The sequence below is a fragment of the Atractosteus spatula genome, chromosome 4 (assembly GCF_055471065.1).
Source record: "Atractosteus spatula isolate fAtrSpa1 chromosome 4, fAtrSpa1.hap1, whole genome shotgun sequence".
Lineage (NCBI taxonomy): Eukaryota > Metazoa > Chordata > Actinopteri > Semionotiformes > Lepisosteidae > Atractosteus > Atractosteus spatula.
The window spans coordinates 34,994,957-35,053,386 of record NC_142709.1 but is presented as its reverse complement, the minus strand read 5'-3'; the positions used below and the strand labels follow the sequence as shown (position 1 = coordinate 35,053,386).

Sequence of the window (58,430 nt, the reverse complement as noted above, 5' to 3'; positions counted from 1 at the left end):
CTAACTGTGTTATGGGCTGGTGTCCTGTACTTCTGGGCTAGGATCCAGCTTGCTGAACTCGGGAAAAGTGATCTTCTGATAACAAATCGATGGTTATATACTGTACAGTGTGTTCTATGTTCCATATGGTGTGTATACTCAGCTCTAGCTGAGCTTTGATCTTCTCTAGCAGAGCCAGAAGTGCACAGGCTGCTGTCTCCACTAACATCAAAGAAGAATACTGTAAAAAAGGCGAGCCTTGTAGCTGGGCAATTGTCAATACTACTAGGAATGATATTTTTACAGCTTTACATAGAGGATGGGACCCACATCATCATCCGCTGAAGTGTACCTATCCTCAGCCCCATTACACAGATGTGTAGAAGTAAGCAATTTCATTAACAGTATGGCTTAAAGAAGGCCATACTGCACAAGCCAAGAGAGGACTTTAAGCCAGGACACTAAAGTTAATGACACTATTACTCCTGTGAAAAACACTGTTGGATCTTCAATAGCTAAGTAGGTCTCTCGGCCCAGTACTGACCCAGGCAGCCTCTCTTAGCTTCTTAAAGCTGACAAGGTGGTAACACTATTGTCCATCTCATTTAATATTTGTTAAATTCATGAATTATAATATGCATATTATGCATGGACAGTACATTGCTGCCTTCATATACTATGTACATTTCTAATGGATATTTTTACAAGGTGAATAAACATAAGATAAAGGTCTAGAAGTAGACAGTGTGGGGAAGCTATACCAAGGACCAAAAAGTGCATGGATATACACTACAGATAAGAGAGTACATTAAATCAAGAGAGGTTATGTTAACTAGGTGGTGTTTTTTTAGAATTTTTGATCACCACACAAAAGGAGTGAGAAACCAGTTTAAATCTGGTCTAAAGAGAATATCATCATGTGATTAAGGGATCTGGTATCATCAGATCAGCAATGATCTGGGGATACAAATGTAAATTTAAAGTTGCAACATTCATGACAGCAAATGTCTATTAGTGCAGAAGGCTGTGAGAGATTAGAACCAACTCCCTAGCCACATTACAGAAGCTGATGTTGTGAAACCTTTTCAAAAATGGTTTGATGTGATTGAATGATCAAAAAGTTACTAACAAATGTGTGAGGCAAGATGACTTTCGCATTTTCTTAAATGTACACATTATACCAACCAAACTTAGCTGTCATTTATGAATAATTTCCTAAAATTTCAATTTATTTTGTTTAATGACTATACTGTACATTACTGCTATAATTTTTGCACCAGATGGATCTGGAAACTCATTTGTACTTTTTCATTCTAATCCCAGAACAGGTATGTCTGAAGTGTGCTAAAATTCACTTAAGGCACTTATCTTTCAGTAGGAAATCTGGAGTAATATTCCTGACATTCAGCAGCTCAACTAGAGTATTATAAGAAGGTTTTGATCACCAAAGGCTTTGATGCGGTTTAAAATGAAAGAATCATTTAGAAACAAGCAAACCTAGTTAGCTTGTTAGACTGATCCAAATAAACTAATAATGTTCTGCTTCAGTGAAGACTGTGAAAACTGAAGACAGCAGCTCTCTTGAAGACACTCACTCAAGATTGGAGATCCCTGCGTTTCTAACCTACAAATATGTACAGTCTGGTGCAATCTGAGTCTTAACAACAGCACTAACTCTTATCTTTCAGTAACTCTCCCACTGTTTTTCAAGAACATTTTTTGTTTCTGTCTCACTATAGTCGATACTCTTAAGTATCATAATACTAATAATGTGAAAAGTTTTGTACTTAGAAATGTGTTGGATTTTTTATATGGTGCAACAATCTTCCCCTAAAAGCTAAGCCCATGTCTTTGTTGCTATTAATACGAGATATACAACCAATAGTCCATTTATTTTCTTATAAAAATAAAAAATGCAGTTATACAACACTGAAAGCAATACTTACATTTTGACAGTGTTTTTACACATAAATCTGAAATGAGTGAAAGCCATTTCATACAAACAGAATTAAAAGAAAAATGAACATACAGAATAACCAATCAAAGCAGAAACACAGAGGGGTGTCCATGGTACACTCTTAGTTTCACAAGGCTGTTATCACAACTGTCAAACGGTGTAAAATACTGTACAGTCATGCTCGAAAGTTTTAATTTGAGATTTTTTGTTTTAACCACAAAATACTTATTTAATCAGAATGTCACTTCCTAATTGAAATAATTATTCACCAATTTGAGTGTTTTGAAAGAAAATGTCCATGCAGCAAAATAATACACACACTATTCAGAAATTGAGCAGTAACCCTTAGTTCTCTGACTTACATCAAGGTAAAGCAGGATCAGGTGGGTCAATGACAGAGTCTTAACCAATTAACCAGGATAACCAATGAAACTGAAGATCTGAAATGGTGTTAGGGAGGAGTAAACATAAATAATTGTAAATAAATGTTAGAAATAGGTCAGTTACTCTTCCTATTAGTTCAGCCTCGAACTAAGTAAACATCAGCAGAACTGAAAAAAGTAGTGGATGCTCATCAATCTGCACAAGGTTATAAAAAGCCATTAAAAAAGATTTGGACTCCAAAAATCCACTGTTGGGAAAAGAGTATACAAGTCGAGGGCATTTAAAACAATTGGCAAACAAGTGGACAACCTCCTAAAATTTCACCCAGGGCCACAAGAAGAATGATAAAAGAGGTAAAAGGTTATCCTATAATAACATCCAGAGATCTACAAGCCTCCCTAGCTCCCTCTGGAGTAGTGGTGCATAGCTCAACAATAAGAAGAACCCTGAACAGAAATGCCATCTATGGAAGGGTCCCCAGGAAGAAGCCTCTTCTGTCAAAAAAGAACAAAGCTGCCCGTCTGAAGTTTGCCAGAGACCACCTGAACAACCTTTAAGAGTTCTGGAAGTCTGTTCTCTGGACAGATGAGCCCAAAATTGAACCATATGTGGACATAACAAGAGGGCCCATGTTGGGCGAAGAGCCAACATAGCCTACCACCAACAAAACCTTATCCCTCCTGTCAAGCATGGTGGTGGGAGTGTCCTTGTATGGGGCCTGAATCCTATTGAAATGCTGTGGCAGGACCTGAAGAGGGATGCTCATGCAAGACATCCTTAAAACCTCACAGAGCTGGCAGAGTTTTGTAAAGAGGAGTGGGAAAAAATCCCTCCAGCAAGATGTCAGAGACTGATAATTGGTTATAGGAGGCAACTGTGTGAAGTTATTGCTGCTAAAGGAGGTGCCACAAGTTATTGACCAGAAAGGGTTAATTTACTTTTGCACACAAGGTTTGATGTGTAGCAAAACACATCGGCTGCTTTTCAATTTGTTTCAGTTCCCTCACCCCCATACAAAGGAGGTGAAGCACTCGTCTCCTCCCTTTTGAAATTTAAATTCACAAATTGAAATCTGGAAGTGTACACTGCCCCAAGAGAAAACATGCTCTTTTTAAGCAAACTGGAAGGTTTTGTATTTTGTTATATTTGTTAAACATAAAAGAAGAAACATTCTACAAAACAAGTAATAAATCTGAAAATGTACAAAGAAAGTTCTGTACAGGGATATTCAGTAGTTTCCACAATACCATTGTCAGTTTTCTTAATTCTTTAGCTTTTCTCATTAGTAACAATTTCTGTATTATTGCAGGGCAACTGGACATATTGTCAAGTTGAATGCAGGAGATTTTGACAAGGTATCCAAACATTTTGCAATGTTCTAAATTAACATTAACATGTTCTTGCAGTTTGTGGACTAAATACCCAGCTCCAATATCATGGTCCTATAATACATGCTTACAGTACATAAAACCTGATAAACCACAATGGTATATGATCTTATTTTAAAACCAAATAACCACAGACCAAAAAATTGCAATCTGCTGTCAATGTCAATTATTGGTCTTCAAGTATGGAGTAGCATTTTGTGTATTAAGACTGCTACATTTATACAAATGTACAACATTTGTTATACAACTGTTATACCACAGTGCATCCTTTTTACTTGAACCATTGGGATTTACTATTAAGTTCATCCTTTAATTTTTTGAGTGAGAACATTGGAATGGTGTTAAAACGACACATTACATTCTGTCTTGAATATCTAACACTCAGGCTGAATTAAAACTTCAGACAACTCAAACAGCATTTTCTTAACACTCCACATAATTGATTTCTGTTTCAAAAGCTTCTTTTAACCTCTTTTCAAGTACAGGATTAGAAGCAGTGACCGGTGGATGGGTTGAAATTCTGATTTAATCTCATGTAAAACCCTAGTTTCGCATTGGTGTTGAACTGAATACAAAGTGCGCCTTTTAAGTACCAAATTTGGCCTCTCCTAGGCATTGTAAGTATTTTGTAATAGAGGCACCGAAAGAAAAATAAATCATTCTTATTGTTCAGGTCACAGCAGGTAGCAGAAATGTTTCAAAAGCATATACAGAACCTATTGACTGCTGTTAAATAAAAACGCCCAAATGCCTGAGGCTCTGAGGGTTTATCGTAATTTACAAAGCCACTGGATGTACTGCTCTGTATTGCTGCCAGCTGGACCCAAAATAGCCAACACGCTTGGCATGGGACAGGTTTTTTTAATATGCATAATAGGTACAGTCTGAGTTATTTACTCACTCTCAGTGAAACCTATAAGATTCCTCTTAACAAATCAGATAAAGTGAAAGATTTTTTTTTTCAGGAAAGACGTCAAAAAATAAAAATAAAGGAAACAATATCCAAGGGAGTTAGACTCTTATTATAGAGTTGCTCAATGCTCAAACAAAAACTGGACTGATAACACAGGCAATCTGTTGATTCCAGGCTCGTACTTCTCTTTAGTCTTTGGCATGTAAAGAAATTTAACTAAAACAGAATTTTACAAATAGTAACTTTAGTCTTTCCAAGGCTAAAAAAAGTGTAATAAAAGTGGAAAGAACCAATTCCAACTCTAGTACAGACATTTAACTGCATATTTTTAGCTTATATTGATATTCTGTTAAAACAATTTTTGAAGGAGATCAAATAAGCAGGGGAAAACCAAAAATTAGAAGCCAATCAGCTATTTTATATAATGATTGTCCTGGATGAGCCTCTCAGGATTTTTTAAATTTTAAGACTGCTTTTAACAGCAATGCCAATTTCTCCAAGTATTAATGACTGATTCCCAATTTAATTCAGTGCATTGTAAAGCCAATGTGAAATCCCATCCCATCTTTGTTTGGTGATTATGGTGTCAAGAGGCAACCATATGTGCTTCTGCATTTTGCTATTTCCCTCACACTTGAAGGCTCTGTGCAGCCAGAGAGTTCCAGACGGATGTTATGAAATGTTTTAATTTACTTTTGTACACTAGACTACTGTTAAATACTGTATATTTGGTAAAAAAAACAAAATAGCACTTGTAGTTGGCACTTTGAATGGAATTTCTCCAGCAGTTGCCAAATAATGCAAAATAGTTTTCTGAACTGAATGTACTTTGATAAAAGAAATTTACTGCGAAGTGGCATCATCCACCATTCAGAACAAATGGCTTTATAACAGGATTTGGAACTGCTTCTTATTTATTTTAATGCACTTATTTTAACAGAGAAAAAAAAGACTTTGATGTGGTCACATTTGGTCCTACTTATGCGATGGACTAGCCTAAAGACAGAAGTCACTGCCTTCATATTTAGCTATGTCCTCCTTTTAGCCTTCAGAAAACCCATCAATAAACAGTCTGCAACGGAGAAACATATCAGCCAGGGAGGCTTATGGCACTAACTCACTGACCAAAACATTAGGAAGCCTATCTGACTATTGGACTATACCCAATGCAGCCCATTGTCTCACCATTTATCCAGCAGGATCAGAGAGTAATGAGGATAATGACGTGTAGAATTGAACTACAGTTCCACCAGTTCCATCCACTTTCAACAAGATTGAGATCTGAGGATTGTTTTAGCCAGAAAAGATGACTGGAAGACAGTCCAACTCCTCATACCCAATTTTGTCTTACCTGCCATTAAGGGAACATGTTCTTGACCAGTGAATATATTAGCCTGCCAACTGGACAATTCCCGCTTTACAAAAGTGCAGCTTGCTGGTCTTATAAAAGGAAGGTAGCATTCTCTACCCTGACAAGAAACACCAGCACCTTCACAGTGGCACTCAATATGCATATGATGTATTGCCGCAGAGAATGTGTCATGTGTCTTACAAAAAATGCTCCAGGGTAACAAAAAATCATAACACTTTCTATGGCAGGCAAGGAAATGTCCACACATTACCTTCAGCACATTGTGATTTCAGTTTGCTCTGTAATACTGAAGAAAATAGTGAATAGTTTGTCTCACAATTCAACATATAAGACTGCCTTGGTACAATGTGCAACTGTGTACAGAATGAGAGCAGATAAAACTGTATTATCCACCAGCAGCCAATGAAGCACCAAGGGTAGAGAAACTATATTGTAAGACAAACAGGGATGAAGGCCCAACCATGCAAGTGCAGTTTTGGGGTTGTAAACCAGTAGTTAAGGCCAAGAGGAGGGGATCAGGTATTCTCTACCTCGCACAGGACTTGACAATCCTTCTAGTTGGATTAAGGGATCAACACAATCTTCGCCAATGGTAAAGGGGATAATCCAGTGTCTATTTAAAGATCTCTCCCCACTTCATTGTGAATAGGGAAAAAAGGACCTGTGTCCATGAAAGACCAGGAAAAAAAATGAAAGTCCAGACCAAAAGACAGGTAAAGCACCTGGGAAGTTATATTGTAGTATCTAACAAACACATCTGATGCACACTAGCCATGTTAGTGCACTGTCATGTGAACTGCCTGGCGATGTGATATCATTTATCATGATCACCTTCTGTACACACTCTGTTTTACAGTTTTCATAATATCTGTGGCCAAATATATGTAAATACTCGAATGTATTCTTTGGATTATATGAATGACTTCTACCAATCTAAGCAAAGTTCCTCCACTTTTCTTAAAACAAACTGAGCTCAGTTTCAGATTCAATAGCTGCACAGGTGGTATGCTCTCAATACAAGGCTTTTCTTCTCCAGAAATTTTGCCTTGCAATTTTTTTTAAACTTCACAGTCTACAAGAGTTCTCCCCTTGTTCTGCTATGGTGCTCCTGAGGCTTCCATCAGATCCCTCCTGTCCAGAGCCGATCCCAGAGTCGCTTTCATCCTGCTCTGTGTTTAGGTCTCGCTGCTCCATACGGTGCAGGGGCAGAGTGGTTTCTACAGGAATGACCTGCATGAGTTCACCAAACGCCTCCCTCCGGTCCCCAATGAGTATCAAGACCTGAGGCCCTGAAGTCATGAAGTCCTGGCAAGTAAGCAGAAGAAAGAAGGTGAACCAAATGGAATTTTACTATGAAAAACAAAGTTTTACAGTTCCTCCTGGACATAGTGTGGATTTACCACAAAATTGCAAAATGTAAGCTTAAAAAGATGTCCAACATTATTTTCTAAGGTATCTCTATTTAATTTTTCTTGTGGAAGGTATTTCATATTTTTGAAAAGGATGTGCAGTTCAGTTTCAGATGCGATAATTTATTATACTTCCCTGATTTATTGCTTCACTCTAAAAGTCTGGAATAGTGAATGTTGGGCTGCTGTCTTTGCAGAAGTTATAGGACTCAAAAGATAAATATTTTATTGAGGTTAATTAACTTCACTGTTATATTGTTCAGACAGCCATCTTAAAGAATAATTATTCAACTGTGACCACATTATTCTGACCTTAGAGGGTGGAAATATGTTTTTAAATTACTGTTCATAAAATAATCTGGTGTCATAACCTGATTCTTAGATTTTAATTTTTATGCACTCTTCCATTTACTACACATATGATCAACTAACAATCAGCATTTTGATTTCAGTCTACACCAAAAGGCTCAAACTGAATTCAACACTACGATTAGAATTATGTAATATTTTATTCTCCTGTGCATCAACACCACTAAAGAGGATCACCTGACGCTACAGTATATGGCACAACATAACCTGACATCCATTAATAGCTCATTCTTAGGGCTGGGTACACAGCTCCAGTCCTGGAAAGCTGTAGTGATTGGATTTTCATTTCCTATTAGCTTTAATAACCAAGGTCTACTATTAACTGGACCGATATTCTACTTCTCAGAGGTCCTCAGCTGTTGAAGATTTGAAAGTATTTTGTCCCTTGATAGACTGGAGATGTGTACCTATTTGTTACAACACCATTGTACCTATAATTTCATGTCATTTGCCAAACTGCTTTATACCATACGGTGTCGTTGGAAGTCGAAGCCTACTCGGCAAACAACGTTCACAAGGCAGGGTACACCCTGGACGGGGTGCCAGTCCATTGCAGGGCAGGTGCAAGCCAATCATACATGGAGACAATTTGGAGGCCACGATAAAGGCTGAGGGGGGAAATTTGGCCCAGACACTGCGATAACTCCCTACTCTTATCGAGAAATGCCCAGGGATCTTTAATGACCACGTGTCAGGAACTTGGTATAACATCTCATCCGAAAGAAGGCGCCCACTACAGTATAGTGTCCCCTGCAGTATACCAGGGCATTAGGACCCACACAGACTGCAGGGTGGGCACACCCCACTCGTCCCACTAACACCACTTCCAGCAGCAACCATAGCTTCCCAGAAGGTCTCTTATCCAGGTACTGACCAGGCTCAACCCTGTTTAGCTTCAGTGGGTTTCCAGTTGAGACCTGCAGGGTATTATAGCTGCTGGTCTGTACCTATAATAATACCTATTATATTACAGAATAATCACAAAAGAGCAATTAGCAACTGAAACCCAAACAGTCTATGATACCCCTAGATGTAGATCACCCTAGAAGGACTCTGAAGAAAACACACACACACACAAGATAACAGCTGCCCTGGGGCAGGACATACCTGTAAGCTGTCTGGAATCTCATATGGTGGACAGAGGTGTCTCATACAGCTGTAAGCCTTATAGGTGGCATAAGAGAACAAAAGAATCACAATTACCACTATAAGGAGGAGCACTGGTAGCTGCCAGATAGGAGTATGTCCTGTTAGGGAAACAGACAAATATTAAGTCAATAAAAAACATAAAATACAACTTCCTCACAAATAACTAGTATTTAGATCCAACCATATTCCTTTTGTTTAAGAGATTATTCTCAGAACTAATCAAAGTTCTTAAAAGCCATCCTAGAAATCATTCATTTTTAAAATTAATTAAACAAAGCTATGGCTCATAAACACATTTGCCCAATATATACTGCGAAGCAGTGTGGATTAGTGGTCAGGGCACTGGATTGGTAACTAGGTTCAAATCCCAGCAGCTATGGGGTAAAGCACTAATACACTAGACTGCTCCAGTAAAATACCCAACTGTATAAATGTATACAAATCCAGGTCACTTTGAATAAATGGATCTGCCAAATTAATAATATTCAACAAATGCATAAAGCATAGATGTGAAAGTTTCATTCAGTACAAGAAAACAAGGGCATCCAGAACAGTTACATTTTGCTTTTCTAACAGTCCTGCATAAACAGTAATTCTTTGGGGAATTTGCATGCAATTTGTCAGATGATCGCATTTCTACCCAAAATGAAGTTTTTTTTACAGTTACCTAAAAATGGTATAAATAATCAATGAGCCTGACAGTGCTAATTTTATTTTTTCATGCAGCATAAAGAAAATGAGACCTTTGCAGATACAGTCCTGATACAGTGTGGTCTATATGAGTATCTGCTGATACAATATGTTCCGCAGCAGTCCTCCGGCCTGAGACCCTCTGCCTGGGGTAGCTCCTCTGCATAAGAAAGCTGCTGCTCCAGTTGTATCACATTCTCACCCTGACCTCTGCCAGTGACCCGTAAATCCTTTTCATACTGACATGCTTAATCCAGGTCTCTATCTGCTCATGTAGATTGAATAAGCATTTTCATACTACAAACCGAAGTAGCAGGGTTAAATCAAGAGTCTCAGTGAGCCATGTGTGTAATAATAACATAGACTAATTTTCCAAAGCCTCTGTTCTGAAGTTGACCTGTGTACAGGATTGTCCTCTTGTGTAATACTACTTTGGCTTCCCTTTCGGAATTTGTTTTTGGAAAACGCTTACATTTAAACATCTGTGGACTGAACTGCTAATGTTAACAGAAGTGGAACAGTTGCCAGATTGTTCCTGGGAGCAAAAATGTTTTGAAGATGAAAAGTCAAAGAAACCCAGCATAGCTCACCGAGACTAGAATTAATCTTCTATCTAGCCATTTTCTGAAAGAAGCCAAGATAGTTGGGGTTGGCTTCAACAACATAGATGGGTAGCTTGTTCTATACTCCCACAACCCTTTGTATAAATAAGTGCCTCCTGTTCTCAGCTTGTGAATGAAAACAACTCGGATAGAATTTGACCAATAGAAGGTGACCGGGGCAATATCCAGATTGGGAGAGATATATGTATAGGAGTGTCAGTGGCCAAAACCAAAATACTGTAGTAGACATTGTTAATGACTGCTTGATTACCCAGTTTGACAGGGCACTTAAAAGAAGCAAAACTTGTATTGATCTTTTCTTCTCAAAAGATCAAGATAATTCTATTCCAGCAGTCACTCAAGACAATGGTAGTACTGGAAAAATGCTAATATTATGCCCATCCAAAAGAAGGACAAAATAAACGAAGAAAGCAATTCCAGACCAATAAGTCTGATTTTTATTACATTATCACAAGTAAGTTTATGGAAATTATTATTAGAAATAAATTAGAAGAACAACTACATCAAAACAAGATCTCAGGGAATAGTCCATTTTATTTTTAAACAAGGAACAACAGTAATGGATGTCTCAATAAAATGATAATCTGATTAAATACATAACACAGAGATATAATATATATTTGGAATATTAAAAAAAATGATCTGCATGTGAGAAAATAAGAGAGCTCTCAGATTTGGCTCCCATCTGAGCAGCAATGACTCAACACTAAATCAACTAGATGTTTCTTGTAACTCTCTGTAACTCCCTGTAACTCATTCCTGGCGCCTATCTGTGAGATTCTTGGGAACATCTGGATTGCGATCCTAGATGTCAGAGGTCATTATGACTCATCTCTCACCTTGACCAACCTGTAGGGTGTGTATACCCCATGTGGAATGCACGCTAAACTTTCAACCAATCATCAATTGTGATGGCCAATCACGTGACAGCCAGTGTTGTCTGTTTAGGGACTGCAACCTTGTTTCAGCAAAGTGTCAGCCCGGGGAATGGCCGTACATAGATTGCTAGCCAACGCCAACATGGACGCTTCGCTTGATCACCTGAGTATACGTTTGGACTCTTGTCGACAACCTGAATAAGTTTTTATTCAGCAGCAGTGCTACACTGGGAGCAAACTGAGTTTCTTCCCCCTAAAGAGTGACTTGCTCTGACCTGCGGTCACCCTCTGTGCATAGAGACTTTCTACTAGTCAGCTGGACTACTAGTAGGTCCCTGAGAGAGACACTGTCAGGCGTGTCACCACAGCAGAAATCTCTCCACCTAATTCGTCTGACTCCGAGCTGCACCCCTACTGGGTGGCAAGGAGCCAGAGGACGCCGGGACAACGCCTACTGAATGCCACAGCAATTGGATGCAGCCGGTAGCTGGTCTTGGTGTCCGTGCCGGAAAATACGAATCCATATCTGGATAAGTAAACCCAATGTTCTATATTGCATCTCGAGAATTCAATATTTACCTCAACACAAGTTGATTTCAATTCAATTCATATGAGTAATGTATTTACTTTTGAGTAGTTAATGTAGAGTGATTAACGATAGTATAGCCGAACGGTATACTGAAGCATATTCTGTGTTTGTATCTCTTTGTGTTTTGCATCTCTTCGTGATTATATACCTTGCACTTTGACCACAATAAGATCTGCCACCAATCCACTACACTATCCAGACGGACTGTTATATGTTTCATGCACAATTTATGTATTAATAAATGTATCTCGTTTATTGAATCTGTGAGTGTGTGTGTTGCTGATCGTTTGATTTTGTAAAAGAACCACCACGTGATTGCTGCTACCAGACATCATTTAGAATATTGCTTAAGACTTTTGAGACCACTTTATAGAAAAGACATTGCTGCTCTGGAATTAGGCCAGAGAAGAAAAAACATACAGTATACATCTTAATGAGGGACATTAAGGGAAACATCCTCCAGGCTGAAAGAACTAAAACTGTTCAATCTTAAACAGAGAAGACTACGAGACAATGAGAAAATCCTCAAAGGCATCGACAAAGTCAAGCCTGTGAACCTCTTTAGAATATACAGTGAAACACAAACCAGAGGACACAAATAGAAACTACACAGAAATGTACTTAAAACTGAAAACGAGAGACATTTCTTTACCAAAATGATTGTGGGAGCATGGAGAAAGCTACTCAGCCATTTTGATAAAGCAGATAACCTGGCTTTAATAAGCCAGAAATGGCTAGTGGACATCCTTGGATCAATTAGCTACTAACTACCAAAGGAACAAGATGGGCCAAGTGGCCTCCTCTTGTTTGTAACTGTCCTTATGTTCTTACTGTGAAATTGTTCTCTATCTCCAATCTCCAAGTGTTTCTTTTCTTTTGAGCTACCTAGTTGAATACAAGCTGGATTTGGCAGGTACAAAATACTTATTTAAAAAAATGGCAAAAATAACCATTGTGATTTCTACACCTCACACATCTTCAAAAATAAACCTGTATCAGAGATAATGTCCAGTGTAGCATGACATTTCCTTAAAATACTTTTTCATGAACAAACATTGTATCTCACATAAAATGCAAAACAATAAGCTTTAAGTATTCAGAACAAAGGTTCTTTTCTGGGTAGTCTGGAAATCAAATTCCTTCTGACGACTATGTTTTTGGGGGGTGTTTGCACAATAGGCCAGCATTTATCTTCCTGCATGTAAAAGAAATCTAGGTCAGTTACTTACAGAAGCTATTTAAGAGCAGCCTGAGCTTTTCACGCAGCTTAGACTTCTATCCTAAAGTGCACGCAATGTGGTTTGATGTACATCCTGCCAGTGTTCTTCAGTTAAGAAGGGGCGAAACAAGGAAGTAATGCTTAAAATATTTCTTCAACAGCTTTCAACACACTATTAAAAAGGAAGTTTTTATTATGGGAGGACAAAATGTCTTTCAAGTTATACAGGAGGGTCTCGATGTACTATATATATATATCCGTGAGGGCACGAAGCAAAGAACTGTTGCAAATAGCCAAATTGTGGGTACTTGGGCTGGGGGCAGGGAGAAGCTCAATCACTAGCTAGATTCTTCTCATGATCCTGCTGCACCGCTAGTTTGAAAGTTGTGGTTAACAACCTTCAGCTTGGTTTCATCCAAGACCATGTCGGCCAGACCAAATCACGAATAAGCACATTTTCATATGTTTAATTTGCAGATGTTGAGACAATACTGTACTGATTTAGAGTTGACAGCTGTTCGCATGGGTCAAATAGAGTGATAATAAATATTTATTATCACATATATTATATAATAAACATGAGCAATATAAATAAAAAAACTTGCCTTACAGAACAGCTTAATAAAGAATGCATGAGTGTTTCCATTATTGTAAACACAGAAGAGATTCAGATTCTTCTAAATTCATTATAAGTTTACTCTGTGATGAGAATGAAATGAATAATATATGTTTTCAAGCAATTTAAATACCCTATGCAAGCAATTGCATAACAATTGCAATAACAGCTAACTCTTTTTGCATAAAAGCTACAATGTACACAAAAAATAAAAATACTAAAAAATATTAGCAGAACATCAAATATTTAATAAAAACAAATGCCCCTTGCTGCCTTCTTGATCTACATCCCAAATGTGTTCTTAAAAACACCGCTGACGCACAATCCAATCTATTCATCAGGGATTGATAGCTCCCTATTCAAAATAAGCACTCAGTTGCTCCACTGTACTAATAGAGAGCTTATGCGAGTCAATAGGTGTTAATTTAATTTATTTAACACTTTATCCTTGTCTTCAGCAGATGCCGATGGGAAGATACTCTTGGACACTCAGCCCCCTGAGGAGCAGCAGGCAGAAAAAGAATGAGCAAAGAATCACAAAAGCACAGGCAGCAGGATGCAGACTACCAAAAGGGCTAGATTAATGCTGAACAGCCTCCTCTCATTTGGAAATTTTATCATTTTCCAGGTCAATGCTGCCCGACTTTTCAATGAATGAAGGGCAATCTTTGATTTATCATCTCTTTGCATACTATGAACACAAGTTTATGTTTTCTGTCCTGTGCCCCTCTTGCTCAGTATTTGTGTTCTGTGCCAACTAAACGTAGTGAAGCCATTCCTACCATCGCCTTCCGTTTCCACACACTTTGACTCGGTGAAACGGCTCTGTTTCTTATACTGGATGTTGAAGACCCGAACCCGGAGGCAGTACACCATCCACGGCTCAAGCTGGGAGAGTATAGCGTAGCTTCTGTTGAGTTGCAGTGTGTGGATCTGTCCAAAAAAAACAAAAAGATCAGACATTGCCCAAGTTTATAATAACATGCAATTTTATTTGAGTGCTTTGTAACACACCATAAGTTCTGTACAGCAGCACACCCACAACACAACATAAGTAAAAAAGTGGGGAATAATAGTCATGCAAACTGACTTAGTGAAACCAAGCGCAAAACTAAACTTTATATTAAAGAGAGGTTTTAAAGAAAGTGCTGAAAGTGTTGGCAGCCGCAGAATTTCTTATGAATGGGACCTCAGCCTTGCTGAGTAAACGTTGCAAGCAAACTTTCCTAAGATGACCTCGAAAAGACAACACAGAATTGGTAACACAAAGATTTCTAACCAACATCAAAGGTTTGAATTCAGCATAATCAGCAATACTGAAGCCACCAACATTAAAAAACTGATGTTGGGAGTATGAAGAGCATAATCTTGTCTTTTAACAGTTTATTATAAGAAAGGTCTGTTCATTCATATCTTCATATCTGGCAAACACCTGTAAAGCACACAGTCTGAGGCACTACTGTACCTTTGTTCTTAGTGTCATCAGCAGACCAGTGAAACATACTATAGTTTGTCCACATTTAAAACAGCCAAGGGTAACAAATTGGCTTCTGCTAGCCAAACCAAAGGGAAGTACCGATAATTCCCTGATAATTTTCCATGCAACTCCGTAGGATGCCATGAATGACATTTTCAAAAGCTGTTCTTATGTCCATAAACAAAAGAATATTAAGTTGCACAATAACATCAGACTATCTCAACTACCATTAATGTCTAACCCCCCAGTTCCTGGATATTTTGCTGGATCTTCAATCTTTTCAATTGAAAAGAGTGGTCGAGCTGCCATTACATAAGGAATGGAAAATGCTGCTCAGCCCCGCCCTGAGAGAATTTGTTAATTTGATGGGTGAAGGATAACAGGAAACCTCAGAATATAAGCAAGAGGTTGTAGGCATCAACTCAGGAAACATCAGCACCTTCACAGTTGAGGCCTTCTTACTCAGTTACCAACGATTAACTCACATAACTAGTTCTTGCACTTACAACTGTAGTTCTTGTAACAGTGCACAAAACGTAAATATAAAATTGTCTTTTTTTTTAACATGCCAAGGAAATGCTACCAATATGCAAAAACAGCTGTCATTCCTCCTTGCAGTATGTACTTGCTTATTTGATATTACTCATATAGGAACAATAGCTTGTATGCTTCAATTGTAAAGTAATAATAATGTCATGCATAAGGACAATGGTAAGGAGATTTTTTTGAAAGGAAAAGTTTGGGCATTAGATCTACCTTACCTAATACACGTTTAGTTTTATTTTTTAATATTATGCTTTGTATATGAACTAGAAGTATGTACTGCCTGTTCATACAGATTGAATAGAGAGATTAATTGAACTCATGACCCCAGTCTTTTCAAAAATTTGCCCTGGAGTCAAAAACTATTAAATAATTCACTATATACAGTTGAATGCAAATGTCTGGGCACTCCCGGACAAATTACGTTTTGTTGATTTTCTAAGTAAAATGAAGTTAACACAACCTCTGCAGCGAACAAACTTAAACTTGACATATTTCTGCAAATATTAATGCACAGTTGCTGTTTATTTGCTCAATTTAACAGATTGGAAAAAATAAAACATTAAATGTGACATGTGCAAAGGTTTGGGCACCCTTCCAGTTGATCCACTAGTGTTAAATTTTCTGTAAGGTCTCAGAACCTAATTGACTTATTAGGCCTTAATCTAAGTCAGGTGATGACAATTCCAGAGCTTCATAAAATCTGACTCTTCGAACCTCTCACTCAACAACCATGGGTTCCTCTAAGCAGCTGACTGAGGTTTAGAAAATAAAGATAATTGACTCTTACAAAGCAGGGGAAGGCTATAAAAAGATACCTAAATGCTTCCTGATAGCAATGTCCACTGTCCAAAATGTGATTAAGAAATAGAAGTTAAGGGGAACTTTTTAAGTTAAGACAAGATCTGGAAAACCAAGAAAAATCTCAGATATAACTGCTGGTAGACCGGTCAGGAATGCAAAGCAAAACCCTCATATCACTGCAAAGGACCTGCAGGAAGGTTTAGCTGGCACAGGAGTCGTGGTGCAACAGTTCACTGTGCAGCATTGTTTGCACAAACATGACTTGCATGGAAGAGTCATCAAAAGGAAACCTTACCTGCGGTCTCATCACAAAAGTCAACGTCTGAAGTATGCAACAGAACACTTAGATAAGCAGAGCCGCTTTGGAACCAAGTGCTGTGGTCTGATGAAGTAAAAATTTAACTTTTTGGCTACAATCACCAAAGGTGCGTTTGGACAAAAAAAAGGAGAAGCATTTGAAGAAAAGAACACCTTGCCAACTGTTAAGCATGGGGGTGGATCTATTATGCTTTGGGGTTGTGTGGCAGCCAGTGGCACAGGAAATATTGTGCGGGTAGAGGGAAGAATGGATTCTACTAAGTATCAGTAAATCCTGGAACCTAATGTCCCACAGTCAGTGAAGCTGAAGCTGAAAAGGTTAGATATTACAACAAGACAATGATCCAAAACATACCTCAAAATCAACCATGAACTACTTCAAGAGACGAAAGATTAAGGTTTTTGAATGGCCTTCACAGTCTCCAGACTTGAATATTATTGAAAATCTGTGGGTAGATCTCAAACATGCAGTGCATACAAGACAACCTAAGAATATTTCTGAACTAGAAGTGTTCTGCGAGGAAGAGTGGGGAAAAAATTCCTAAAGCTAGAATAGAAGGACTGTTAGCAGGCTACAAGAAATGTTTGGAGGCTGTGATTTCTGCCAAAGGGGGTGTTACTAAGAACTGACTGATAGTGTGCCCAAACATTTGCACATGCCACATTTACTATTTTTTTCAATATGTTAAATTCAGCCCAAAAATATTAACTGTGTGTTAAGATTTGCAGAAATATGTCAAGTTTAAGTTTGTGTTGTGGTTGTGTTAACTTAGAAAACCAACAAAACAAGTAATTTGGCCCAAACTTTTGCATATCTGTATATCTCTCAGATGTTTACAGATCTGTTCTTTGAACAGAGTAAAAAGGTAAACGGTTAGTGGCAATATCTGGAGTTCTTTTCTCAAAAAAATGTGTAGGGCTTATGTTGCTTGGCAGTTCTTGTGTTTCTACATTAAATACACTGGTATAAGTGAGCAATTCTGTGAATGTATATGCTATATGATAGGTTTAAACAATTTATTTTCTTGTTTCAGAGGCTAAAGATGAAGAGGAAATTATATTTTTGTTCATTTACAATCTCAAGATCCAATCCACACTAACACAGACTGCTCGACTATAAGGGATAAATTTAGCTGGTGGTATTTTGTACATACTGACAATTTGCTCATGCTTCACAGTTTAAATCTGTGTCGGAGGGGAGGGGAGAAATTACTTAAAGACTACACTGTTTGTGGAAAAATTACATTGCATTGCAAAAGAATATCTCTTTCAGCATGGTTAAGTCAATCATTAAGAAGTGGAAGGCAACTAGACTAGACGAGATCAGGGTGTTCTTCCAAAATTATCAGCCGGGCAAGGAGGACACTGGTCAAGTTTGCAGCCATGAGGCCAACAGTGGCTTTGAAAGAGTTAAGGTAAAGTGGCTGAGATGGAAAAAAATGTGTATGGGTCAACAATTTATTGGTACCTCCAGAAAGGGGGCTTTACAGAACTGAAAAAGATCTCACATCCTGCATTAGATTTAAAACAAAACACATTGCAAACATGTGGCAAAAAGTGTTATAGCTAGACAAGACAGAAGCTGAACATTGTGGTCAAAATGCAAATGCAAACCCAACATTTTTCAGCACTCAGTCAACACCACCCCTACTGTGAATCGTGGTGATGACAGCATTATGTTACAGTTCTGCTTGTCATCAGTAGAGACTGGAATGCTTGTCAAGATAGACGGGAACATTGATAGCAAAATACCAGGAAATATTTGAGGAGACTCTACGTCACACCTTTTACTACAGCTTTTGTTGACATTTACTGTATCTTATAAGTTTTACAAGTCTTCAGTATGAGTTTTATTCATGTTTTGAATAAAATATTAAGTTAAAATATATGCATGCATATTTTTTTAATTTTTAAAGGGTAATGGCTTGAATACTTTTGCAATTTACAGTATATAGCACACTTGGAGGAATGGTATAGGATACACAGGTTTAGCTGGGCAGTGGTGTTCTGAAACTCACCTGCGCTGGGGACAAGCTTTTCCAGTACTCCAACCAATAATGAAGACTCATTATGTTGCTCATTGACTTGTCCAAGGTCAGTGGGTGAGTTATGTTCACAATCAGCATCGTGTTCCTGCTTTGGACACCAAAAGCAGAAGGTGGACCCAGTTCAGCTGAAATGCACAAAGATTTCAGAGGGTAATGAGCCACAGAGTTCATGAAATAAAATGCATTCAGATGCACCAAAACATTAAGCATAACGGCCATTTCATAATTTAAAAAATTAAGTTTAAAACATATACATTTACAATACATTTCCTTAAAAGGTTATTGATCTAACTTCACATTCTTACAACATTGTTGAACATGTTTTATTTGAGTAGCTGTTCTTCAGTACCAAACCTAAATCTATGTAGTAAATCTAATCTGAACTTTTTTTATACCATTTTCACTTGTTGCAACTTTAGTTGGACAGGCTCAGTTCACACATTTTTGTAATTCAAGTTCAAGTTTGTCATTCCAGCCATATACAAGTGTACAGAGGAGCTAGATATCATTTTACAGGTCAACGATGCGAATGCAGACAAGGCACTGACAAGACAATGCTATATAGGCAATGTAGACATACTGTAGACATTTCTGACAGGGTACATAAAGTGCAATGTGCATAGTGCAATTTACTTTACAGGATTGTAAAAAAGAATACATCAGACAGTGTGCCTGACGATAGGCAAAAAAAAGTTTCCAGATCTGGAGTAGGTGCAGTAGGTACCAGGAGCTTGTTGAGGATCCTGACAGCCTGTGGAAAAAAGCTTTTACATAGTCTGGTGGAGCTGGCCCGTATACTGCAATACCTTTTACCAGATGGTAGGAGGGCAAAGAGGTTGCAGGAAGGGTGGGAGGGATCATCCACAACATTGGAGGCTTTTTGTTCTTATTTATTAAAATTAACACCAAACAAGTGTTTGATTACAAAAGTTACATGGTATATTCTGGCAATGGTAGATTGAATACATTCCTATTTCTAAATTTAACTTGCACCACCTCATACACTTACAGGTCATTTGGGTCTTGAACTGAAGGTAATTGCATTTCTAGCAACACAAATGAAGCATAAGTGTTCATTAAGGGCACCATGAAGCCTTTCATTTTGGAAACTGCTTTTCCAGATCTGGCCCTTGTCACCACTCTACTAGAGCAGGAGGGATCTTCTCCCTCCAGTGTCTAACTATGCTTTTACAATACATACAGATGTAGATAAATGTGATTAACTTAAATTCCAAAGTATTTCCTAATCTGGGGTCTGAAGTCAGGCCCAATCGCTAATGCAATTAAAGAGGAATCCTTTTGGGTTTTAAAAAATATTTATATAAGACAAAATATTTTCCCAGTATGATTCTCAGGACATTCCACTAACATACTGTTGTATCCTGCCGTTTCATCCGATCGTTTTCAGCGATGGTTATTTTCCTTCAAGTTAGCTTTAAATGGTCTATTCAGTGAACCACATAGCTTGTTTTAGCTTCTCTATGTGCAGTGCTTCCAAATCTTCTTCCATCAGTATTCAAGTTCATTTTCAGCTCTGAAGATGTCCATGCAATTGTTCTGTCCCTTTGTTCAAGTACCCATAAACTCTAAATGCTTTTTAATAGAATTATTGTGCAAGACATCCTCCAGATCGTAAGAAAACAGCGTCTAATGATGAGCATTCCTTGTTGATTCCAATGCAAAGACAATTTGTATTATTCTGAAATTATTATCAGCGACACTAGGGTTACCTCCAGAAACTCTCCCCTGGGTTGATTAATTTACCTTCTTTATAAGTCTTAAATTTTACATCATCCTGGTTGAATTCAATCTTTCCATGACACAGGTCTCTTATTTAAAAGAATTAATGGATTATTCTGTAGTGAAGCTTGGAGCAAATTAATTAAGTTAATTAATTTAATGTCATAATTTCATTTCAATATATCTAAGCAAGTTGCAGGAGGCTGAAATTGTAGAATGGACCTTCAGGTGAGAAGGAAGATAAGCTCAGATTTAATACATAATCAGGCTGGGGCGTCAGTGCGAGTGCAAAACCAGAAGATTGTCTGTCTTGTAAAATAACTTATTAGCATTTACATCTAAGTGGGGGGAAGCAGAGTTTCAGATGGGGTTAGCAACGTTTACACTTCCCAGATTGATTACATTGCTCACAAGATTTTGAACAATGGATATTTTTAAACGGTATTTATGTAGTTATCCTTGAGTATGATTAGTAAAGTAAACATGGAGTTCTCCTAATAATATATTCCGGATAATTAACTTCAGTGCAAATCAGTAAGATCGCAACATTAAAGAATAAAGATTCAACAGTGAGCAGGCCATTCCTAGTGAGGTCATTAATCCAACCTGCATAGCGATAAACACAGGAGAGAGGAAAGGAAGAACAGACCTCAGCAGTCATCATCAACTCCAGAACTGTGCCCTGGGAGGGTACCTTTTTCTAACCAGACTGGAATATTAATTGTGTCCAGGTAATCTAAGCACTATCTGATAAAATGACTCTAAACTAGAAGAGAGCTTGAGGTCTTATTTATTTTAGTAAAATCTGATTTTCTATATAGTGGAATTTTTGGGCCAAAAAGTGTCTCCTATTTTAGTTATGCGTTGTTACCATAGGGAAATTGGTTCCTGATTGGACAACCGTGACTTGGAGGGAGATTTAGTCCTAGGTAGGATCCATTTTTATTAGGACACAAATTGTTTGGTTTTTTTTGTGTCTTTAGTTTAAGGGGACAAAATTCTGGAATTTTATAAGTATAAAGTAAGTAGGATTCTGAAGCCCACTGATTACATATGTATGTGTATTATCTATTCCTTAACTGAGCAAATTATTGTTAATAAAATTGTGTTTTGTCTGATTATTATTCTATCAACCTGTGCCAGAGAATACACACATACTGCATATCACTTGACGTTAGGGGGTGAATTTATTATTATTTTATTTTTTTATATCAAGCTGGTTTCAGAATCTGATTTTTGTATTGTTTTAATAACCTTCCTATTTTACAATTATCACATCGCCCTTTTATAGCAGCACAGAAAATACAAATGCATCCATAGGTCTACTATCTCAATTAAGAGTGTGTGTAGAATCACATGCATAAAACATCTCCAAATGATTAGCTGATCATCAGGAGGTGATTCCACCTGTATATAGAATCAGAAACTTTGTCAATTTGGTCTTAAGTACCCACGTTTGTGGTAACTCATAAGTATCTGAACTGCTACAGGTACTGAGATTTATTAGATAATGTTTAATATTTGCTTGAATTATTGAATATCTATTTTCTATAAAACATATCGCTCTGATGATATTAAGGATCAAATATTTTCTTCAGTCTGTTTGCAAACAACTTTTAAATTACCATGAAGCAATGCATCAGGGGAAATTACAGCATTATATTACATTACATTGCCCTGCTTAGAGTTATTGCTGTTTCAAACATTATCCCATTCATAACAATCTTATCAAAAATGTCTTTGTTCCTTCTCAGTAAGACGGGAAAAGATTCTGGAAAAGTCCACTGGAATGACTCTGTTAACGGCTTTAAGAATTTTAAATACTCTGAATCCCCTTATAGTCTATTCTCCTGTGTTTACAACTTAAAGAGTTCTTTTCCTTTATTCTGTCAGTGTAGGCATTTCTTTAACCCCCGAGAATCCATCTGGTTGCTCTTTTCTGAACTGATTTGGAATATTTTTTCTATAATGTGGTGATCAAAATTGTACACAGTATTGTAAACAAAGCTTTACTAGTGCATTAAACAATTTTAACATAACATCCTTTGATTTAAATTTTACACTTTTGATCATATAACCCAAATTTTCTTTGCTTATCCACAATGTCTAGATGTAACTGACGTCTAAACATCTAAATCTTTTTCATAAGTAGACTCTTCTGTGTTTCAGGTATTTATCCACCTGCTTACAAAACCCAGTCCTTATCTACAATTAAATGCCATCTACCAGGTGTTTGTCCAGTCTTTAATTTGATCTAAATCTTTTTTTTAATTTGATGCTACAATATTTGTTAATCCTCCTTAATCCTCAGTAAATCTTGATTTCTGAATCTCATTAGGAATCATTAGGAAGAGCAGTGGTCCTATTACAGATCACTGTGGTACTCCTTTAATTATATCACCCCCAGTAAAAGTACTTACATAATATCTGTACACTCTGTTTTCTATTCATTAACTCTCAATCCAAACACATGCATTTACTTAAATGACTGCTGCCTGTCATGTCAGATTTAAATTCGTGCCAATACCAAAAAAATCAGCGCACACATGCCGGAACGACTACCACCCTATTGCACTCACCCCCATCATAATGAAGTGCTTTGAAAAACTACCCCCCCACACATTAAAGGCAGCATTCCAAAAACACTTGATCCTCTCCAGTTTGCCTATCGCACAAACCGCTCCACGGAGGATGCAATCTCTATAGCTTTACACACCACACTAACCCACCTGGATAAAAGGAACACCTATACAAGAATGCTATTCATTGACTTTAGCTCAGCATTTAACACCATCATACCCATAAAACTTTCTACCAAACTCAGGGCTCTAGGTTTAGATACCACCCTCTGTAGATGGATTCTAGACTTCCTCACCAGCAGACCCCAGACTGTCAGGATTGGCAACCTCACCTCCAACACACTCACCCTTAACACCGGTGCCCCTCAAGGCTGTGTGCTCAGTCCACTGCTTTACTCCCTGTTCACCCACGACCGTACTGCCAAGTTCAGCACAAACACCATCATCAATTATGCTGATGATACCACAGTCGTGGGCCTGATCACTGACAACAATGAGACTGCCTACAGGGAGGAGATAAAACAACTTGCAGACTGGTGCCGAACCAACAACCTATGTCTCAACATCAGCAAAACCAAAGAGCTGATCGTTGACTTCGGGAGACAAGGAAAAGTCCACTCCCCCATCTACATCGAAGGGTCTGCGGTGGAGATGGTGAATAACTTCAAATTCCTAGGTGTTCACATCTCTAAGGACCTCACATGGATACTCAACACCTCCAGTCTCATCAAGAAGGCACAACAGCGGCTGTACTTCCCGAGAAGGCTGAAGAAGATACGCCTGCATCCACAGATCCTCACCAACTTCTACAGATGTACGGTGGAGAGCATACTGACCAGCTGCATCACAGTCTGGTACGGCAACTGCACTGCATCTGACTGTAAGGCACTGCAGCGGGTGGTCAAAACTGCCCAACACATCACCGGCAGTGCCTTACCATCCATCCAGGAAATCTACATCACCAGAAGTCTGAAAAAAGCCACCAAAATTATGTCTGACCCCACTCACGCCAGTCATAACCTGTCCCCCTACCATCTGGCAGAAGGTTCCGGACTAGACTAAATAGCTTCTTCCCCAGAGCTGTCAAGCTGGTAACGCCCCCACTCCTTCTCATCATACTATGATCTCTCCTCACTTCTTCCTGTACACACAATGACTGTACTCCTACACCACTACATATACGACAACTGAATGAAAGCCGAAATTGTACTTAAAACTGTACTAGTTGTAATATTTATTAATCACCGTATTATTTTTGCACTGTTCCCCGAATTACTTTTGCACTGTTGTATTCTTTTCTCTGTTCGCGTATTTGCACAGTTTTGATTACACTGTTATGTTATTACACTGTTATTGTTATTGTGTTACTGTCTATTGTCTTGTCTTTTGCTCTATTTATATACCGCACCTGAGTGACTAATGAGAAACACTTTTCACTATACTATGCACCCGTGTAAGTATAATGACAAATAAAGTTTAATTGAATTAAACTCGAGAAAAGCTGTCTTAAAGTCAAAATTATCTAAATCTAAATTCATATCAAATGCACTATGTATCAATTACTGTTTTACTTGCTCTTAGGTTTTATTTTCATACAAGTGATCCTCTAATCTAAATCTAAATCTAAAAATTGTTTCCACGACATTATATGAAATAATTTTTTCAGACTTACTGATCATTGATATCTTGCTTCAGTTTTGTCACCATTCTTGATGTACATTACATTAGCATTGTCCAGCCCAGAGGAACTAACACTGTCCTGAGCAACTGCTGGAAGAATTGCTTATGAATAACATCTCATTTCCTTGAGTACAACTGGTAAACCACAAGCCCGTGCAGATTTATTTACCTTGAGTGTTATGAAGCATGGTGTTAACTTCTTCCTTTTTGAACACCTAAGTCAAATTGTAGTACATCAGATTTGTTTAACTATTTGTGATACTTTATTTAGCTTTTTCTTTACTCACTCTTGGGATAAATGTGCTCGATTTGTTCCCATCCATCCTAATCTACTGTATACCACTCTATTTATTACCATCTGTCATATTCTTTCACAACCTGATTTCCTGAAATTGTAAACCTTAGATCTGGACTAAATCTGTAAAGGAAAAAAATGTTTGGTATATATGATAAAGCCCATATAAAGATTACTTTAATATACTTTTCTTTTGGCTGACACCCACAAATTCATTAAGAATTCGGGGATTGTATGTGAAACTGGTAAGGATTCACTACATCTTTCCTTACACCTACATTATCAGTGACGTAAAACCAAGGTCCTGGCTCCCTGTGGTCATTAAAAATCCCAGGGTGTTTCTCGAAAAGAGTAGGGGTGTAACCCTGGTGTCCTGGCCAAATTTCCCATTGGCCCTTACCAATCTTGGCTTAATAATAATCCCCATCTAAGAACTGGCTTCATTACTCTGCTCTCCTCCCCACTGATAGCTGGTGTGTGGTGAGCATTCTGGCGCACTATGGCTGCCGTCGCATCATCCAGGTGGGGCTGCACACTGGTGGTGGTGGAGGGGAGTTCCCATTACCTGTAAAAGCGCTTTGAGTGGAGTGTCCAGAAAAGCGCCATATAAGTGTAAGCAATAATAATAATAATACCTGCTGAAAAAAGTCTTGTTGCATTTACAGACATTTTATAAGATGGCCTTACCATTTTCATCAGGACAGAATTGCAATTCCTGCCATGGGGATACCTCATCTATTCCCTCTGTCCTCACACGCACATAGTACATCAGATTGTAATCAAAATAGTGGGAGAAGTCACACTGGGTTTCAACAATCCTGTAGCAATCATTTTTGTAGATTTTGGATTTTCGCCTGTCACCACTGTAACAAAACAATATTGTAAAAAAGGTGAGAACTGTAGAATCCAAATGTCTTCACCCCACAACAAAAACCTACAACCTGCAATAGCCCCTACAACTGGATTATTTAGATTTTTTTGCCAGTGGAATAACTAAACATGCATAATTGTTTATTACAATTTATTACATTTATACAGTTTATTCAAGGCTGAGAAATATAAATCAATAGGGCTCTATCTATGTCATGCATTAGAAAGACACAATTATCAATCCAAAAATGCTGCAATATTTACAGAATCTGCGGGTGGTATCAATGAGGTAATTTGTTGTAAATCTTTTTTTTCCCCCCCAATTTAAATGTTTCTGAAATTACCAAAAACATGACCAACACTCCCTGGGAAACCATGGTCTTCATTCTAGGAGTTTTCAGCAGTAGTTAATACAGATAACATAAAAACATTCACATAAAACTGAGCTTTGTCCTCAGCTCTTCTAAGTCTCATATGATGAGATGATGAGCACATTGTGCTTCATGCTTAAGATCTCAGTGGTTATGAATGTGATTTTGAATACCACTAAAGAACAGACAGTGTCTCCTCAGAGGATCTTGAAGAAAGTATCTTACGCACAAGAGGTACTCTGCTGTAAAATTCACAGTGTAGTTCAACAGTCTGTGGTCCCAGTCCCACTTCAGTATGTACTGTATGTTCACAGCCTCCATTCTGACATTCTGTGGTGCTGGCAGCTCTCCTATAACTAGATAAATGCATAAAATTAACTTGCAACTTTGAATATCTGTAAACAACAAATAAAAAACAAACATATTATTAAAACAGTGTACACCACTGGTTTATAATGAAGTATAACATCTATATGAAATTATATATTTGAAACATTTTTTCATATTGTGTGGAAATTTCATAATCTCCCTGTTTGCATGGGTTTTGAGTAGGTACTCCAGTTTTCCCCCACCACCCAAAGACATAGCATTTAATTTGCTGTGCCACGTTGTTCTTTCCATAAAGAGCAAGAGCTCACCCTAAACACCCCCCGTCTAGAGTTTCGCTGTTACAGTGCTAACCCCCACACAACTGAGATAAGATCCAGGTGAGAAAGACAGCAGCACAAAAGCACTATAAAAACCAAAGCATGGTGCTTAAGGTATCCTGTGCTATTAAAGACATATTTTCCATGTATACATTACAGATTTTGATTGATATGCATTTTATTATTTAAATTTATTATGAAAAAATGCTAGAACTTTATTTTATATATAAAATAAGTCAATACTATACAAGCTGACCATTCTATGAAATTGTGTATTACTGCATGCTTACCTTCCATTTGTATATTTCATGTTATTAGTTAAGTTAATAACATTATATGTAAGGAGTAACTTCTATAGTGAAAAACTTTTTAGTTTTAATACAATAAAATACAGAATGAGTAGAAAAAATACTTTTTCAGAATCAAAATCATACAGAATTAGTAACAATATAGTGTAATAAATGGTATAAGAAAAATATATCCTTTGTTGTACAAAAACTTGATTTACGTAATTTCAATGTAGCGAAGTACACTACCTGTTTTTTGTTGTATGAAGCCTTTTTTTGCTACAATGATTAAGTAGTGAAAGTTTCTTAAAGTCAAGAAAAATAAGCAAATAAAGGATGGAAACAATTTACAAAAAGGTTTTACACATTTTATCTTGTTAACTATTGTCCTATAGGGTACATGGACTAATTATCCATCACACAGAAGTCTGTCTATTGTTTATTCAAGTAACAGTATTTTAGGGGTATTCTCTAGACCTTATGAATGACTTGTAAGCTTTTTGTGTAAAGGAGTGGGAATTAAGTTGTTGTATTATAAAATTTCAGATTATGAATAGTTTTCAATAGTTTCAAGGGACGGATATATGATGCTCAAATAGCTCAGTGAAGTTGCCCCTTACAAACAGAATAAACAATGAAACCTACCACATGTTAGTGCTCCATTTGTACTATTGAAAGTAGCATCCAATCTGCTCTCTTTACCAAGATATAGTGATTTATTTTTCTGTTAATCACATGACTATGTATAAGGAACTTGACCAGTAGTAACAAAGTCTGGAGAGTTTACACACTGAATACTGGATGAGAGGATAACTGCAACTGCAGTTTGCTTTCTCAGTCTGTCGGGTGGGGGGCAATATCAGTATTTTCTGTGTGTTTGTGTGAACAGTAAATATGAACAGTAAAACTAAATCAGTCTTCAATATCATACTGTAACCACAAGAGTTACTATTTTAGCCTTAAAAAGGGAACATTAGCGAAGTTACAAGCCGTCTTTCAAGCTACGTAGTTAAAAGGTTAGAATGAGCAACTTCCTGCATTAAAAGACCAGTGTTGTACTCTTTAACGCACAGCAAATACTGTACATAAACATGGTAAAGTACCAGGAAATTTAATTATATGTTTTGTTACAGGAACTATTAGTAAGTTGTACAGCAAAAACTGTAGTAATAAATCATCATGCGTTCTCATCGTAGTGATGAAAGCTGGTACACAGTTAAATTTATATATTAACCTGCATTAGTAAAGTAATAGTTTCCTAATTTGTCATCTCATCAACCCAGAACTCAAAATTCTTAAATATGACAAATCCTTTGTTATACAACTAAGCCAGCCTGAGTTTTGTTCTCTACAAAAGAAGTGTTACCACATGGCAATACAGGAGGACACAAAGAAACAGAAACACTGAACAAAATTCAGCAAAAAATTACCCAAGCACAATGTCACATACAAACTGTTATTGGTTATAGTCAGCCACAATGAAGAAAATAATTCCAAACCACCATAAAAACATTCCAGATGCTAAAAATAATCAACACATTTAATCAATGCATAACAAAATGTGCATTGCTGTGCACTGATTAAATAGTTTATTTAGGGGGCTAAACTAGCAGACAGAAAAGGTCAATAAGATATTGTAACGCAACGGGGGCTCAGGCGGGCGCCCTTGCCGCATTAGGTCGGCCCCACACCGTCCGGGGCTCGAACCCGGGACTCCCGCGTCACTCTGCAGGGACCCAGCCCGGTGAGCCAAAGAGAGATCTCTGTACAGCCCAGTAGCTGTAGTCCGGCTATCACAGGGAAGGGCGGTGACGTCACCTGCTCTGGTACGCCGGCTCTTACACAGTACCTGTCGGCCGTAAGCGTTACAATATTATATTCCTATTCTAATTGTAAATACTGTATTAAAAAAAACTAAAGAACCTTTTCCTTAACAAATATAAGTCATAATGAAATCCAAGGAAGAAAAATGGGTGTACTTCTGTACACAAAACTTTCCTTATGAAAATGAAAGATCTAAAACAGGAAACCTCAAGATTCTTGCGCTTAAGGTTTGTTAGAAACCTGCTTTATTCTCCAGAAGAGCTCTTTATTTTAAAAGGTTAAAGGGCTCATTCTCATTATGCTTTACCACCTTTCTTTTCAACACATAATGATTGAAAAAAGAAGACAATAAATGCATGAAACAACAGTGAATAAGCACAAAAAAATAAAGAATGCTAAAATAAAATACCACTCACAGTAACGCAAGTCTAGGTGGCAAGGGCATGACAAAGATATATAATTTATGCAGAGCAGGGGCTCCCGGAAATAATCCTGTTCATTCCTTACTCTCCATGGCCAATTCAGTGTCTCTATCCTCCTTCCTGTAGTTCAAAAATACCCCCACTTCAAGAGTAGTTTCCAACGACTTCAGCAAATAAAACTGGATGAAACGGATCCAGTTACACTTCAGACTCCTGGAAGAGGGAAGCCCCCAAACTCGGGAACTGATACCAATTGCACACACTAGTTAACCTAACTGAAATATGTAAGACGCAAATTAAAAATTTGTCTCAAAGACTTTAAATCAGTTAGGGTGTGACTCAGACCTTGGCTGTAACAAAACCTACAAATGACATTAATCTGTGTCATTCCGACCACGGGGAGAAACGCCATCTGAAGATTGATAAATGCGTCGGAGGTCTTTTTTGTGAGGAAGTTCACGCCTCAAATCCCGTCACGTCAAATCAATAACATTTCAATATTATTCTACGATCGCAAAAGTGGCTGCATAAGGTACCATAGACAGTATGAAACCTAAAACCGAATGAATGAAGGCGTTAAAATTAAGACTTTCTGAAATAACTGGAATTTGTCTAGATAACCGTTTTCTAGCAAACTGCCGCATACTGACTAATACATGCCTTTTCTGTTAAAAATATAAGATTGTGCTGCAAAACGCCATTTGAAATTCCTTTGTGGCATTTTTGTCCCAGAAGGGTGGGATACTCTCCTATCAGACCTCCCTGCGTGAACGTTTATCGGAAAGCTTAACTGATCTTGACAATTTTGCAAGTCTTACCTGAATAAAGAAGTTGACCCACAATCAAAATTGCCAACATAGTCTACATTTCGGTCTTGTGCTTCACAAAGCCATTCCACACAGATACTCCTACCACAACGCACGTACACGAACTCACACGCTCGGTTTACAGGAAAGCAACAGGAAGCGTGTAATGCAGGCAAGGGACCGTCGTCAATTTTTTGTTTTTATATTTGCTTCGATTGTGATTCGTAACGAGGCATATCCTCCATCCATTTTCTAATCGCTTCATCCAATCCATGTCGCGGGGGAGACAGAGCCTAACCTGGCGAAGATGCCAGTCCATCACCCAACACATAGACACAGACGCGCACACACTCACATCAGGACAAATTCCCAGAAGCCTCTTCACCTGCCAGTATGTCTGGACTTCCGACAAGAAGAAACCCACGCGAACAAGGGGAGAACATGCAAACTCCACACGGCGTTTATTAATATATTGTGACGAATCGACCCAAACCCGGTTCGGCAGGAAGACCACCGCCAGAGAATAGGCAGGAGCCAGGTTTGCAGCTCACAAAGTGTTTATTGTCCCTTTTCTTACAGAGAAAGGTGCTAGATAGATAAGGAAGAGACTGCAGGAAATGCAGTGCAAAGAGGGCACTCACTTTAACTGTACATAAAGCTGACAGATTCAAGAAGACGATCTATTTAAATACTTACACAATTGAGAATAGTGGCTGGGAGTTCCCAATACTTGATAGTAGTCAACTGAATTCAAGTGTGGGAAACACCTGCGTGAATATGAGCTGCAAATCATGAAAGTAGGGGTGACAGTAGAAGAGGCAGGCATTTCCTTCGGACATTTCTCAATGGTTATCCATGAGTGTCTGAAAACAGGTCTCAAGATCAGCACTAATGGAATGAATCAAGTCACAAGCTCCAGGAATTTTTCAATGAGGATCCAATAAGTTTTCATACCCACTTGCTTCAGACTATTACTTTTCATTACATTACCAAATCCAAGAATACCTTTGTTAGACTGAACTGTAAATGTTTGATATCTACCATCAAATCTGAAGGCGTCAAATTATGAAGAATGTCATTATACGTCTTGTTTAATGATTGTTAGATACAAACCCAGTAACAGCACTACAAACCACCTCTTCTTTAAAAATTTTACCAGGCTTACTACTTCATTGTAATTAGGAACTATTTTATATATAACCTACTTGATGTTATCCCATGTACAGTACTGCATAATTAGATCAATTATATCTACAGTATGTGTAAAAAGTCTTGAGGTTCTGTGAATCACCAGCTAGGTAATCAGATTGTTTTGGCACACCCTTGTTGAGAACTCAACATTATTGATAAAACATGGACAGAATATGCTGTTCATTGTTAGACTTCCCATTGGAAATGGAATAAATGTTTTAACTGAGAATTAAAATCACAACATGGACAAATCAAAATTATTTTTATTACAGAAGAAAATCAAATGACAATAGAATTATTTATAATAGTGGAAGAACTGGATTACAATGAATACTATTCTGGACTGTATAAGCTGAAAACATATGAAGAATGGTTTCTTGGGAAGTCCAAATAAGTTAATTCCATGCTGAAAGGCAAGAAAAACACATTTTGGTTATAAAACCTTCTTCAGATGACCACACCTGGTCTTCACACCAAAAAAGGCTTCACAGCTGAAACACTGTGCTTTTTTTCTTTAGCTTTCAGCATGGAATGAACATTTACATGTTTGTTGCAGCCTACACTTTTTTATATGTTATTACTGCCCGACTTCTGTGCAGTTTTCAATTCAGATCAACCCTGGAGCAGATGAACTGTCCTGTATAAGAGACAGCAGAACACTTTCAATACTTCATTGACACAGCTCATACATGAGCAATAAGAAAAAGACATTAAATAAATTCTTATTGTAAATTTGCTTTCATTATTAACTTGTGATACACTTATGGTTTTGAGTTATATACTTTTGTTGCTAATTAATGTAGTCAGAACAAATAAATGACTGACAAACCCAACTATGTATTTGCATTAAAGATGTTTATTTAAAAGGAAAAATATAATTAAATTACAGGTGATAAAAATTAGCCAGTTGCAAGTGTTAAATACTGTATGTGGAGGCATACATGCTAAACATTTTGGAACCACAGAACTTGCTCACTCTAAGATGTTTATCTCTCTCTCTTATTACTTGTTCATTCTTACTGATTGAATTGCAATGTCAAACATCATACAGTATGTGTTCATCTTCAAGTTGGGTAGGAAAAAAAGAAGCAGAATTCCACCTTCTAATAATTCCAGATAAGTGTAGACAGAATTATAGATAAAATATTAATGTTTTCTATACGGGTTTTATATGGCTCTCAAAATATCTTAACTCACAGCTTATATCTACTAAAAGGTACAACAAAAATTAAACAAGAGTAGTCAACAGCCTACTTCTAAACATATCACAAATATAAACAAAATAATTAAATTCACACAACACAATAGCAATTTAAGTGGAGAAGTGCAAATTTAAGTACACCATGCTTGTCTAAAGTGATTCAATTTGCGCATCACATATTACAACAAAATCCCAATACAATGACAGGCACAGTTATTAGTGCTACTTTCACAAATGTGAAAGCCATTGAGTTTGTATCAAACCCAAAACTACTACAAAAGTTATTAACATGAAAATCCATTGCTGAACTGCAGTGGGATCAAACTTGTTTTAATTTGGAACATCGCGGATAAGATCTCCACAATGTTTCAATGCAAAAACATGACAGAAGTAAAGCCTTAAACATGATTAACAAAACAGCTTTATCTGTGAAAGTGCTGATATTGCCAAATTTCTAGGTTCAATTACATTGCATTTTTGGCACTCTGTAAGGCATTCATAAGATATTTTGAAAGGTGTGAATATTTCAAAGTATAAAAGAAACAATTTTAGTCATTTACAATTTGCTCTGACTCCTGTAAATTTCCTGTAAAGTGTTCACAAGAACTCTCACAATGGCATACGAAACCTTGAATTTAAATTAAGAAAAACTATTGCTAAATCCTTCAAAAATACCTAAATGTTAATTTATTTTAGCAAGTTGCCATGAACATCATTTAGAGGTATTGTATGAATCAAGTTACACCTTATTTCCAAAAAACAGCTTCTCCAAGTGCATTTTCAGACACTGGCCATGTTCATAATGGCCAGTTTATCAGGAGCTTTTTACCTGGATTGAACCAAAGAAAGCTAAGTTAAACTGTGCCTAAGACAAGAAACATACAGTACAAATATTTCCACAAATATCCTTACCTGCATCATAACTCATCCTGAAAAAGAAATATTGGAAGTATGGAATATGGAAATATTTAAATGAACTCACTTATTTTTTCTTACAATTACTGCAAAACACTGCTTCCCAGACAGCTTCAGTGTCTGAAGAATATTTCCCTTCTAGCTAGTGACAGGGAACCTTTCAAAGCCTTCTGCTGTTGTCTGCTGGTCTGGAGTTTTCTTACTCCAACCATTTCATTGTCCAAAAAAAAACAAGCGAAAAACAGTATGGCTTGATATTAGCCATTGGCAGATTTATCACCTTAATATATTTATAATTGCTTTTAGAAAATAGAGAGCAAATTATGAACAAAAAAACAGAAAATTAATCTGTTAAGTGAAATATAATGAAAATTCTCTTTGCAGTTCTAAAATAAAAGTATTCCCTTATGTTTTAGCATGTGCATTATTTTTTCTCATTCCAATAGGCACTATCTCAGTGCCCTCCAGCTTTTCCAGATCCAGTTTTTCTCCTGGCGAACCAAAACAGCAAACTACCTAGAGCTCTTGCACTGCAATTCCAGTCTCCCTGCCAGAGAAGTCATCCGCTCTTGAGAGCTCGCTGCTGAATCACAATAGTCCCAGACACAGTATGTCCACCATAACTACCACCTTCACAGTCACTGAATGGCCAGCTGTCACATTCTGAACAGTGGTTCAGACAAGATAAAAAATGCAAACAGAAGAGTACAAACAGAGGCTCAATGATCACAGTGCTGTACAATTAAGATAGCCTTCTGAAATTGTTTCTTTGTTGAATGTACAGTGTGATTTTTTTTCTCCAGGCATGGATATCATACTTTTATTGTACAATTTGTATGTGTGGACAGTTTATTTTTTTCCAGAAGGTCTGTATCCTCTCCTTTCCCTGTATCTTCTTCCTGGAGACTCCATTTTAATTTTGTATCCAAAGGTACCCCTGATCCCTCCGCTGCAGAGTAAACTCCCGAGTCACCGCTGTCCTGCCGGCTGTGTTTGACAACATCCACCTCAGTCAGAGACAGGCTGCTCAGGGAGACATTGGTGTTCTCCTCAGGGACAACGTCCAGCATTTGGCAGCACAGCTCCAACTCGGACTCCACTGTCAGCAGCTGCGGAGTGTCTGAGCTCAGAGACGAATCTTCCAAGCACTGGAATTGGATCAACCAAGAAACAAGACTCACTACTGTGTCTATATTTGCTCAAATAAAACTTTCATAATGGTTCATGACTTCAAAATCCAGCGCTATTGCAAAAATAACAGATAATATCCTATTGTCCTATAACTTAACAGTCTCCAATACACCTTTCTGCTGCCTGATCCGCCCCACCATTACTTCTCTTTTATACATTTTATACATTAGAAAACCCATTCAATTTTGCTGTAGCCAGCAACAAAAGCTTTAGCATTAAAGTTTATAACATTTACCATCAGTCATGTGCCCTCCTTCTAGCAGCTCACCTTAAGGTGATTAAGAGTAACAGTGTGAATGAAGTACATGTTTGCCCAGTTTCCGAGGCAACATTTCCCAGCCTGACCTGTTTACACTCAGCTGGGAATGCAATGACAATAGAGCGACCACTGGAGTGATGCCAAATAGACTATTGCGTGAATACTTAACCATTTGTATTGTAATTGCATTATGTTAACTTTCTGGACTGTGCAAAGGTATATACCTGTAAGTGAGTGACTACTAAGGAAATATACAGCTAGAGTACACATCTGAATATAAACATAAGGTGTATGTTTCACAGTTTCACTTAGGGTGTTGATAAACCAGGATTGCTATAAGATAAGATCACTTTATTAGCCATAGACAATTTCTTGCATTAGGAATTAGTCTTTTCACATACCCCAGCTTGCTCTCCATGAGACACACAGACAGGGAGAGAAGCTTGGGGTCAGAGAGCAGGGTCAGCCATTGTACAGCGCCCCTGGAGCAGCTGGGGTTAAGGGCCTTGCTCAGGAGCCCAACGGAGTAGGATTCCTCTGCCGGCCGCGGGATTTGAACTGGCAACCTTCCAGCCACTGACGCAGATCCTAAGCCGCAGAGCCACCACTCCAGTACAAAGACTGCTCAAACTGAGTTCATTCCATCTCCACAAAACCTGCCAGGGCTTGTGCAGGAACTCAGGTGCTATCTAAAACAGTACTGTTACAAGATTAATCACTGAGTCACTTCTCCACCCCTTGCTGGAACTTGCTTAACAGTCACTTGAGGCCTACATCCATAGTGTCACCTGCACCTGCACTGTCTTGTGCATCATGCTGTGAGAGGAAGCGAGAGGGAACTGAGCCCTTCTCCAATGTCACCAAGGCAGGCAGACCAGTATTATGAGGGGGGTCTTACCTCTCGTATGTTAGCAGGCAGTTCATACGAGGGGAAGCATGCCTTCCGGACGGTTCTGTAGGATTTATAGAAACTGAAGAAGCACAGCAAGATGATCCCACAGGACACCACCATAGCCAGCAGAAAGACAAGCCCTATCAGCCAGGGTGGGGCATGACCTGAAAAGACATGATACAGAAACACTCAATGTAATAGCTCAGGGCCCTTTGTGCTCACTCAACTACATCTATGCTTTGAATCAGAGGTTATGAGCGGCATGTTTTAGTTTTTAGGATCTTACAAAATCAACTTTAAACATTGCAAGGGTCTTTCATTCTATTTATCTGATGCTTTTATCCAGATCAATTTACATTTGCACCCATTTACACAGCTGGGCATTTTGCAAGTGCAGTCTAACTGAAGTAGCTTGCTCAAGAGTATAACAGCTGTGTCCCACCTGGGAAGTGAACCCACAATCTTCTAGTAAAGAGGCCAGAGCCCTGACCACCAATTTCAAGGTTAGTGCTGCCTTGAAATGAAAACACCAATTTTACATACTTAAAACTTGTGTCTAAATAACCCAGAACAAAACACATTAACTTGACAAAAATGCAGGTAGTATCACATTATTATATGATTATTGTATATTGCAGAATATCTCTGTAATACCACACTCTCAAAGATGTAGAGTAGAGATCATTGACCTTGGTTTCTAAAAGAATGAGAGCACCCAAATTGTGCCAGGATAACAAGCACCACAATTACAGAACTTTCACTGTCGGAACCGAGCACTCCAGGGTGTACAGTTCTTAGGTTGATGCCATATGTGCACTTGTTCTTTTTTTCAAGAAGTGGAGAATGTTTCATCTCACCATATCGCGTTTCTCCACTTCAATAATATATTGCCTGCAGTATATTCACTAGGTTGTAAGTTGCCAGGTGCGATGTGTGGTTTTCCGCTCTGTGGAGTTTCTGGTGGATCATTGTTAATTAAACAAGCTACTTGTGCCCCATGTTGTAATTTGCAGTCAACAATCAGCACTTGCTTGTCTGTTTTGCCTTACATTTTAAATTAATGCATAGACAAATATCCTAGAGCACTTCCACTCACTGTTACCCTTTTCTGCTGTCCAGCGTTGTTATACATGACCTTAAACATGCTGGAATGTTACTTGCTTAATTAAATGCCTATAATATATTTACCCAGATCCACTCCTGTGTCCATTACCTGTATATACAGTTGGATGCAAATGTTTGGGAACCCCTGGCCAAATTACATGTTTTGTTGATTTTTTAAGTGAAAAGAAGCTAACACAACCTCTGCAGCAAACAAACTTAAACTTGACATATTTCTGCAAATATTAATGCACAGTTACTGTTTATTTGCTAAATTTAAGGGATTGGAAAAAATAAAACATTAAATGTGACATGTGTAAAGATTTGGGCACCCTTCTAGTTGATCCACTAGTGTTACATTTTTTGTAAGGTCTCAGAATTTAATTGACTCATTAAGCCTAAATCTAAGTCAGGTGATGACAATTCCAGAGCTTACACTCAACAACCATGGACTCCTATAAGCAGCTGACTTGAGGTTCAGAAAATAGCAAAACTCCCATATCACTGCAAAGGACCTGCAGGAAGGTTAAGCTGGTACAGGAGTAGTAGCACAAGCGCTGCTTGCACAAACATGATCTGCATGGAAGAGTCATCAGAAGGAAACCTTACCTGCAATCTCATCACAAAAGTCAATGTCTGAAGTATGCAACACAACACCTAAGTCAGAGGCATTTTGAAACCAAGTGCTGTGGTCTGATGAAGTAAAAATTCATTTGAAGAGAAGAACACCTTGTCAACTGTTAACCATGGGGGTGGATCTATTATGCTTTGGGCTTGTGTGGCAGCCAGTGGCACCGGAAATGTTGTGTGGGTAAAGGGAAGAATGGATTCTACTAAGTATCAACAAATCCTGTTAGCTAATGTCCCACAGTCAGTGAAGAAACTGAAGCTGAAAATAGGTTAGATATTACAACAAGACAATGATTCAATTCAATTTATTTTTATATAGCGCCTTTCACAACAAGGTTGCCCCAAGGCACTTAATGCAAGTAACCATATATTTTGAGGCTAGCTATTACAACTAGACAATGATCCAAAACATACCTCAAAATCAACCATGAACTACTTCAAGAGATGAAAGATTAAGGTTTTGGAATGGCCTTCACAGTCCCCAGACCTGAATATTATTAAAAATTTGTGCGTACATCTCAAACATGCAGTGGATGCAAAATGACCTAAGAATATTTCTGAACTAGAAGTGTTCTGCAAGGAAGAGTGGGGAAAAAATTCCTAAAGCTAGAATAGAAAGACTGTTAGCTGGCTACAAGAAACGTTTGGAGGCTGTGATTTCTGCCAAAGAGGTGTTACCAAGTACTGACTGATAGGGTCCCCAAACTTTTGCACATGCCACATTTACTATTTTATTTTGTTTAATCTGTTAAATTCAGCAAATAAATAGTAACTGTGCATTAGAATTTGCAGAAATATGTCAAGTTTAAGTTTGGTCGCTGCAGTTGTGTTAACTTCTTTTCACTTAGAAAATCAACAAAATGTAATTTGGCCAGGGGTGCCCAAACTTTTGCATACAACTGTATGTTGTAAATTTTTAAGGAAAGCAGATTCGAATGATTCAATTGACATTTTGAATCTTAATCTTTACCATCATCTTCAGTCTGGCGGCACATCACAGGACTGAACTTGCTTCTCTTGTTAAGGTCACTTTCCAAGGCTTGCACCCTCACACAGTACACTGTCCAGTATTCAAGACCTGATATAATGATCATGTTATTTTGCGTCTTAATTTTATGGATTGGTGAAACCTATAAGAAATGGGAGAAAAAAAATACACCATTGTTATTCCTAGCAATTACTCAACAAAAAGGCTCCTGGAATACCAACAGTAAAAAAAATGCCAAAGAAAGCAGTACAAAATAAATAAAAAAAGAATTAAAAGTTAAACATGCTTTGACCTTTAAATAATGCTAGTGAATAATGAGAACAAAATAAAGAACAAAAGAACAAAACAGAGAATAGGAACAAACTTTACACATTATATAGTTTTGATGAATTCTAAAATTCAAAGCTCTGAAAACATAAGATAAGTTACAGATGAGAGTAGATCATTTGGCCCACTTAGCCCATTTGATACTTAACTAGTTGATCTGAGGATTTCAACCAACCTTTATGGAAAGAAGCATTTATGGTATCAGCTTCAGCAAAATAGCTGGGTAGCTTGTTCCATACGCCTACATCCCTTTGTGTATCTCCTGATCTTAGTTTTAAAATATCCCTCCCTATGTATTCCACCTGTGTCCTCTGGTTCATATACAGTATCACTGCTGATTCTGAAGATGTTTACTGGGTTGACTTTGTCAATGCCTTTGGGAATTTTGAAATTATCAAAACAAAGGCTTAAATAATGATACTCTGAAGCTCCAACATGGGACTTGTGTCTGCACTTTCACAGGGTCTTTCCTGGTGGGAACAGCTATGACTCTTGTCCCTGTTCAAAAAAGGTTAATTTTTCATGGATACAGTACATTATTCAGGAATTGTAGAATGTGTAGCCAGCATTTCACATATTACAATTCACAAGGAAACAAACAAAGCTGTGTGAAACCTCAGGTCTGAATGGATGGTGAAAATTAGACCTGGGGTTATTCAATACTGTTTGCAGCAGATTTCTCATAATCCTGATATCAGACATTTAACAGTATAATAAGGCTTTTGATGCAGGGTTCAGGTGATTATTAGTGACCTTGAAACCAGGTGTCTTTTTTTTGCAAAGTGAAAAAAATAGCATTATGAGGCCACTTTTCGCCCGCCTTCCTCAAACACCCATTGAAGTGTGCAATCAAATTTCTTAAAAGTCTGGATAAAATGATATCTCTCTTAGTGAAGAGCTAGCCTAAATGTGATGAACATAACCTCCATTTTCATTGTTTTTGACTATCAATTAAGTAAAAAGCAGTTCTGTTGGTGGCATGTTTTTTTTTTCAAAAATGTGACTGCTGGCAAAAAGCTTTTCCAGACACAAACATTCTGAATTTAGGAACAACTTTAAGTAGGAATAACTTGTATTTTAGTGAAAAATAGTGCAAACTGCTGTCTAATTCTGAAAAACAATTGGCAGCCGATACACATTACAAAGCAGTGGATCAATTTGTTAGTAGGGGTGAGAAAAAAAATCGATTCTTAGATGCATCGTGATTCTCCCTTATGATTCTGCGTCGATGCACAAAACTCCATAATCGACCTTTTAACATGCACAGTACTAAACATTTTAGGTAAAAACAATAAAACTTAAAAGTAAAAGACAAATAGAGCAAATAATAAAGGTTTAGTTTTTGGACTTAAGATAAAACTAATTGCGTTGTGAACGTCAAGACGTATAGGTTGACAAGTGCGCCATGCTTACATTTGAACGAAGCTAAGCTACCCAGTTTGTAAAGATGGACAAACTCCGGCCTGCACCCTCCGCTTGGAAAGCCACTATATGGCCACATTTTGGATTTTATTAAGTAAAAGGTAAAAATGAACTAGATACGAGCCATGCAGTGTGGCAGCTGTGTCATATCAAGATAAAATATGAATACAACGAACATGCGAAATCACATTCACGTTTCCATCCAGAGTTGGAGGAAAACCGGCCTGTTCTTGTTGCTGCCGAACAGAGAACCCTCGAGCAAGTGTCACAGCTTCCACATAGCCTGGAAAGGGCAAAGCAAATCACCAGGTCTATAGCAAGTTTTATCGCAAAAGATTTGCATCCCTATGTCCTTGTTGGTTGTCCAGGCTTTTGTTGAATGTTGCAAACATTGGAGCCGAATTACAACATACCGTCTCGGCGTCGTTTTAGTGAAACTAACAATCTACAATGACACCAAAACCCACTGAAGAAAGCAAATAGGGTGATGCGTGGACATCCATTACAACAGAATGCTATAACTCTATTACCGCGCACTACATCACCGATGAATAGCAGCTCGTGTCTCATGTACTCCAGACTAGAGCAATGTATGAGAGCCATCCACATGCGAACGAGGTCAAAATGTTGCAGAACACTGCAGAACAATGGCAGCTCATGACAGAAGATTTCGTTTTGGTGACTGACAATGTCTCATGGCTGTTGCTGCACAGCTGGCTAAATTCCTACACATGAGATGTTATGCCCACACACTGAATTTGGCGTCTTAGTTAGCGCTCAAAAAAAAAAATCATCATGTATAGAAAAAAAATCGAGATGCATCAAGAATCGATTTATAATTGCACTGTGGCACCCTGGATCGAAATCGAATCATGAGGTACCTAGAGATTCCCACCCCTATTTGTTAGATGATAAAATTCTTCATTTTCACACTTTCTAAATCATTCATTGCTGCTATTTCTGCAACTTCCATCACGGGATGCAAATGGCCCATGTTACTTTTTTATTAGCTTATTGTATCATTCTACGCTTGTGCTGGCATTTAATTGCAGTAGCACACTTCAGTCTGGTGTTAAGTTTCTAAATGGTCTGTATTCTGCCATCTCTTCATCTGCTCTGAACTGCACTTTTTTCAATTCAGATCCTATGCTGTTCTGATTCAGTGTGGATATCAGCTGACATCGATAATCAAAGCATGTGCTTATATCATACACTGCAAGAATCGAGGTAAACTGAAGACTAAGGTCCAGGTTCCAACAAACATTTGACCCAGCTACCCACCACAAGCTTAGTCAGTACATGGCACCTCCACCAGGACCAGCAGGCAGCAGATAATTCACTTTTCTGATACACACACCAGCATCACAAATAAGAACTATGTTGTGTTATACAAATGACAAAGTTCAGGTATCTGTGAAGCACAAGTCTCTTTATTACATATGCATATGGAAGTCTGGCTTGCAACCACCAGACTTAATAAATATATAGCTGAAGATGGTCCTTTATACCTTAAAACAAAAATAGTTACCATGACACATTCTAAACAAATGATAAGACAGCAACACACGCAAATTAATTATATCTAAATTGCAGACTGGACAACGGTTAGTTCTTTTCATGTTCTGGGCGTACAGCCAGCTTACATGCCCTTTATCTTACTGACCAAGGACAGGCAGCATCTTTATATATTTGAGCGCAAAGCCAACTTCAAGACACTAGACCGCATAGTTTGCAAAAAATACGAAAACAAGAAATGATATTATGTCACTTCCCAGGTGGCTCTCTTATCTCTTCAACTATATGACGTCAAGCTTGTCAGTCTGTAGCTGTAGTAACAGCGGTGTACATTAAAAGCGGTGTACGTCCAGAGGACGGGAATAAGAAGTGCCGATCAAATGCACTAACAATAAAATACAGAGTTATGAAACCATTCTACTAAACTACAAAATACAATTAACACCATCTCTCTCTTATTAATATTCATATCTAGGCATTTGTTTTCAACATTTTCACATTCTGAAACAAATTTTCCAATGATGACACAAATCTAAAAATGTCAGATGCCCATAGATAGCACAGGTCATTCCCAGAGAATTTTCAGTGCCGAGAAGAGCAGCCTTCCTGTTGTCACCCTCAATTCACCACCCACCTCCCAAACCGAGAAAAAAAAAACTTTCTCTGAAAAGTATCTCAGCTTTGGCAGGTGGTTTCTGTATCTTTGATGAAGGAAAAAAAAAATCAAGCTCTCAATTACAGCTAAGCAAACATAAGACAATGCATGCCAACACTAACAGGTTCATTTCCAGGTCAGTGTTAGTATTTAAAGTTTTAAGTGCACCTTTTGATAGGTCTGTTTTTTATTTTTAATTATTCCTTCACATGTTACTTTCCAGATTCAGACAGGATACAAATGCAGAGCACAGTCTAGACTGGTGCCAGCATTTTGTGATTGGGGGATATGTTAGTCCCAATACCACCACCAGGTATGGGATAAGGACATACCTTAGATTGCGATTCAGCTTTCCAGTACTCTATAAGGTAGGTTAAATCCCTCACTTTGTCCCTCATGGATGTGTTGTCAGTGGTCATGGGATCAGTCAGTTTCACCTCCAGCATCCCTCTTACGGATGTCACTTCCACTTTTGAAGGTGGACCCAAATCAGCTGAAAAAACAACAACATATTGCTAGTGAAACCACTAGATCTCTCACTGTAGAGATATGCAGCACCCACACCAGGACTACCACTGTTCTCAACATCTATCAATTACATAGATTTCAATAGAGTTACTAAACTATTCAAGCTGGCAGACGACACCAAACTAATAGGAATAGCAAACACTGTAAAAGCAACAAACAGAATTCAAAATGATTTAGATAAAATTCAAGGCTCGGCAAACACCTCACAGATGTAGACAAAAACAGGATTTTGCTTGCAAGTAGTAAAAACTAAATCAGAAACGCTGAGCTAGAAAATGAGAATTAAAAAGTCTTAAATATTTATGTTTATATCATGTACATCTTCTGGAATGTGGGGAAGGAATTTAAAAGACAGACAAAATGCTGGGACACGTAATAGCAGAATTTAAATCAATTTAGGAACCAAACTTATATAGACCTTAACAAACAAGTGTACGAGGGAACCTGACACAAGTATTTAAAATCCTCAAAGGCATTAAGTCAAACCAGTGAACTTCAGAATCAACAGTGAAACATGAACCACAGAATACAAGTGGTAACTATGTACATTTAAAACCGAGAACAGGATGTCATATCCTGGCTAGGAATGGCTTGCAGTATTCCCACAAGTGTTCCTCCATCAGCTCAGCGGGTGAGGACTGGCTTGGCACTTTTGTCCATCTGACTGCCTGTGTATCAATCAAACAGCCAATCATCCAAATACTGTCACAACATGCTGTACCTCAGGGCAGCGGGGGTGGATGCAGAGGTGTTAGGGACACAAGAGCAAAAGTGTCACAATCCAGGAGAAGGAGCCAGCACTTCTGTCAGTAAACAGGCTGGCCCTGACCAGGGTCAACCTGAAGCGGGACTGTCCTACTGCTAGTGGCCAGACTCTAGAAGCAGGGAATAAAACTGGTAACGCGTCAGAGACTGGGCCAAGAGTGTCAAAGCAGGTTCCCAACCTCTTGTCCACTCTCAGCAGTCTGCATCCTCTGGACTGCACAGGAACGGACAGAGCTGCCACATGGAGTCCAGGAGAGACAAGGAAACAGAATAACAGCAATAGAAAAGACTCCATTGAGAAGCTGTATGGTGGCTCAGGAGATAAAAGGCTTCAGGAACTAAACAGGGTCTTCTGAAACTGTGTGATCTCTGTTATTCCGCTGCTGCTGTAGAACAGATCTGTGGTGAAATGACAGGTTGAAGCCAACCAAGGGCAGGGGCTCTTCAGGCATTAATGCAGCTAGCTGGTGTATGGCAGAGAGAGAGGAAGCAGGCAGGCTTGGTGAGGGTGTAAAAGAGTCCAGCGGATAAAGACTTCAGAAGTAGAAGTAGCAGCTTGTCGGAGTGAAGGTGAGTCTCCCCTGGATCAATGCTCGCAGAAGGAATAGAAAAAGTCTTTTGAATAGATTAAGTGAATAATACTCTCTAGTAGCTCAATGTTGGAGCAATGCTGTAGTGGAGAAAGCCTGCCTTAAATAGCCTAATGAGCTGATTGAGAGGAAGACTGGCTACCTAATTGGAAAGCAGCTGGTTTAATAAAGAGACATCCTAATCTCGTTCACACAGGGTCAGAGGAAGGCTGATAACTGAGGGACACCTGCTGCTCCCAGCCCAGGTGTAACAATTTATCAGTAAAGCCAGGAGCTACAGTATGCATACCTGTCTTCTCAGCAACTGCTGCAAAGCAAAGTGTGGCAACCAGCAACTGTGACTGTGACATGCTCTATTATGATGCAGGATGCACATCTTTACCCTTTAAGGGCTGTGGGAGTATGGAACATAATGTTGTTGAAGCTGATGAAGCCTGGCTTCTTTTAAGAACTGGATGGACGAGATCTTCAGAACAACTGAACTAACTACTGAATAGGCCACATGGATCGATGGAATCTTGTTTGTAACTTTAGGTTCTTATGTTCCAAATAAATATTATTAACAGTTTTGTCATTTGTAGACGCCAATAAAAATATGGTATTTGACAGTAATAAAATTTTAAATGTAAACATTTACACAGAACTGCAAACTGAAAAGCAACGACATAAAAAGACAAGTATAATTAGATAATAAAGATCCCAGAATCACAAAAATAGAAGCTGAAGCACTTCTACAAGCTTCATAGAGATAACTAGGGTTTCTGGGCTCATGTTTGAATTTAGTGAGACCTACAGGTCCCCCTTCCTCGTTCTTCCATTTTCATCGAGTGCCAGTGACTGGAATCAGTTCCTGAACTGATCTGAACCTCTGACAATGGAAGTGAGTCAATAGGACAGTGGGAAAAGAGGTTTTCAATACAAAGCGAGCCTCACCATTTTTGTCAGGACAAAACTCTATTTCAGTCCAAGGGGAATGCTCTCCATTGCTATTGGCTCTGAGGCGAAGATAATATATCCCATAATAGGACAATTCAGGGGAAAAATCACACTCTGTTTCTGTGATCTCCATGCAAATCTGGGTCCATTTAATCTTCCCCCTCCTCTGCTTTTTAAAGGCCCTGAAAAAACAGAAAAGCACAGAGAAATGAAGTCGCATCACAAACAAGTCAACCTCCTCATGCAAAGTCTTTAACCTCACAAGAAGATGTTGGCATACAAATTTGTTTACTTTGAGTGCTAGTGATTCAGCTATGAGAAGTCTGACCTCTGACTATCTTGTTTGTTTCCTTTCCCTAAACTCCCATTGTGAAAAGGGTTTATTCTGTTGCTTACGCTGTTGTACCAGAGAACAAGAGCAGTGAAAGCATAAGAAACAGCAAAAAAAATGATCTAGTGAATTAAGTGACCTTGACATAACCATGGTAATCAAAAAATGGCTAAATCCATAACACCACAACAACTAAGACATAAATTAAACAAAAATGTCAAATGTTTATTACGGCAAGTATTCTGCTGTGAAGTTGGCAGTCCGGTTCGTTTGATGTTCATCCCAGTCCCACTTCATGATGTACTGAGTGTTCACGGCCTGAATTGTGATGTTCTGTGGTGTCGGCAGAAGTCCTTGAACTGAAACATAAAACAACAAGCATCTGCTTTTAGCAATGAGTTCCTAAAGAACAAAATATTAAATAGACCATTATGTGTATCATTTTTGTGCGACTACACAAAAAATAAACTTGTTCTGAAATGGTAATTATTTTGCTCTCCACCTTCAGAAAAAAAAGCCACTGTCCATTAAAGTGGTCAATTTGATACGAACTGCTTTATCCATTACAGAGTCGCAGGGGAGCCAGAGCCTAACCCAGTAGGCAATGGTGAGATACACGCTAGAAGGAGCGCCAGTCCATTGCAATATACACACATAAGCACAGACACATACACAATCACACCAGGGTCAATTTTCCCCAAAATGAATTCACTTACCAGTATGCCTTTTAACTGTGGGAGGATTCTGGAGCACCCAGAGGAAAGCCACACTAACACCCTATATTTGCTCATATGTGAGCATAAACTTACTTACTGAACATCTACTGGTGTTCAGACAGGTGATTTCAAGTGACTATAAGCACAGAGACACATTCATTGTAAGTAAACTTCAGAGTGTGAAAGTAATTATTTGGCTTCATATCCCTTTGAGACAATTGCATGATGTGTGATCCATTAGGCTCACCAAACTCTCTGTGTAATAGTCAGACTTGTTTTGCTGTAGCCACTTTGAGTTCTTGCCAATTCTTGAAAAGTTCTGACTAATGTAAAACATGATAAAATGGATTTAAATAGTTCCAACTGTATCATATAATCAGATACTTGTGCCCAAGTCAGCAGTAGGTGGTCTGCAGCAACACCTACTGTTAAGATCTTAGAATTATTTTCCAGCTTAAATCACATCACATTCATTTTGAAGACAGAGGGTATATATAAGCAGTTTAGTCATCTAGCTTGCAGGTTGTTTTTCATATGTAGACCCTTACCACTATCCCTTCTGTACAGCCGTTGTTTCAGAAAAGGTGTGTGCACCCATTAATTTTACATTTGACCCAGTTATCATCCCCTAGCCATGTTTAAGTCCTACATATATACTACACTAATCCTGATAATGCGGTAGCCCTTGATTTTTTATTTTATGTCTTTCTCTTCTAGCAACAAGGTATGCACATTCAAGAATAGATGCTTTGTTTTAGGTTTTTCCTTAGTGCTGGTGTCACAGAGAGGTGACCCCTCAAACAAGAATTATTTCCTGCCTCGTATACGACTACACCACCTAGCAACACAAAGGGGGTGCTAGGCCCCCTTTACTTTACCACAGGTTCTGTTCATCTCCCAGAATCACCAATGCACACACAGACCAGCGATAAGCATTTGTATCACATCAGTGCCCTTTTTATTTTCTAAGTACATTAACATTTACTATCACCCACAGACACAACGAAAACAGCATGTGAAGCAACCAAATGTACTTCCAAGGGTCATAATGAATTCCTGAGGGTCAGCTTTCCTTTAGGTGATGAGGAGACGGCATTAAAATGTTTGGTGTCACACAGAAGGACAGCAGTGCATAGAAGAGGGATGCCACACAGTCCAATTTCCCCTGTCTACATTTGAGCTATATCAGGAGTCCTCCTTTAGGCAGCACTACTTTCCCCTTGGGTCAGTATCGACTCACCAGACCGGTTACTTTGCTCCTTGCCTCCAAGTATTAAAATCTCTGCACGGTACCTCTGTTCCTCTGCCAATGTCTCCCTTGGTCTGCAGTTCCTAGGCCAATCTGCTCTGTGGTATCACAGGCTGTGGCTTTCCTTGCGCTGCCTGTCTTGCGTCGAGGGGCTCATCAGGAGGAGAGAGCTCCGTCTGTTCAGGCTCAAATCTTTTTATCCCTTCAGATCTTTTTGTGCCATCCCCCCCCTCCAGTGGTTTTCACATTGTGAATTACAGATTAAAAATTTACATAATTTTTTATTCCCAAATTTTCAGTGCACACAACAAATTTCCAGGGTCATCTGGCATACCACCTGGGGGCACTCCGCGTACCACAGTTTGAGAAACATGGAGTTAGATGAAGAAATAAGACCAAATAACTAAACATGCAGCCAAAATTAGGAAAGAAAGGAAACATAACTGTGGTTCAAAATGACATTACAGATTGCTAAAGATCCTTTTCACAAGTTTCGTATTTCAACATGTGCTGTAAAAGTTTTACTGATTTTGCAATTCAAAGAAGGGTGGCGGAAACTGACAAATGCTTTCTTTTAAAAAAAAAAAGGTCTGTTAACTGTTTCGCAGAAAGCATCCTCCCGTTTGCCCTTTGGTTGGGTTTCTGTGATCTGATATTTTTATGACAACAATTACTGTACTTGCATTTGTGTGACTCTGGGCCTTGCCCGTCATAAAATAAGAGCACATATGCAGAGATGTTTCAGAATAAATTATGCAGTGTTTCTGAGGTAGTGCCACTTCAACCCACAAAGGACTGATGTACAATACAATGCACAAAACCACCCATGTGCACCATCCTCCCACCCTTACAAGGTATTGTGGAAGAAATGCACTTACTTGAATATGTTATTATGGAGTGAAACAGCAACAACCATGATTCGGATATGCATAAGTTCACTGAAACTAAAAATGCAATAAAAAGTTTTTATCTGAATGTGTTTAAGGTCAGTCTTTTACAGACTTAAAAACAAAAAAGTATGAAAAAAACACTTAAATAGTGCCTAAAATAGTCAATAAGAGCACATCTTCCTACATAAAAAGGCGAAATTAGTCAACCTTTCTAATAACAGATGTATATATGCCTATAGAAATCTACAAACCCTTTCTGAAGTGACACATTAAATGACCTAACTTGACCTGAAATCAAGAAACATTAAAACAGAATTTATTTATGCATCTTAGTACAATTCAGATACCAACTAACCTAATCACATCATCGGGAGGTGGGAGGAAACCCACACAGACTCAGAACATGTAACCTCCACACAGAAGGTGCTCCAGTCCATTTGCACTCAAGAGTTGTGAGGCAGCACCACTAACTGCCACAGCACTGTGTCCACAGAGTATATTTTCATTACCAATGTCTGAAACCTGACCGTATTTATCATGCCCATGCCCATGACTATTATAACTTCTTTGACAGATGTACTGTAACAACTGAATTACTATGCTGCCTCACACACTCCACTCGGGATTAATCAATTATTTTCAACAGGAAATAATTTCAAATGGTTTGAAAAACTTCGGAAAGGCATATAATTTGCACAGTACTGTATAGAGTGTTACACTAACAGGCTTTACTGAACTGTGCAAGAGTCAGTAGTTTCCCAGCTTTGAGCTTTTTTCTCTAGAAGCTGGACCAAGTTTTTCCTAGGAAAGGGAATCACTGCAAGAACTGAGTCTGGCAAGGGAATAACAGAACAGCACAATGTAATGCAAACATTACCCAAAAAAAACCTTCATGATTGTGCCTAGCTACTCAAAGTATGGATTACTAGCTTTTGTATGGACAATATCGTAGAAACAACCTCCAGTTAAAAGGAAGCAAAGTTAACAACTCATGTATAGCAATAGGAGTGAGGAGTACTAGTTTATGAGATACTTTTGGCTATTGATCTTTTATCAAACATGGAACAAATAAAGATTTTAATTAGGGCAACCTGTATGTGAAAACCTGGAAATAATGTCAATAGAAACTGCAGTGCTCCAGATCCTCACCCTGATGAGCACACTCATTGTAAATAGTATTGGTTAGATCACACCTCTGATTACTTGGTAAGGCGTAAGTGGAGTTGTAGGATAGGTCTGGGGCAAATATTTATTTTAAAAAGTTGTTTTTGTAATGCATAACATTAATGCCCAGTTTCTTCCAGAAGAAAGTGTAAACTCTTTATTTCACTTCATAAAAATTTGCATTATGGTCTCCAGTTCAACTCACCGCTTTTACGCTTATCCTGCTTTTCAGGGTAAGAGGTCTGGATACCTTGTAAAGTATAAGGTTTTCCTCTTTTTTGTGACCTATATTAAATAGAGTCCCTCAATTTCAACACAAAATCAAGTAAAATACAAAACACAATTAAATGACTAAATACTTATATACCAATTGCAAAATATTTGATACAGGTGCTTTTGCAGAGCATATTTGTTGTGCGGGAGAAGCAATTATCCACATGAAATTAACTTAAGCTTAAAATGTCTCTTTTGTTTATTTCTAGATCCCCAGTGTATCTCAATAACGAACTGCACCATGACACAAAAGAAGCAAATCTCACACTTCCATAGAAATATTATTCCGCAATGTTCCAAAACAAACTGTTCCAACTGAACAGTCCAGACAGTCCAAAAACTTAAAACTTCATGTTTACTGCATTTTAGTTAACTGGTGTGACACCTCGAAGGGGCTGTCTTAGGACAGCAGGAAGGGCAAAGGGAATAAAAGGTTCCTTTAAGTCTGTGTTCCCAATCCTGGCCCTAGTGGCCCACAGAATCAAGTTACATAATCAATCCCTTCATTGACATAGTAATAAGATTAATTTGAACTCTTTGTATTTTATAACTTCTGACTATAAACAAAATGTAACTATTAAATTTGATCTAAAAGAAACTTCTTAGATCATGCATGTTTTCAACTTTCTAATTAAGGAATGAAAACCAGCAGGTGTGGGTAACTGGAACTAGGATTGGGAACCACTGCTGTAAACAAAGGGGAACATTTCACCAAAATCTGAGGTCTTGAGACCTGTCTTTTCTGTAAATTCTGGGCCATCTATATATTAACCAATAAGTATTAAATCAAACAAAACCTTACAAAAAATGTCTGTAAACTCACTAACACTCTTTGGTTTATAAACACAAAAAAACCTTCCTAGCCCCACCCATTTTTTTGCTTTAGATTGAGGCTTAATCAACAGGGCCTGTGCTCAACAAGCTGCAAGTGCATTTCAATTAATGCTGTGATCCAGCCCAATTAACAGCAACAAGAAGAGGGTAGCAACAAGAGAGTGGGGAAAACACAACTAAAGCTCGAAATAGTACATGGGGTAAAAACTGTGTTCCTAAACCCACAAAAGACCCCTTTCAGACTTCCATATTTTATCACACTGGCCACATATACTTAGAGAACTATCGTTTTTTGGGGGTAGAATCTCATACCACATGCTTTTCATGTTAAATTAAGGCAGAGAAGATGGATTCCCATTACTATCTGTGTCATTTTCCAAAAGAGTTCATGGATCAACTAGTTGATGTTAGGATTGGATACAAAATAGCAACAAAAGCAATTCAACTAAAACAAATTGTATTTTCTATTGTGTATAGATTCATCGTTTCAGGCTAGGGGGAAGCAGTCTCTATTCTTAACACAACTAAGAGTTTTGTTCAGAAATCTTTTTAAAAACCTCACGAGAAAATAAAATCTGAACAATTCTTAACTATAGTGTAACAACACAAAACAGAACCAATGTAAGTTTTGAAAGCATCTAGCCTTGTTTTGCAAGAGGCTTACCATTTTATGGCTTCCTTCTAAACTTTCAGCAGTGCCTCAGGCAGGAAGTAAACAAAGATCACCCACAGGCTGGACACCAGCTCAAAAGAGGAACCCAGAACAATTAATTCCTGATACATAAAAGCCTCTTCACTGTCCATATTTGGGATGCCGAGTCAATCTCAGTATTCAAATCCAGACTGAAGACCTATTACTTCAGCCTAGCCTACTCAAACTTTACATTATAGCTTGCTGAAGCCATGGCTGCTGGTGCTGTTGTACATGCCATTGTGTGTCTCTATGTTGGCCCACCAGGTAGATACATCTGTTCTGACCAAACTATCCTATTCTCCTCCCCACATGTCCAGATGGAGCCCGGGCTGGGCACCATCTGAGTTGGATGCTGCATCACTGCCATGGATCCAAGAGGGACATCGTGGATATAGCTATCGTTTAGGAGGAATTTACTGGTCTACAGAGATCTGCATGGAGTACTGGCACACAGAAAACATGATGGATGTCTCCTCCGTTGTCTTCTGGTCTATTGTTCTGTATTGACAAAATGTATGGTCACTTGCATTGTTAAGCGCCTTGGGGCAACCTTGTTGTGAAAGGCGCTATATAAAAATTAACTGAAATTGGATTGAAATATCACCATTAATGACAGTTAATGTAACCTGCTTCGGGTGATAATGCTCACTATGCCCTCCCTGTCAGTTAAAGTGACTGTGACGCTGAATTGACTGTTTTGACTTTGAAATGAAAAGCAATTTCCTGATGCTTGCAACAGATATTGAGGACGCTTGCAAAACTGTTGAGGGTTCAAGCATTTTAAATATTTCCAAGTTGAAAATGTTTTGCAAATCCAATAAATCAAAATGTGTCTCTGAAAGATAGCAATAAACCGTAATCTGTTTCCATGTCCTCGGATTTTAAATTTAAGGAACTTTTGACCCTTAGTGTTGTAGATCAATCAACACTCGGTCCGAGTGCCATCAAAATACAATATTGTTTAAGATTTGGTTTTCTTGCACAGGAAGAGAGTAGCATGTTACAAAGACATTTACCTGTTTGCGTTTGTTATGGAACAGCACCCATTAATCAGTAGGATAGGGGAAAACCTGGTGGTCAAATGAGTGATTAATTCTGTTTTTTTGTTAGTCATGTAATGCTGTGCACTGTTCTGAGGAGTAAAAGGGGGCAAAGAGAGACAGCTGTTACAAAAACAGATTCTCTCATATGCCCACACTCTCACATTCACATCACGATCACTCTCCCCCTTCCCAGCAGTCCTGTTAGGTTGATTCTGGCTGCCTAACTCAAGAAATACCGTATACAGAAGAGACAATCAGTTGTCACATGCCTTCCTTCGTTTTTGCTTCGTAACTTCCTTCAATTTAAAATATCTTAGTCCCTCACCCATGTCTTAATTCTAAGTCTTCAAGGTACACAAACAGTCATTTTCAGTTTTAATAGGCAACCCAGGAATGCATTTACAATAAGTCATCTGACATACTTGTAGACATGAAAATTACTTTGGCACTGAGTCACACTGCAAATATTTACCATATTTTTAAATGAAATGAAAACAATAACACAAAATAGCCCTCTAGAAAAAAGAGGTGCAAATGTTCCAAATTTAATCTTTCGTCAGTCTCACTTTGCAACACAAAGTTTCAAAGACAGATGCAGGTGATACACGTGTTCTGTGTGATACAATAACTGTGAGGATACGAAGTTCCAAATTTGAAGAGAGGGTAATTTAAACATAACTCTGACAACTAATAAAGATTACTTAATGTCTCTGAACAATTTAGTGAATAGCATGATTACTAAAACCACTCAAAATACTTGGTTCTGTCTTAAAATCTGCTCATTTTATGTGAAGAAATAAGGGAACACCTGCATTTATCACCAACAAAGATCAGATATTCTGGTAAAAACTGAATGCTTTTATTATGATTGTGTAAGCAAATGTTGTGCTAAAACAAACGATGGAAGTCTTTCCATCCTAGTTGGACATTAGACACTATTGCTCATGGCACATCTGCATGTTGAGCTGTCTTGGTCACTGAATCGCCTTGCCAAGTGCCCCCCAACAATACATTTTCTTTACAAGTCACTGACTTCCTAGCTATGATTACAGGCAGCCACGCCTATACAGAATTTGTTCCGCGATCCTAAACATACTGAGATTTTACTTCCTCAACAAGATTCACGCCTCTGAAAAAGGCCCTTTTTCTATATACTTGGTGTCCCATATTTTTACCCATGTGTTTCCATTTATTGATTCGCTACGTGTACACTGCATATAGAGATAATCAAAAGGCATATTGATACCTTGTGGCACGTCCTCTGACATGCGACTGTGTACAGTATACACGCTAAAAGCTGGAATATGACCTTCGTGCTCATGCATGTTTAGTATTTCATCTCATCATGGGGTGGCCTGGGTCATAGGCCTAACAAACCACATTTTGCCCAGTGGCTGTCGGACGCTGCGGTATGCTGAGCTCTGCGACGCTGTACAGTATTGTCGAAACTCCTGACGCAGTTTCCCTCAGGCCGACACTGTACTCGACCAGCGGTTTTGCGCACACACTGCAGCCAGCCAGCAACACGCTTACAGTCCGGCAATCCACATCTACACGTCTAGGCGCAACTCGGGAACAGTGTTGGACGATTACCTGACCGTTTGTAATTACAGTCCCCAGTAAATTCCACCGAGCCACACAAGGTTGAAAACTATTAAACGTCTTTTTAACAGCGAAAACAGAAATATATTAGCTCACAGTGTATGATTTTAAGTCAAAGGGTCTGTGTTCGCAAGCCGTACATTAAATAGTACCCTTTTGTTTTTGTTCCTAAGCACCTGTAATGCAAATCCCTCCATGGCGAGTGCAACCCTTTTTCATAGCACTGTTAAGATTTTTTTTAAACAAAACATTACTTACCAGCATATACGTGTGCCATGACTGCCAGAAGTGCGGGCGCAAAAGTCTGAACGACCCTCATCTTCTACAACTCTCACAGCTGTTACTTTAAAACATCTCTTTCTCCGACAGCTCTAACGCTTTCCTCTCCCCACAGCAGGAAATAAGGGTAAAAAAAAAACAGCTCGGGCACTATTGACAAATACAGACGGCATATCCGGCCTATGTACTACTACAAACGAGTCTCTTCGTTCCCAAACAAGGCCGAGCTGTGGGGCGAAGTCTGCACTGCTGTGTGACATGTAACCAGAGAGTAGGAGAGAGAGAGGCAGGCTGGGGGAGGGAAGTGTTCCTCATTTCGCTTTACTGTACGGTGCAGTATCTCATTTAAAGCCATTCATATTGAATTCACTTTTTTAATCGTTTTTAGATGAATCATCTATATTATCATTAGATACTATTCTAGCACATAAATGAATCATCTTTAGTCAGTTTTTGTTTTTAGTCATTGATGTAACTTCTTGAATTTCAACAAGTTTGTTCGTGCATTTCCTTATGTGAAATGTAATTTCAGAAGCCATGAAAGTAAAAACGACTGTACCTGTATGTGCATGTACTTGGTAAGTGTAAGTATCTAGATATATGTGGTGCTGAAGAACAGGTTATACTGTATCTGAGCAGTGTTCTTTCAAAATTTTGAAAGGCATAAACAGATATCAAATGAAGTGGTTCAGGTGGGTAGCTGTGTCAGCATGCGTAGGCTGTAAAGGAACAAGTAATATTTCATAACAATTCCATGCTGAAAAGAGAAGAAAGAAAACACGTTTCGACCGTGGACCCTTCTTCAGGTGTGAGAAAGACAGAGCAGTAAGCAAAGGTAATATAGCGGGAGAACAAAAGCTGGGAGAGAGGAGGGGCGGGTGGCGAGAGCACAGACGGAGAGATTAGTGTGATCATGGCCGTCAGAGGTGAAATGAGAAACAATGGGCTTGGAGAGATCTTTAATCTTCACAGCCCTAATGTTCTCTGAAGCGGTCTCTGAGTCTCCTTCCTCTTTCCCCAATGTAGATGGCTGGGCATTTACTGCAAGAGATACAGTAAATAAGGTTGCTGGAGGTACAGTACAAGCTGTCATCTGAGTGATCTGGAATTGTCCTGAGGGGCCTTGAGTGAGTGTGGTGTTGGATGTGTACTCGCAGGTGATTCAGCGAACTCTGTTGCAAGGGAAAGTACCTGGTGTGGATGGTTGCTGAGGGTGGTCAAGGGAGCTGTGAACAAGAAGGTTACTCAGATTAGGTGGTCGGTGATATGAGATGATGGGGCAGTCAGAAAAGAGGGCCCCAATGGAGGGATCATCCTGTAGGATGGAAAAGTTGTCATTAATAGTCCTGGGGATAGGAAGTGTGTTGACGTGGTAGGGAAGCACCAAAGGAATGCGGTTGTTACGGCAGGGGTTCCTGATTGAGTTGATGGTCCGAGGGGTGTTTTGGGCTCAGGCAAGGGCCCTGTCAATAACACTGTTATGGTATCCTCTGTTGATGTTTCTGTTGGAAATCGATGTAGTCGCTGAAGAGTCGTCGTAGCCGACTAGTCATCATAGATATCAAATGAATGTTAACATTGCTTAAAACCTTTATTAAAGACTTCATTCAAACATTTGGTTCAATTTTGTTAAAAAACAGTGTCCTATCTGACATGAATACTGATTACAGAAGAGATCAGAGAGTAATCCCTGGTTCCAAGGTGTATCACAAAGTGAAGGAATCTAGTGTCTTCAGGTCAGGAATAAATTCAAAGTATTAAAAATCCTGAAAACTACTGTATTTATGAACTCCATAGGTTCATAGCTCTAATTCCCATAAACTAGAACCAAGAAGGTTTTCTGGGTCTCTTAAAATCATAATCTGAAGAACAACCTTTGAAAAGTGTTAAATTTCTCCAGTTAAGTTAATGATCAGATTCATTCTTTAAGTTAGTAAGCGCAAAAGTAGAGAGAAAACGAGCAGACACTGCGCCCATCCAGGACAGGAATTTTGCCCCACTGATTTACAGTAGGTGAATTGTTTAGCTTGTCTATGGCTCAGAATAAAATTCAAACAGCCCCTCCTCCACACAGAATTTCCCCACCCATAGTTTCGGTACAGTCCCATGTGTCAGATGTGTAAAATGAATATGTATAGTGATAGTAATTCACACCTGTTCCTGTAATCCATTATCGGCAAGCTATTAAGAATTTATACTATAATGGATATAAAATGTTCATTAAACAAGCTGAATACACTCTAGCATATGTTTTTGTGAAACCATGGATTGAGTAAATAAGATGTAATCAATAAAATTGTCCAAGTAAGGCATCAGTAAATCTTAGGTAATCAAACGGATGAAAAGTCCTGATTGAGATTCGGAGACCTGTGAATACCAGTTTCCATTTAGCGCTGTTCTTTTTAAATGTGCAATGTGCTCATGTTTAAATGCTTGTGGCTGCAAATCATAAAATAAAAATGTAAAAATCTGTCTCTTTCCGTTATAATCATAGTCTAATTATCTAGATGGTGTAGTGGTAAGAGCTGCCACCTCTGAGCCCTTTGGTCCTGGGCTTGATTCTGTGGTTCTTCTAAGTGAAGTTTGCATGTTCTTCCTGGAGAGTTTTCTCTGGGGGCTCTGGATTCCTCTCAAAGTTACTAAGGTTTTATTTTAAAGTGCAATCGACATGAGAGATTGCAGGCAAATTTAGAAAATGCTGACAAAATATTCTAGGAGAAGATCCCCAAGAAATGATTTCAACAATATGATTTTGATCTGAGCAATATGATATGAGAATCTGACATCAGTCTGATACATGATAATAGTATCAGGGTTTGAATGACCCCTAAATGCAGGAACTATGATGCTATGTCGCTGACTGCACCACCTAGGAATTATAATTGGTGCAGGCCACGCAATGCCCACCTGTTGTCCCACACCTATTATTTTCGTTCCATGACAATATACCAACACTTCTATTGGTAGTATCTCTCATTTCATTTGAAAAGTTAAGAGTCTTCTATATGAAAAACAACAGCATAAAAAGACTTATAATGTATCATACATTAAAGTTATATGAACACAGAACCAAACATTTTTCAGTTTTTAAAGTTTGAAGGAGTTAAAGGTTGATTGAAAAAGTGGTTTAAATGTTTTAAGATTTCTATATCCAGACAATGCTGGTATCGGAGAAGACGAGGCTCAGTTTGAGCTGCCGAAAGTTTTTTTTTTTAGAAAAATGCAAATGCTGTACAGAGACACATGTTTAAATCTTAATGTGTCAGGAGGGAAGTAGGGACTTTCAGCTTTGTGTTTCATTGGTAGTCAAAATATGTTTTTGGTTTCATACCATTTAGCACATGTTCTAATGCATCTCTCTCATGCTTGGGGCGATTTTTAAAATTATTTTAATGGGAATTTTAGGCATCCCTTTTACTGTGGAATGTCATAAAGTTTTTAAAGTTTTAATACAATTGAAACAGAGATTTATAAAGGCATAATGCTGAACTGTTTTATGGACAGTCAGCAAAACATTAACCACACAATACTGCATTTAGGCCACCATATTAGTCTGACTGAGAGTCTGCTGTGATCCATTTAGGTTTACTTTATTTGTCTTTAGTTTCTGTTAATAGACAATTGCTTTTCTACAAGTACCCCTACAGATAAAAATACATTTGACTTATTTCAGAGCAGTATACATAAATACATGTAAGGTTAAGTAGAAGAAAGTGCAAATATTACAATACATTTCAAGGCATGTTGTAATTTATCTGAGCACACAATATGGTTCAGATTAGAATAAGGCTGGGTTTGTAATTTCAGACCTGCTTTAAAATCGGGGACCATTACGCAGTACTAGTGCACATGTGTACATGTAATGTGACGTGCTCAGAACATTCAGACAATATGTTAGAAATTACAGCTTACAGGAGACTTTAGAAGAGCAACCCCTAGGCACAGGGCCATGTTAAATTTCAACAAATTACAAATTGCCATCCACATAGTTGATGGGGGCCGT

General features: G+C 38.3%; 2 protein-coding genes across 2 annotated transcripts; both read right to left on the bottom strand.

The window, feature by feature from the left end:
* Positions 1 to 1,854: 1,854 nt before the first annotated feature.
* Positions 1,855 to 30,401, bottom strand: LOC148836293 (interferon alpha/beta receptor 1a-like). The gene is made up of 7 exons (XM_088914912.1): positions 30,259 to 30,401; positions 26,490 to 26,616; positions 25,707 to 25,882; positions 18,696 to 18,850; positions 14,318 to 14,468; positions 8,879 to 9,018; positions 1,855 to 7,298 (listed from the first exon to the last, which is right to left on the bottom strand). Exons 1-7 carry the CDS (start codon positions 30,296 to 30,298, stop codon positions 7,059 to 7,061), a joined length of 1,029 nt encoding a protein of 342 aa, XP_088771038.1. The 5' UTR covers positions 30,299 to 30,401; the 3' UTR covers positions 1,855 to 7,058.
* A 1,876-nt stretch (positions 30,402 to 32,277) lies between these two features.
* Positions 32,278 to 54,694, bottom strand: LOC148836292 (interferon alpha/beta receptor 1a-like). Its single transcript, XM_088913262.1, has 7 exons — positions 54,407 to 54,694; positions 45,916 to 46,042; positions 45,350 to 45,534; positions 42,866 to 43,026; positions 38,597 to 38,756; positions 35,902 to 36,059; positions 32,278 to 34,701 (listed from the first exon to the last, which is right to left on the bottom strand). The coding sequence occupies exons 1-7, from the start codon at positions 54,465 to 54,467 to the stop codon at positions 34,366 to 34,368; spliced, it is 1,188 nt and encodes a 395-aa protein (XP_088769388.1). The 5' UTR covers positions 54,468 to 54,694; the 3' UTR covers positions 32,278 to 34,365.
* Positions 54,695 to 58,430: the final 3,736 nt, after the last annotated feature.

Bases quoted from the DNA above. Each gene is read 5' to 3' on its own strand.
- LOC148836293 (XM_088914912.1), bottom strand. From the start codon at position 30,298: ATGTTGGCAATTTTGATTGTGGGTCAACTTCTTTATTCAG. The intron at 25,883-26,489 runs GTGCGTAAGATA...GTTTTGTTACAG, and splicing joins TTTACAGCAGAGTACCTCTT to TGGTGACAGGCGAAAATCCA. The intron at 7,299-8,878 runs GTATGTCCTGCC...CTTACTTGCCAG, and splicing joins AGATTCCAGACAGCTTACAG to GACTTCATGACTTCAGGGCC.
- LOC148836292 (XM_088913262.1), bottom strand. From the start codon at position 54,467: ATGAGGGTCGTTCAGACTTTTGCGCCCGCACTTCTGGCAGTCATGGCA. The intron at 36,060-38,596 runs GTAAAGATTAAG...ATGTCTTTTCAG, and splicing joins CCGCCAGACTGAAGATGATG to GTCATGCCCCACCCTGGCTG. The intron at 34,702-35,901 runs GTAAGACCCCCC...ATCCAATTCCAG, and splicing joins TGCCTGCTAACATACGAGAG to TGCTTGGAAGATTCGTCTCT.